Source organism: Magnolia sinica, chromosome 6 (assembly GCF_029962835.1).
Source record: "Magnolia sinica isolate HGM2019 chromosome 6, MsV1, whole genome shotgun sequence".
In the NCBI taxonomy this organism is placed as follows: domain Eukaryota; kingdom Viridiplantae; phylum Streptophyta; class Magnoliopsida; order Magnoliales; family Magnoliaceae; genus Magnolia; species Magnolia sinica.
The window spans coordinates 60,516,875-60,588,963 of record NC_080578.1 but is presented as its reverse complement, the minus strand read 5'-3'; the positions used below and the strand labels follow the sequence as shown (position 1 = coordinate 60,588,963).

General features: G+C 40.0%; 1 protein-coding gene and 1 non-coding gene across 2 annotated transcripts; one reads left to right on the top strand and one right to left on the bottom strand.

The window, feature by feature from the left end:
• The first annotated feature begins 31,190 nt into the window (after nucleotides 1-31,190).
• On the top strand, nucleotides 31,191-31,297 carry LOC131250437 (small nucleolar RNA R71). The gene has a single exon (XR_009173364.1). It is a non-coding gene; the product is annotated as a small nucleolar RNA R71 (small nucleolar RNA).
• A 17,003-nt stretch (nucleotides 31,298-48,300) lies between these two features.
• Nucleotides 48,301-49,946, bottom strand: LOC131248788 (uncharacterized protein At3g28850-like). Its single transcript, XM_058249242.1, has one exon. The coding sequence runs from the start codon at nucleotides 49,795-49,797 to the stop codon at nucleotides 48,766-48,768; it is 1,032 nt and encodes a 343-aa protein (XP_058105225.1). The 5' UTR covers nucleotides 49,798-49,946; the 3' UTR covers nucleotides 48,301-48,765.
• Nucleotides 49,947-72,089: the final 22,143 nt, after the last annotated feature.

The following is a 72,089-nucleotide window of genomic DNA, read 5'->3' as shown; positions in this document are numbered from 1 at the left end:
GTCGCCTTACATTGGAGCATCATAAGTGTTACGGATCAAGGGAGTTGAAGATTTTTCATCATTAAAGGAGGAGATCTTCATCAACGTGCTTAATGGGGCTCATCTACTCATCTGTAAGTCATTAGAGTCCAGAAACCCTGCTAATCATTCCTTTCTGTAGGAATGGGTCAGAAGTGATTCTCACCCCTTTCAAGTCCTCATAGGAGGCCTCCGACGGGAGAATATGTGTGGATGCTGTGTGTTGACCCTTGCTCTTAGTGAGCATAAACTTAGGTCCTTAGTATAGGTCCTTAGCCTGTGTGGCCTAAAACCCTAGCTGTTGTGTGTTAACCTTTGATCTTGTTTAGGGCATAAACTCTAGGTTCCTTGTGTGGATCCTTTGCTCGTGAGTAGAGCATAAAACCTGGGTGCTGTGTGTTGACCCTTGCTCCTTTGTGGGGCATAAACTTGTGTCTCGTGGAGACACGTATAGGTTCCTTTTGTAGGTCCTAAAGTCGACCTTATGTAGGTTGTGAAGGTTAAAGGTGAACCTAATTTAAAACCTCTGTTAGTGAGATCTGATACACTCAAGGGTTGAGTGTGTCTACCGAAAGTGGAGTAGGCATATAGCCGAACCATTATAAAACGACTGTGTTTGAGATTGTTTTTTGCATATTCTTTTATTGTGTATACTTTGAATGATCACATGATGCATGATTATTTAAAACTGATAAGTATCACTTCCCACAAACAGTAACTCTGTCCATCCATCATAGACTAAATTTATGTATTGCTTAGATATTGAATAGTCTTTTGATTTGAACCTCTATTTGGCTTGGAAGCCATTACAGTTAAGATAAAGATATCTTGATAAATTGTTATATTAGATCAAGATAATAATGATAGGATTTTAAACTATCATAAAATTTTACAAAGTCCTATTCACCCCCCTCTAGGACACTTTGGCCTATTCTTACTTCTACTAAAGTAGTCTTTACCGAAATTTCAATTGGTATCAGAGCAGGTCTCTCTTAAGGGCTTAACCACCTAGAGAGTGATCTTGACTGAAGTTGGAATCATGGCCAAAGGAGAGGGCTCATCTGTAACTAGACCTCATGTATTTAATGATTTAAATTATGCTTACTGGAAGGCTAGGATGCACTAGTTTTTGAGATCTTTAGATCATCATGTCTGGGACATCCTTGAAAATGGATACTTGACCCCAACCGATCAAGTGGTACTTGAAAATGGCACAACTATCTCCAAACCTAAATCCAAAGAGATGTGGACTACATATGACAAAGAGAAACAGACTGCTAAAGTAAAAGCAATGAATGCTATTTACTATGTTGTTGTAACGCCCTGAAATTCGGGTGTCGAGCATAACTCAGCTCCCGAGTTCCAAAACATCACTTATGCAACATAATTAATGAGGGATGTATGTTGACTGTATTAGTGCATAAAACATGGAATAGATTAAGCCAAAACACAGATATGATTCAGGGACAAGTGGATAAAGCAAGCGGAAGACTTATAGTAAAAATGTGTATAAGTGTAAATCCCTGAATTACATATACAAGCCAGATCGTAGGAAAGTGTTATGTAACAAAATTCGAGTATAAATTACATCATTTCAGTTCCAAAAATATAATCCCAGAGATCCTGCGCAACAGACCGAGGCTCACTAGAACCCGTCTGAAAACTGCATATAGGAGAAGGCAGCCTCGTCGTCATCCAGCTCCCGCTTTGCCTCAGACGTCGCATCCACATCTGCAACATCAGAGCCTAAGACAGAGTCTGGTGGGTGTGTAACACCGCCCCAGAAACGTGGGAGTGAGTGATCAACTCAGTGGAACAATAAGGCACTGGTTAACATGTTATCAGTTCAATCAAACAGTAATGAAAAGCAGAACAATTAAATAAATCCTAAGTACTCTTGTTAATGCAAAGATGTATGTAATATGATGCGTGCCCTCACGCGTACACCCTCAGCGTCTTCATCTTACGTTACGCATGACATCGCCTCAAAGTGCGCCACATCTACAAAGCACATGCAAATGCGGTGCATGGATATGATTACCAAGTTGTTATTAGTCCATTTCACACAGCAGGATTGGGAAGCTAAGATACCTTCCTCATGTCACCATCCAAACAGTGATCCATACTAGGGTCGTCAATCCTAGACATCTCATACGATCATGTGTTTGAGGTCGTAGCAAAGGGCTCGTCACCAATCAATGCACGCCTTTCATGCCTTTACTACCACAGTTCGGCTCGTCACCTCCTTGCGGTATCCAGGTATGCTCGAGGTCACTACAAGGGCTCGTCACCAATCAATGTAGGCCGACAGCACGAATATAGTGTCCCATACCACCATAATCGGCTCACGAGTTTAGTTGCTCACTGGTCACTATGGGGAGGCTCGTCACCCCAGCGTAGGCCGACAGCTCAACCACGGTGTCCCATACCACCATGTCCGGCTCATGAGTCTTAGCGGATCAGTACCATAGTTAATAGGATTTCACTGGTAAGTTCGGTACCCTAGATTCAAACAATAGCGTCCATACATGGTTAACATACATCGGACGATCGGGTTACTTGACGAACTCGACTAGCACGAGCGCACGTTGAATTGAACGACATAGAGTGCGCAAACACTCCGCGTGGCCAAACCACTGCCGACAACTCTAATACAACTCGGGTTCGTCTAATACGTCCTACGTGGCGAAAGCAATCTCAACCACGAATATAGGGTCAATTACCGATTTCCTGGACTAAGGCATAGTCCCAAACATCTTACACTACTACAGGTAATCATATAGAATGTAAAACAGTAATGGAACAACAACTCAAATCATGGTACATACACATCTGAAGAATATCAACTTAACATAAATGTAAGCATAGGAGATGCTTGAATTTAAATAACTTGGAATGTAACTGCATAAAGGAAATCATGCGCATCAATAGGAGTATTGAGAATCACTTCTCAACGCCCACAATAAGTGTAATAAGTTACACTTAGATCATTCATGCATTTCTACAAACACTTAGCATACATGGAACAACATACATGACACATGTTGAAATACATGCACTTAGATAATTCCTTTTACCAAGGAGTTGTCATACATGCATCTAGCATACATACATGACAAATAATCATGGCAAACATAAGTGCATACTTTATACGTATACGGTACTTTATAAATACACTTAGAATACACAAATCTCAATATAGCACATGCATATCAGGAAAGCAATGTAAACACAACATTTGGCATGTGAAATCTCATCCATAACAAGAATAAATCACTAACTGGGATTGAAAGCCTTGAAAACCATAACCTATACACTTAAAGTCCGCACCTTAAGCAAAGAATGAACCACCGAACTGATTTAGACGAGCTGTCTTCGTCAACGGCGCTAGAATACCCTAAAATAAGGATAGAAATGAGATACAACAATACTAAGTCTAATCTAAGCTCTAACACAGGTTAGGGTTAGGTTAACTTACCCTAAAAGAACTCAGAATCGTCGGAAGAACGATTCAAAGGGAAGGTTCAAAGATGAAGAAGAACAAGGAAGAATCCAAGATGATTCACCAACTAATCTCTCTCACTTCTCTCTTTTCCACTCTCTTTCCAAGCAAGGGTTAGAGAAAATCGTATGGAAAAGAGAGCTAGGGTTTAAGGACTATAAATAGGCCTATTTTTGATGAAAATAACCCCAGGGTTAAGGTATACTTAGGTTATAACCAAAGTAAGCCTTCCTCGATCCAACGAAGCACTACTGGTGGGCCTATAACCACGAAAGGTCGGACTTAAGCTCACTGACCATGGATCTAGGTCAGGCTGAGTTTTCGTACCGACCGGCTCTTCAGATCAGCCGTGGCGGACCACACTCAAATCAACGGTTACGGAATCTCGATCAGGTCCACAAGCACTAGGATATGCCTGGGCCAACTATCCTGATCAGAGGATGAAATTGGGTCAGAATCCAACGGTCAGATAGCTTAAAATCGTCGCGCAAGCGACACGACTCAGATTTCAATAAAAGCTTAATAAATTCCAACCGTTCTCACACTCTTCACTCCGAGCTCAAGCAAAACGACCCAAAACATCACATGGACTTAATTTTCGAGATGATAGTCAAGCCCAACTCGGTGACCGCAACAGCCTAAGATCATCGCCATCGGACTTTCGACGCGCGATCCAGGTCCGATCCAGATCTTCCAAAAAATCCCCAGAACAACAGGATTTAGCGATGGATCCCAGATTTCAGAGTAACGTAGCGCTCACTAATCTACACGTTTAGAGCCATGCAGATACAATTTAAAGTGATTGATGCGAATTTCACAAGCAATCGAGTAAAGCGCTAATTACCCCAAAAACAACTACTTAAGGAAAGATAAGCACAAGAAAATCCAAGGTCGTTACAATCTACCCCCCTTAAAGAAAATTTCGTCCTCGAAATTCATACCTTCATATAAGCCTCAAGGATCAGAGGGTAGGTCTTCCTGACCTCAGCTTCAGATTCCCAAGTAGCCTCTTCCACACCATGATGCGTCTATAGCACCTTCACAAGAGGGATAACCTTACTACGCAATGCCTGCTCCTTCCTGTCGAGAATACGCGTCGGTCGCAGTACATAAGTGGCATCCTCACTCAACTGCATTTGCTCCCAACTGATAATATGCGAAGGATCAGGAACGTACTTCTTCAACATAGAAACATGAAATACGTTATGCACGCCCGCAAGAGGTGTGGGCAAAGCAAGGTGGTAAGCTACCGCTCCCACTCGATCCAGAACTTGAAATGGACCAATAAATCTCGTCGTCAGCTTCCCCTTCTTACTGAACCGTAAAACTCCCTTCATAGGAGAGACCTTCAGAAAAACATGGTCTCCCACTACAAACTCAAGCGGTCGACGCCTCGTACCCGCATAACTCTTCTGCCTACTTTGCGCTGTCAGAAGTCGACGTCGAATGATGTCAACCTTCTCAGAAGTCACCTGCACCAACTCTGGGCCAAGCAAACTATGCTCACCAATTTCTGCCTAACAATGTGGTGCTCTACACGGGCGACCATACAACTCCTCATAGGGAGCCATACCGATACTCGCCTGGAAACTATTATTATACGCGAACTCTGCATACTGAAGACAATCCTCCCAACTGTCCTTGAAATCCAAAACACAAGCTCGCAACATATCTTCCAGGACTTGATTCACGCGCTCCGTCTGCCCATCTTTTTGTGGATGAAACGCGGTGCTGAACTTCAGTTTCACACCCATCGCTTCTTGGATACGAGTCCAGAAGATAGATGTAAAACGCGTGTCTCTATCAGACACAATCTCCAGGGGAATTCCATGCAGACGCACTATCTCCTTGATATACAACCTAGCCAACTCGTCTGCAGAGTAAGTGACTCTGATCGGTAAGAAATGCGCCGACTTCGTTAATCGATCGACGATCACCCAAATAGAGTCAAATCCCTTTCTCGTCCTCGGCAACCCAGAAATAAAATCCATAGAGATGAAATCCCACTTCCATTCAGCTATGGGCATGGGCTGCAGCAACCCAGGAGGTCAGCGATGCTCTGCCTTGACCTGCTGGCACGTGAGACAACAAGAAACAAATTCAACAATCTGGACCTTCATATTGTCCCACCAATAAGACCTCTTCATATCTTGATACATCTTCGTGCTACCTGGATACATCACAAGTTTAGAACTATGGGCTAACTCGAGAACCTCACGTCTCAAGTTAGGGATGTCAGGAACACATAACCGGCCATGAAAACGTAGGCCCCCATCAGAACTAACACTCCAGTCGGAGTTCTCATCTGTACCAACCCGCTGCCTCATCTTCACCAAAAGCTCATCATCTGCCTGAGCTGCAACGATCCTCTCGTCGATCACGGGCTGTACACGAATGTGTGCGATAACCTCATACGGCTCAACCACCGTAAGCTTCTGCTCAAAATCTCGCACGAACTCCAACATATCCCACTCTGCTATCATCAGCGGAGCCGCAAACTCAATAGCCTTCTTGCGACTCAACGCATCTGCCACAAGGTTCGCCTTGCCCGGATGGTAAGAAACATCGAACTTGAAGTCCTTCAATGTTTCTATCCACCTGCGCTGCCTCATATTCAAATCATGCTGCGTGAAAATATACTTAAGGCTCTTGTGGTCGCAAAAGAGCTCAAACTCCTCACCATAGAGGTAATGTCTCCAAAGCTTTAATGCGAAGATGACAGCTGCCAATTCCAGGTCGTGCGTAGGGTAATTCTCTTCGTGTTTCCTCAACTGACGTGAAGCATAAGCAATCACCCTGTCCTTTTGCATAAGGACACAACCCAGACCAACGCGAGAGGCGTCAGTATAAATAATATACTTAACCCCTTGCTCTGGCAATACTAGCACAGGGGCGGATGTCAACTTGTCCTTCAGCTCCTGAAAAGCTAACTCCGCCTGCTCACTCCAAGCAAACTTCAAATCCTTCCGTGTCAGCTGCGACAACGGTCTGGCAATCTTCGAGAAGTCCTGAATAAAGCATCGATAATAGCCTGCAAGGCCCAGAAAACTCCTCACCTCAGTAACTGAACCAGGTTGCTTCCAGTCCTGCACTGCAGCTACCTTGGCAAGGTCGACGACTATTCCTTCCTTGGACACCACATGTCCCAGGAACTTGACTTCCTCTCTCCAGAAATCACACTTCTTGAACTGTGCGAAAAGCTGATGCTTCCTAAGAGTACCCAAAACCGCTCTTAAGTGCTCCTTGTGCTCTGCCTGGCTCGCCGAATAAATCAAAATGTCATCAATGAAGACAATGACGAATCGAAACAGGAATGGCCGAAACACCCTGTTCATCAGATCCATGAACACGGCCGGTGCGTTCGTCAGACCGAACGACATCACAAGGAACTCATAATGACCGAAGCTGGTCCTAAAAGCGGTCTTCTGCACGTCCCCATCCTTGACGCTCAACTGATGATACCCTGACTGCAGATCAACCTTCGAAAAGTACCGTGCCCCCTTCAACTGATCAAACAGATCATCAATCCTGGGCAAGGGGTACTTATTCTTCACGATTACCAGATAAACTGCGATAATCAATACACAATCGCAAGGAACCATCCTTCTTCTTCACAAACAAAACAGGTGCTCCCCAAGGAGACACACTGGGCCGAATAAAACCCAATTCCAGCAAACCATCTATCTGCTTCCTCAACTCCTCCATTTCACTCGGAGGCATCCGATAGGTGGGTAAAGAAATGGGCGCTGCACCAGGCATAAGATCGATAGCAAAATCAATCTCACGTTGAGGAGGTAATCCAGGAATTGACTCAAACACATCTTCAAACTCCTGAACTACCGGCGTACTAACTAACGCCGATCCGGCCGAACTCTCCAACAGAGAAGAATAAAAATCAATACGAAGAGGGTAGCTGACCTGAACTGGGAAAGTAACAATCTCGCTCTCAGGTCCATGGATCGTCACTGATCTAGCTTCACAATCAATCTCAGCTCGCATCCTCGTGAGCCAATCCATACCCATAATAACATCGTAGTGATAAAGCGGTGCGACTAGCAAATCAACACGGATCGATCCACTTCCCAGATCGACCAAACAATCCATACAACGCTTGCCCAAAGCAGAGGATATCCCCGTAGCGGTAGTAAGCGTCACTCCTTGCATAGGAACAGATCTCAAACCCAAACGCCTAACTGCCGCATAAGAAATAAGAGAAGTAGTGGACCCTGTATCCACTAACACAGAAACAGGAATACCTTCTATATGCGCTGTCACCTCAAAGGACCTCGACACCAAGTCAGACATAGGCGCTTCAGCTGAAAGCGCATGAACACGAGCCTGCTGCTGACGATTCGGCGGAGGAACCATGGGCCGCTGAGGTGGCCTGAAACCAGGAACTGCAGGTCTGAAGGATGGATGAGCTGGCGCTGATCGAAGAGGAGGAGAAATAACCTGAGGCATCGGACGGCTAACCCTCTGCGGTGGAGTAAAACCACCCGCTCGCATACGGGAGAAGCAAAAACGGTCCAAGTGCCCAACCTTCCCACAATAAGAACATCTAAGATCAGCTCTCATCTGCTGAGCGGGCGGCGCTGAACGCCTCGGAGGAGAATCAACTCGCGGCCTCTTGCCAAGGAAAGGTGCACCCTGGAAATTCGGTCGCGGCATAGGAGCCATCGGTGCTCGCATGCGGGACGCTCTATCTCCGTCCTGCTTTGCTCGCAAGGACATGCTCACCAGCTCCGCATAAGAAGAAATGCTAGTACAACAAATCTTTGATCGGATCTCAGGTCTCAGTCCCTCAGAGAAACGCCGCATCCTCATCGGCTGATCACCCAGGATCAAAGGAACATACCGCCCCAACTCAGTAAACCGGTTCTCATACTCCGTAACCGACAACCCTCCCTGGCGGAGGCGAAGGAACTCACTCTCCTTCTCATGTCGGTACGTAACCGGGAAATACTTCTCGTGGAAGCGCGCCTCAAACGCCTACCACGACCAAACAAAGTCCTCCTTGACAGTGCGAAGCACACTGTCTCACCACAAACTGGCCTCCTTCTCAAACATGAAGGTGGCAAGTTCAACCTGCTCGATCTCAGAGCAGTGCAACGGCCTCAGCATCTTAGAGATGCGGTCAATCCAATACTCGGCCTCCTCGGGTCTATGAGAACCCGCAAAAGTAGGAGGTCGCAAGCGCTGGAATCGCTCGAATGTGCCGCTGGCACTGACACTGGCACTAGCACTGGCACTCCCAGATGGAGGCATAGGTGAAACAGGTGGAGTCGCCCCCACAGACTGAGCAAAGATGCCAGCCATAGAAGAGAGGAACTCCTGCTGGTGCTGCTGCTGGTGCTGCTGCTGCTGAATCTGCTGCTGCTGCATCAACAACATCATCTGCTCAAACCTATCAACAGGTGGAGTAGATGAAGGTGCACGGCTCGGCTCAGGAACCGAGGGTGTGACTGGAGGAGTCATAGGTGTCGACCCAACACCGGCATGAGATGGACCCGCCTGCGGATCCGACTGGCTATCGCTCAAGGGAAGAACCCCAGCAAGTGACTCAATCAGAGAGAGACGGGCCGAAGTCTTCGAACCCTTAGGAGGCATCCCTACATTCAATCAGAGGATGCAACCTGTCAGATTCTAAGTCACATAATCCATCCACACAACAACACAGCACAACACAACTCCAAAAACAAACAACATGCATTCCATTAATCAAAATCATCGTAATACAAGTAGTGCAGCAATACATGAATCACGACTAGGAAAGCATGAAAACAACAACAACTAACACTTCAAACAACCACAACAACTACAACCACAAACAACTACAACAACTACAACAACTCCAACTACAAGCCAACAGCGGCTACACATAGAAAGAAAACACAAACAAAGCAAAAGACGGCCACGACGATGCTACTCGTCAGAATCAGGAGATGGAGGCGGAACACTCTTATCCTGCAAGCAACACAGGATAGACTTCAGAGTTCGCGACACCTTCTTAAACTTATGTTTAACAAGGGCTCGAAGATCAACCATATCCTGGCGTAAAGCAGCTTGCCCTTCTTCAAGCCGTGTAAGACGGACATCTCTGGCAGTCTGCTCTGCACCCTGCTCTGGCGCCACAGGAGGAGAGCTATCACTCGAATCCTGTGCCTCATCTCCTTCCTCATCTTGCTCTGTTCCTTCCTCAGACTCCGCACCACCTTCAGCATAACTCTCATCATCACCACTCTCAGACTCAGCCTCACCCTCTGAGGCAAGCCGACCAGAACCAACCTCCATCAGCTTAAGAGTCCTCAAATTGATATGGCGAACAGGAACCGGCTTCTCAGCTCCAAGCCTGTAGCCAAACTCATGTGCGATCCTGCAAATGAGGTGGCCAAAGGGAAGCGATTCGGTCCTTCTACTCGAACGAGCGATGAGAATAATCTGGCGCAGAACGTACGTCGGCACACACAACTTCGCATCCTGCCCCACCTGATACAGAAAATCCACCATCAGGCGCGTACACTCGCTGCGGTTGCTCCACCTTGGATATACATTGAACATAAAGATGTGGTGAAGCAAACAGAAGTCGTCCGTCATGAAAGAAGCCAGAAGACTCCTATTCGGCTGCCATTCGACCAGACGACCACACAAGGATCGGGTGCGACGATCCCTCTCGCGCATACTGTCCACATTCTTCTCGCTAGCATGCACTTCACCAAGTGGCACTCTCAGGAGTCAGGATATCAAAGCAACATTGACAATTCCAACTCGACCGCTACCACAGGGAATCTTGAACTGCAGAGGCTCCAGCGAAGGCTCCAGAATGTTGGCATAGAAGGCCCGAACAGTGCTAGCATTCGCGCGATACTCGCCTTCGAACAAGGGACCCCAACCAGCCCCTTCTAGGCGCTCCAACAAGAAGAACTCACCAAAGAGCCGCAGATCAACATGAGCCTCAAAAAGGACTCTACGCCCTTCATAGACTCCATGCGACAATTCCGCCAACAGAGTCCTACTGATGGGAGCTCGAGGATCGAGGTCTCGCTTCGTCTGGAACTCGCGTGTGGCGGACGTGCTAGCGGCGGCACCTCTCGGCCTCCGTGCACGGGTTGGGCGGCTCGACCCGGCTTCATCCACGGGCGCTCTCTTCTTCCCCATCAAGGAAAGAAGGGAAGAAATGGAAAAGATGGCCGTCACAATCTCAAAGAGGGCCATGAGAAATGAGAGAAAGAGAGAAATAGGAAGATGGTGAAGCTTCCACACAACTATTAGCCAAATAGGGAAAATAAGGGCTCAAATGAGAAGGAAAGAGGGAGAAATCAGCAATGGGAAGGAAGATTTGAAGATGGGGTGATGGGTTTGCACGAAAATGGGAGGAAGATGAAGATTTGGGAGAGATTTGAGAGGGTTTGGAGAGGTTTTTGAAGAAAGGGAGAGCTTGGGAGTGGGTATTGTGAAGGAAGTAGGTAAAAGGAAAAGGTTTAAAGGGAAAACCATGGAGAGGTGGGCCACATTAAGCCTAGGGACGATCGGCCCGCGTCGGCCCAACGACCGGCGATCTCTCGCCGAACCGGCGATGGCATCGCCGGTCTCTGGACATATCGGCGATGCCTCACCGATTTGGCGAGGCCCTCCTGGTCCCCCTTGGTCCAAAATGAGTGGTTCCCCCCCTGGGTCCCACAGATAATGCCCCGATTGGCCCCTTGCGTAGTTTGAAGCTTATCGGGTCATTCTGACAGAAATCTGATTCAAACAGCGATTTCTGGAAGGTTTAAAGGTGAAAAAGGGAAGATAGACCGTCTAAACTCATTAATAGAGGGTCTGGGAAAGGTTTCAGATCGCTGTGTGTGATCAGGTAGGAGTACAGACTCGATCTCGGCGAACATTTCCAGAAAACCTTCACCGATAGAAACTACGGAGCACAAACACAAAGCGATGATAGACCCGCACCCAAATACACTAAAGTGGCGACAACGTGCGGTGTGTGACCATAACCCAGGTCTGGTTTAATCCAGATCATGCTCTGATACCAACTTGTAACGCCCTAAAATTCGGGTGTCGAGCATAACTCAGCTCCCGAGTTCCAAAACATCACTTATGCAACATAATTAATGAGGGATGTATGTTGACTGTATTAGTGCATAAAACATGGAATAGATTAAGCCAAAATACAGATATGATTCAGGGACAAGTGAATAAAGCAAGCGGAAGACTTATAGTAAAATATGTGTATCAGTGTAAATCCCTGAATTACATATACAAGTCAGATCATAGGAAAGTGTTATGTAACAAAATTCGAGTATAAATTACATCATTTCAGTTCCAAAAATATTATCCTAGAGATCCTGCGCAACAGACCGAGGCTCACTAGAACCCGTCTGAAAATTGCATATAGGAGAAGGCAGCCTTGTCGTCATCCAGCTCCCGCTCTGCCTCAGACGTCGCATCCACATCTGCAACATCAGAGCCTAAGACAGAGTCTGGTGGGTGTGTAACACCGCCCCAGAAACGTGGGAGTGAGTGATCAACTCAGTGGAACAATAAGGCACTGGTTAACATGTTATTAGTTCAATCAAACAGTAATGATAAAGCAGAACAATTAAATAAATCCTAAGTACTCTTGTTAATGCAAAGATGTATGTAATATGATGCATGCCCTCACGCGTACACCCTCAGCGTCTTCATCTTACGTTACGCATGACATCGCCTCAAAGTGCGCCACATCTACAAAGCACATGCAAATGCGGTGCATGGATATGATTACCAAGTTGTTATTAGTCCATTTCACACAGTAGGATTGGGAAGCTAAGATACATTCCTCATGTCACCATCCAAACAGTGATCCATACCAGGGTCGTCAATCCTAGACATCTCATACGATCATGTGTTTGAGGTCGTAGCAAAGGGCTCGTCACCAATCAATGCACGCCTTTCATGCCTTTACTACCACAGTTCGGCTCGTCACCTCCTTGCGGTATCCAGGTATGCTCGAGGTCACTACAAAGGGCTCGTCACCAATCAATGTAGGCCGACAGCACGAATATAGTGTCCCATACCACCATAATCGGCTCACGAGTTTAGTTGCTCACTGGTCACTACGGGGAGGCTCGTCACCCCAGCGTAGGCCGACAGCTCGACCACGGTGTCCCATACCACCATGTCCGGCTCATGAGTCTTAGCGGATCAGTACCATAGTTAATAGGATTTCACTGGTAAGTTCGGTACCCTAGATTCAAACAATAGCGTCCATACATGGTTAACATACATCGGACGATCGGGTTACTTGATGAACTCGACTAGCACGAGCGCACGTTGAATTGAACGACATAGAGTGCGCAAACACTCCGCATGGCCAAACCACTGCCGACAACTCTAATACGACTCGGGTTCGTCTAATACGTCCTACGTGGCGAAAGCAATCTCAACCACGAATATAGGGTCAATTACCGATTTCCTGGACTAAGGCATAGTCCCAAACATCTTACACTACTACAGGTAATCATATGGAATGTAAAACAGTAATGGAACAACAACTCAAATCATGGTACATACACATCTGAAGAATATCAACTTAACATAAATGTAAGCATAAGAGATGCTTGAATTTAAATAACTTTGAATGTAACTGCATAAAGGAAATCATGCGCATCAATAGGAGTATTGAGAATCACTTCTCAACGCCCACAATAAGTGTAATAAGTTACACTTAGATCATTCATACATTTCTACAAACACTTAGCATACATGGAACAACATACATGACGCATGTTGAAATACATGCACTTAGACAATTCCTTTTACCAAGGAGTTGTCATACATGCATCTAGCATACATATATGACAAATAATCATGGCAAACATAAGTGCATACTTTATACATATACGGTACTTTATAAATACACTTAGAATACACAAATCTCAATATAGCACATGCATATCAGGAAAGCAATGTAAACACAACATTTGGCATGTGAAATCTCATCCATAACAAGAATAAATCACTAACTGGGATTGAAAGCCTTGAAAACCATAACCTATACACTTAAAGTCCGCACCTTAAGCAAAGAATGAACCACCGAACTGATTTAGACGAGTTGTCTTCGTCAACGGCACTAGAATACCCTAAAATAAGGATAGAAATGAGATACAACAACACCAAGTCTAATCTAAGCTCTAACACAGGTTAGGGTTAGGTTAACTTACCCCAAAAGAACTCAGAATCGTCGGAAGAACGATTCAAAGTGAAGGTTCAAAGATGAAGAAGAACAAGGAAGAATCCAAGATGATTCACCAACTAATCTCTCTCACTTCTCTCTCTTTTCCACTCTCTTTCCAAGCAAGGGTTAGAGAAAATCGTATGGAAAAGAGAGCTAGGGTTTAAGGACTATAAATAGGCCTATTTTTGATGAAAATAACCCCAGGGTCAAGGTATACTTAGGTTATAACCAAAGTAAGCCTTCCTCGATCCAACGAAGCACTACTGGTGGGCCTATAACCACGAAAGGTTGGACTTAAGCTCACTGACCATGGATCTAGGTCAGGCTGAGTTTTTGTACCGACCGGCTCTTCAGATCAGCCGTGGCGGACCACACTCAAATCAACGGTCACGGAATCTCGATCAGGTCCACAAGCACTAGGATATGCCTAGGCCAACTATCCTGATCAGAGGATGAAATTGGGTCAGAATCCAACGGTCAGATAGCTTAAAATCGTCGCGCAAGCGACACGACTCAGATTTCAATAAAAGCTTAATAAATTCCAACTGTTCTCACACTCTTCACTCCGAGCTCAAGCAAAACGACCCAGAACATCACATGGACTTGATTTTCGAGATGATAGTCAAGCCCAACTCGGTGACCGCAACATCCTAAGATCATCGCCATCGGACTTTCGACGCGCGGTCCAGGTCCGATCCAGATCTTCCAAAAAATCCCCAGAACAACTGGATTTAGCGATGGATCCTAGATTTCAGAGTAACGTAGCGCTCACTAATCTACACGTTTAGAGCCATGCAGATACAATTTAAAGTGATTGATGCGAATTTCACAAGCAATCGAGTAAAGCGCTAATTACCCCAAAAACAACTACTTAAGGAAAGATAAGCACAAGAAAATCCAAGGTCGTTACAGTTGTGTCCCAAGAAGTCTTTAATCAAATCAACATGTGTGGCACTTCTAAAGAAGCATGGGATTTGTTCGAAACAACACATGAGGGAACCAGCACAGTGAGAAGATTCAAGCTGCAACTTCTAACTACACAATTTGAACATCTAATAATGGAGGAGCATGAGACATTCATGGAATTTTTTTTCAAAGCTAAACATCATTTGTAATTCCATGGATGGATTAGGAGAGAAAGTTCCGGTCCCAAAAATCTGTAAGAAAATTCTGAGATCCCTACTAGAACGTTTCAACTCAAAAGTAACAACCATTGAAGAATGTAGGAATATGGACGAAATGAAAGTAGAAGAACTAGTATGTTCCCTCCAAACATTTGAACCACACTTCAAACAAACTCCCAAATCCAAAAATAATGCCCTTAAAACCTTAAAACATATTTCCACCAATGAGGAAGAGGAAAGTGAAAGGGAAAATGAAGATGAGGAAGTGGCCCTCTTGGCTCAATGGTTCAAAAAATTCTTCCACAAAAACTGTGGCTGACCATTCAAAGGGAAACAGTTGGACAACAAGCGTCATATAGGTAAATCTATCAAGAAGTCCAAAAAGCCTCGGTGTTACACTTGCCAAAAAATTGGGCACTTGTCCACTGAATGGCCCAATAAGAAGACCAAGGGAAAAGCTATGACAGCCACCTGGGATGACACTGAAGAATCAAACTCAGAATTCAGTGAATCAGAAAGTGATGGAGACCAAAAATCCTTGAAAATACTTATGGCCTCCACATCCTCTGATATTCCCAAGATAACTGAGGAAATTGATGAATCACGAGTCAAGGAGACATTTCCATCAGATGATGAGAAAGAAGAAGAAGAAGAGGAAGAAAAGGATAATATACATTATGCCTTTGATCAACTCTACATATATAGCATCAATATCCTTAAAAGACTTGGTATCAGTGAAAATAAGAATAAATTACTGAAAATGGATCTAGATAAAACCTTAGAGATCAATACACACTTGATTAATGACCTTCATCAATACCACTCAGAAAATGATAGGTTGGAAAGAATCAATTCATTTCTCAAATCTGAGTCAGTGAAACTAAACAAACAGATTGAATTATTAAAAGATGAAAACATGCATATTTAGAATCAAAATCATACACTTATTTTTCATGCGGAAAAATAAAAATAAAAATCTGTTGAGCTTAGTTACAAATTTTCCCAAAGTAGTGAAAAACTAGAAAAACTCTTAGGGATGGGGAGACCACAAAAAGACAAGAGAGGATTGAGATATGAAAATTTCAAACCAAGTCCTACTTCTATAGCACCAATGATTAAGAAGACTGCTGCATCAGGAAGTAATACAAGGGATACTCCTATTTGTCACTCATGTGGAGACTCAGGCCAATATAAATTTGAATGCCTTACCTTTGGCAGGACTCAACTCGATTCCGGTTTGAACTTTACTGGTAAATATAAACCAACCAGAAGAACAATGCAGAATGTCTAGAGTCTGCCAAGGTTCATGCCAAGAGATAAGAAACATCTGTCTCCACATAGAATGATAAAGAGAATGGAGGAGCTATTAAGTCAAGTGGCTCAACTGAATTAGAAAACAAAGGAATTAATGAAACAAGGAAATGTGATTCAGTTACCCAACATGCCAAGACATGCCAAGACAAGCCCATAGTGAAATAAAAAAAACAACTTCTCCAAGAAAAACTGTCACAAAATGGGTAGCGAAAAAAAAGAAAAATTGCCTTTGTAACTCATTCCTCTTTAAAAATGGACAATAGTGCTAAATGGTAGCTTGATAGCGGGTGCTCAAGACATGTAACTGGTGACAAATCCCTTCTCTCAAATTATTCAAATCTTGATGATGGGGTGGTCACCTTTAGAGATGGAAGCACCATTAAGGTAATGGGGCATGGAACTATAGTCGGATTGGAAATGCTCAAAAATGAGAGTGTTCTTTGCGTAGAAGGATTAACTCACAATCTTCTAAGCATCTCTCAAATATGTGACAACAAGCATGTGGTGATATTCTCCAAACAAGAGTGCAAGATATCAGACCTATCAGGAAAATCAATTATGAAGGGTCTTCGCACTAGTGACCAATGTTATGTCGTTAAAGAATGATCCATCTGCCTAATATCACGTGAGCATAGATAATAAGTCTAGGTCACAACATCTAGGCCTAGACTTGTGTGTGAAATGATGCACTTTTGTGGTTATCATGGTATATCTAAGGTTTCTATACCTCAAGAAATTCTTTTTGAATATGAACATAGCAAATGTTTATAATTTTAGGTCTCTCAATATTTTGTACAAATTTTGCTGTATGTACAAGCTATAAAGGAAATATTTTATGATATGCATCTCCGAGAGTCTATCGAAGTACTTAGATCAATGCCACATTTTTCACTTGGATGAGTCAGTCGATGACTCGAATGACTCCTCGATGACATTGATCAAAGTTTGATGTCATCGAAGATCTCTCAGAATCAGAAGCGTCGCACATGGTAGTCTGATATTGCCCATGGATGGACAAAATGATTGGAAATTTTTTTTTAAGGGTAAATGTGCCTATAGATGTGCTAAATGATTTTTTTTGGATGGTTTAAACACTTGTTCTTTGCCAAGCTTGGGCAATTTCTGCACTTTAATGAATGGTGATATATCTAAGCTTCAAATTAAGTTGTCTATGAGAATGAATCATGTCTGCATGATGCTAAATATTGCATATTTTATGCTCATCTAGATTAAATGCTGAATGATTATAGAATGGTAATTACTTTTCTAGTTATACTCGTGGTAGGGTTCAATTCTGATTGTTAAATGATGCTTTCAATGATCTATTTTCAAATGCATATGTGCTTATTATGTCTCTTATGGAATACTGTATACTCTGATATCTATTTTATGTATTTTGAAAATATGGTTTCATATTATAGAGTGAAGTCTATCGCCTTTATGTTATGAGGCTTCCCTACATGGCCCTCCTATTGTCCTGATTCTCCCAGTATTTTCAAATTCAACTTCAGTCAATACGTTTGCAATTGGTATATTCTAGCCTTTGCCAATGACTGACAAAAAGGGGAAGAACAAATCCCACCATGAAAACAATTGTGTGTGGTTTATATGCATGGTGATACAGGTGATAAGGGGAGCAGCTGCAAGGAGATAGGGGGAGCAGTTACATAAAGACTTCATTTTGTGTGTGAACTCAAATAGATCATTTGTAAAATTGTGTAAAGTTCATGTACACACAATTTAGGATGTTGTTCTAGCTATTGTTTTAGGTGTTTTATATTTTATCACGTAATTGACATAGGGGGAGATTGAAAGTGCCTTGATTTGTCAATTAGCGTATAGGTTGAGTTGATGAGTCAAGTGAGCCCCATAAGAGGATCGTTCAAGCCATTGCCTCAACCGGATGTGTCTTCTGAGCTCGTCACAGGTAAATTAAACCTCACATCCCATGACCCAAAACACCCAGGTAAATAAATCCGTAAAAGCCTTAGAACAACATAGGAGTTAAAAGTCTGAAAACTTAATTCTTATTAGGAAAATTTTCTAAGTTTTCTGCTTAGTTCGATGACATCGAGCTTAAGTCAATGACATCGAACACTCAGGTTCGATGTCATCGAATAGACTTCGATGACATCGAAATAAGACTTTTTGTGTCTAGCAACCACAAAGTATTTGGACATAATATTTGATGAATCGAACATTTCTTCGATGACATCGAACATCAGTAATCGATGACATCGAAGAACTTAGAGCATTGTCCAGCAAATCTTCTTAGAAAATATTCTGACATTGCTCGATTAATCGAACGAGCTTCGATGATATCGAGCAAGGTTCGATGATATCGAATATGGACAAATCTGTGTCCAGCAAGCATCAAAGGAAAATCAAACTGAAATGTTCGAGGAATCCAGCTATCCTTGATGACATCGAATTTCAAAATTCGATGACATCGAGGAAGTCTCGATGACATCAAGATTAGGACACAAATCTGTCCAGTAAGCTTTCAGGTAAATTCTTTTAAATGTTTGAGGTATCGAGAATCACTCGATGATATCGATATTCAAAGATCGATCATATCGAGACCAAGTCGATGTCATCGAATTGGGACACAATACTATCCAGTGAGTTTATAGGAAAATTCCGTGAAAAGATCGATGAATCGAAACTGGTATCGATATCATTGATATTCAAAACCAGATGATATCGAGGAATGCTCGATCATATCGATGCCAGTTCAGTTCTAAAGGCAAGTTTGCTCTCATGTTTTTAAATGTCAAGGAATCAAACCATGAGTCGATGAAATCAGAGTTCGAAATCCAATGGCATCGAAGCATGTTCGATATCATCGATCAGTTGGCAAAAAGGTTCAAAAGCATTTGACAGATTGAGTTTGTGTCATCGAGTAGCCATTCGACGTTATTGAGAGTATACGCTTGATGATATCGAAGCTTGCTCAATGATATTGAACTCTATTAAAATATGACTTTTATTTTCGATGGAACTTTTTGCCTATTTAATGAGAGCTTGCCTTAAATTGTTCAGTGAGAAAAAAAAAGTTCCAAGGAGGTAAATTCTTACCTCCCATCATTAATGTTTTTCTCATGGAAGTTCATTCCCAATCCCTTCTTATTCATTGAATACTCTATAGATTAGATTGGAGAATAAACTTCAGGATTCAAGGATCCTCCAACAACCTCTTAATGGAAAATCATTAGGCTGGAATCTCTTGAATGCACAAATCCTAGATTAAGAAAATAGAGAGAGCTTTGAGAGAGTTATTACATATCATCTACCCCAAGCTCATTTTCTCAAGGGAGTTCATCCCTCTTCCGTATTCAAGGATCATCCAGCTACCACCTTAATAGAAAATCATTGAGCTGGGATACCTTGAATGCTTAGATGCTTAGAATCACTCCGTCTCTAAAATAGGAAAATATTTAATAGAGTAGGATTCCAACATAACCTTGACCCAACCTGTCGCCTTACATTGGAGCATCATAAGTATTGTGGATCAAGAGAGCTGAAGATTCTTCATCATCAAAGGAGGAGATCTTCATCAATGTGCTTAATGGGGCTCATCTACTTATCTGTAAGTCATTAGAGCCCAGAGACCCTGCTAATCATTCCTTTATGTAGGATTGGGTCACAGGTGATTCTCACCCCTTTCAAGTCCTCATAGGAGGCCTCTGACAGGAGAATACACGTGGGTGTTGTGTGTTGACCCTTGCTCTTGGTGAGCATAAACTTAGGTCCTTACTCTACGTGTTGTGTATTGACCTTTGGTCATGTGTAGGGCATAAACTCTAGATTCCTTGTGTGGATCCTTGGCCCGTGTGGCCTAAAACCCTAGGTTCCTTGTGTGGATCATTTACTAATGTGTAGAGCATAAAACCTGGGTGTTGTATGTTGACCCTTACTCCTGTGTGAGGCATAAACTTGTGTCTCGTGGAGACACATCTAGGTTCCTTGTGTAGGTCCTAGAGTCGACCCTGTGTAGGTTATGAAGGTTAGAGGTGAACCTGATTTAAAACCTCCATTAGTGAGATCCGGTACACTCAAGGGTTGAGTACATCCGCCGGAAGTGGAGTAAGCATATAGTCGAACCACTATAAAATGGCTGTGTTTGAGATTGTTATTTGCATATTCTTTTATTATGTATACTTTGAATGATCACGTGATGCATGATTATTTAGAACTGATAAGTATCACTTCCCACACACCATCACTCTATCCATCCATCATAGACTAAATTTATGTATTGCTTAGATATTGAATAGTCTTTTGATTGGAACCTCTATCTGGCTTGGAAGCCATTAGAGTTAAGATAAAGATATCTTGATAAATTGTTATATTAGATCAAGATAATGATGATAGGATTTTAAACTATCATAAAATTTTATAAAGTCCTATTCAACCCCACCCCCCCAACCACCCCCCAAGACACTTTGGCCTATTCCTACTTCTATTCAAGTGGTTTTTATCACAATTTCAACAACTGTTATGTAACTGAAAGTAATGGAGAAGGTGTCTCATCCATAAGATATATCATGGCCCGAGATAATGAGTTGTATTGTGGCACCAAAGACTCTGCCATGTTCACTATCTTAAATCAACTCAGAAATTTGGTAAAGGGACTAAGATCAGGAAGAAAGGAAAAAGTGTGTGTGGTGATTGTTAACCACCATAGAAACTTTAAAAATCCCTGGACTTATTACACATAGATCTAGAAGGTCGCATCAGAGTTGACAGCCATGAAAGCAAGAGATATTCCTTTTGGTAAGCAATACCTGATCACTCTAGATTACTTAAGTTGATATCCTTCAAGAGAAATCGGATGCACTAGAAGTATTCAAGAAATAGTCAATATGGTTGTTGATGACCAACCACATAACTACAATGGTCTTACTATTGATGTGGAGGATGATGTGGAACCATCCACTATAGGTAAACCTAATAAAAATTCCATTTCTCCACTTGAGTCTCAACCGTTGGGTGACACTCCAGTTATTAAGGATCATTCCCTCAATCAAATCATTAGAGATCCTATAGCCAGTGTGGAGACTCGGCAAGAGAGCTTAAGATCGTCAAAAATCATCTCGGTTTCATCTCAATAGTTGAGCCTACCAAATATTTCACTAAGACTCAAATGTGAATATTGGATTACAATTATGTAAAATGAACTAAAACAAGTTAAGAAAAATGAGATGTGGCAGCTAGTTCCCAGGTCACTGACTGGAATTACATATTTTGGGCTATGGTATCCATTTGACACATCTACCATCATTAGCGAGTATTCAGATGCCACTTGGGCCAGAAACATCATGAAAATATTTTGAACTTGAAATTAAACGCCAACCAGTCCCTCAACAGCGACATTGAAAAATAGGAGGAAACTGATGATGAAAAAAATGGATATGCTGACGGCCAAAGACTCTTGCCCATCACCGATCATTCCTCACAGCTCGGATTCAGTGGGCACTCACAATCTTCTGTGCCACCATGATCTCATAAGGTAAAATTTGAGTGGACAGACCAGCATATAAGAGTGGGTAGGATGGTATGAAGTCTGACTCTCTGGCATAGAGCATATGTTAGAAGGACTACAGTGCATAGTTCAACACCTTGTGGAGTTGATTACGAGTTATCACGATGATACCACTCTGAAGAGGGGTTGTCCATCCAGATAAGATTCGGTTCAGTGATGCACAATTTGGGTCTTAGCTAGTGACATTGGGTATCTTTTTGGATGTCTTGGTCCATTTGGTTTATTTATAATTGTATATCATTAAATCAGATGTTTGGTGGTGTGTGTTTTTTTTTTGGATATTTTGTGGATATTCGTGTCATTTTTGGGCATTTTATTTGATACATACATACATACATACATACATGCATGCATACATATATGTGTGTGCGTTTGTGTGTGTGTGTGTGTACGTGTGTGTGTGTGTGCGGCATGGTTTTTATCGCATAATTTCTTGTCCTTAATTCTATTTTTTTAAATTATGTGATTGTTTAATCTATCTTCCAACTATGCTTTTATGTGAATTGATTCTTCAACTTCAGTTATGTATGGCATGTTGCTTAATACTAACCCTTTGCCAATGACTGACAAAAAGGGAGAGAATAATACTCCCACCATTATGTGCATATGTTGTTTTGATGCTAATGGTGATGTAGCAAGATAGGGGGAGCAGCTGCTTAAGCAACAAGCTTTGTCTTTGTAAATGTATAGTGTTTGAGTTGCAAAATTGTGTAATGTTGAGTTGTATACACAATTTAGGGTTTATTAGGTGTTTTGTCATGTAATTGACAAAGTGGGTGATTGAAAGTGCCCTTGTTTGTCAATTGACATGACGGTTGAGTCGTAAAGTCAAGTGAGCCCCACATTGAAGACTATAAGACTGAAAGCCCGATAAGGAGAAGAGGTTCAAGGCATTTCCAAAGGTAAATAAGCCTCACAACCCATGACTAGAACACCCTAGGTAATAAACCTTTTAAATGGTCCAAACTTACCCAAAACCAACTAGGAAAACACCTTGGTAAGTATGGAAGAAGTAAAACAAAGTTGCAAGTTAATCTAAAAAAGAACATAAAAATTCTGCAACTGTTGATGACATCGAACATACTTCGATGACATCGAAAAAGAGCCCCAATGTGTCCAACAACCAAACTCATATACCTGGAGAGATTCTCGATGATGTCAAACAGGTTTCGATGACATCGAACTTATAAGTTTGATGACATCGAACCTATTTCGATGACATAGAAAAATAGGCACTCAAGTTCCAGCAAGCTCAAAAGAAAAATCTAGAAAAATGTTCAATGACTCGAACTTCATTCGATGACATTGATTTTCAAACATTTGATGACATTGAAAAAGTGAACCAAATTGTCCAGCAAGCTCCAAGCATTTTTAGAGAAAATCCCAATGACATCGAGCTAGCATTCGATGACATCGAAGGTCACCTTCGATGGCATCAAAGTCCACTCGATGACATCAAGCATAACTATGTAGTACTTATATGTAAATCTTAGTGTAGGGATTCGATAACATCGAAGGAGATTCGATGACATTAAAGGAAACTTCAATGACATTAAAGCCCTTCGATGACATTGAATCTTGACAAAAATTTTCCCATTTTTTATTTACCATTGGGATTTTTGCTTATAAATTTAAGGGCTTGTTTCCTTGGTTCTTAAATGAGAAAAAGAGAGAGATTTGAGAGAGTTATTATTACTAGGAGAAAACCACCTACCCTCTTAAATACCTTTCCCTCATCCGAGTTCATTTTTCAATCCTATCTTAAATGTTATAATTGGAAAATCAATAGATTGGATTGAAAAATGAACTCCGGCATTCAAGGATCTTCCAACATCTCATTTATTAGCAAATCATTGAGCTGAGATCTTTTGAATGCATAACCTTGGAGAATCTCATCTAGACTTAAAGACCCAATTTAATAAATAAGATTCACCAAATACCTTGACCCAACACCCGATGACTTTCATTGGAGCATCTACTGTTGTTGTGGATCAAGGGAGCTGAAGACTCTTCATTACAAGGAAGATTATATTCAGCATGTGCTAAAAAGGAGCTCACTCACTTACAAGTAAGTATCTAGAGTCCATTGTATCTGAAGCCCTTTCCTTGTGTAGGATCAAGATTTAGAGTTTGAGTTGTCAAATTTATTGAGACCTTTTGTAGGCCTCCGACGGGAGAATACGTGTAGTGTCCTTGTGTAGGACCTACTACTGCAATGTGTAGGCATATAGGTGCCTTGTGTAAGCCCAAGTAGTGTCCTTATGTAGGACCTACTACCTTGCGTAAGCATATAGGTGCCTTATGTAGGCCCTAGAAGTGTCCTTATGTAGGACCTATTGCATTGTGTAGGCATAGAGTTACCTTATATAGTCACCTAAGGTTGCCTTGTGTAGGCTCCTTAGTTTAACCTTGTATAAGTTTTAAAGGTTTTTGGTTAACCTGATTTAAAACCATTGAATAATGAAATCTCATACACTTATGGGTTGAGTGTGTTCGCCGAGATTGGAGTAGGCACGTAGTCGAACCATTATATATGATCGTGTTTGGGATTGTCTTTGCGCATTTGTTTAATTATGCTTATGTGGTTTAAATGCTTAATTATAATGCATGATTAGATGGATGTTTAGGATTGATAGGAATCACATCCTACACACTTATATACACTATCTCTATAGGCTAGTTACTTATTTACAAATACTTCATAGTTTATGTGATAGGATCCTCTAATGGCTTTGAAGCCTTAGAGTTAATTTTCCTTGATTAATTTGATTAGTAAATAGTTTAAGTTAGGCAATTTAAGTTTTCAACAAGCATATTTTTAAAAGTCCTATTCACTCCCCTTTATGACACTTGGGCATAATTTCGTACTTCAATCAGCGGTTCAGCAGCAATTTCATCAACAGCTAACTGATCGCTCTACCTACAAACACAAATGAGTAACTTAAAGTCGACTTTCTAGAATCCACACTGCCGGCATACTCAAAATCCACATATCCAACTAAGTTAGCCCCTGATTTCTCAAAAGATAAGACGTAGTCCTGTATACCTCGAATGTATCGAAGTAGCCATTTCACTGCTTCCCAGTGTTACTTTTCGAGATTAGATAAATATCTATTAACAATACCAACTGCATGTGAAATATCTGGTCTCGTACAGACCATGACATACATTGAGTTGCCCACTGCATTCAAATAGGGCACAAAAGACATTTTCTACTTTTCTTCATCGATTTTAAGACATTATTCAGAAGAAAGCTTAAAATGAGTTGCGTGAGGAATGTTAACCGGCTTTGCCTTGTTCATCCCATACTTCACCAGCACCTTCTCAAGGTAATCCTTTTGAGATAACCGAAGCCTGCAAATCCTTCATCTCGAATGTCTCTGATAACTGAGTCTTCAATATATTGATTTTAGATGTGCTATAACTGACGATCAACATGTCTTCAACATATCAATGCTAAGAACCTTTCTTATAGCCTCCAAATCCTTCATCTCGAATGTCCCTGATAACTGAGTCTTCAGTACATTGATTTTAGATGTGCTATAACTAATGATCAACATGTCTTCAACATATAACAAGAATTTTTCATCACTCAGTATCTTGTAATAGACACAGTGATCATACTCACTCTTGGTAAACTTTTGACTCAACATGAAAGAATCAAAATTTTTATACCACTACCTAGGTGACTATTTTAGGCCGCACAATGACTTCTTCAACCTGCAAACCTTATTCTCTACCCCTTTTATTTTGAAGCCTTTTGGTTGCTTCATGTAATCTGCTCTTCCAAATCCCCGTGCAGGAAAGCAGTCTTCACATCCAGTTGTTCCATCTCGAAGTTGTATTGGGCAACCAGCACCAACATGAATCTTATAGATAGTTTCTTTATCATAGGTGTAAATATCTCAGTGAAGTCGACACCTTCCCTTTGAGCATATCCCTTTGCTACCAACCTTACCTTGTACCTATCCTATTTCTTCTTGAAGATCCACTTCCACCCAATCGTTTTTCGACCAATGGAAAGCTCCACCAACTCCCACGTCTCATTTTTGTATAAGGAGTCCATCTCATCATTCATATATGTTTTTCACTTTTCTGCATCAGGCTCATCAAGAGACTCCTGAAGAGTAGACGGATCTCCTTCATCTATAATGACGGTATATGCGATATTTGAGTCATCCCTGTATCTTGTCGGTAACCTATGATCTCTTGGTGAATTCCTTCTCATAAGTGGCTGTTCCACCTGCTCCTGTACCTCTATCTGCATATATGTCTCAACTTGAGTATCATCTGTGTCCATCTGAACGTCCACAACCAACTTTTCTAGTTCCTCTTACTCATCATTATGGAATAAGGATCCTTTGTCAAATTTGACGCACGACTAATGATGATTTTTCATGTGACGTGGTCATAAAGCCTGTACCCTTTCACAACACCACCATATCCAACAAAAAAGTACTTTTTAGCTCTTTGATTTATCTTATCTCTCTCGACTGATGGTATATGAGAGTAAGCTTTATAACTAAATACACATAGTCCTGAGTAATCTACCTTCTGACCACTATATACTTTCTCTAGAATTTTACAATCAATAGCTGTAGAAGGGGACCGATTCACCAAGTAATAAGTCGTATTAATGGCATCAATCCACTATTCCTTGCCCAACCTAGCATTACTAATCATGCGTTGGGCCCTCTCCAAAATAACCTGATTTATCCGCTTAGCCACACTATTTTTCTCTGTTATGTGGTGCACTGTGTTGTGTCTCACGATCCCTTCATCATCGAAGTATTAATTAAATTCACCTGAAATAAATTCTCTACCATTATATGTCCTTAGAACCTTCACTTTTCACCCTGACTGTCTTTTCACCATCGCTTTCCATTGCTTGAAATAGGTGAAAACATTGGATTTATTTTTCATAAAATAAATCCACCCTTTCCTAGAGTAGTCATTGTTCACAACCCCAAGTGTAGGGTTGCGATGTAGTAATAATCTCAATGAGACCGAGGTCAAATCCACAGGGACTAAACTTGTGCGTATTCTAAAAGTAACTAGAACTAGAAGAAGATCTAAGTTAGAAATTTAAAAATAAAGTAAGTAATTATGAATATTGGTTAAACTAACAATTGAAATGTGGGAACTAGGGTGCCAAGGATCCACTTGTAGCAATTGAGATGCTACCTTGCATGAGTCAAGAGATCCAATTGGAATCAGAGTCCTATTTTTTCCAGTTAGAGAAAGAGATGGTTAAATCTCTGAACTTCTCAATGATTCGGTCTCAATAGAAGAGAATTATGAAAATTTGAAAGGAATTTCATCACCCTACCATGCCCAAGGGACGATGGTGAATAACAAGATTTACCGACCCTATAATCTCAAAGAGGAAAAGAAGATATTCAAAGCTATTACAGATCTATTTTAATTGGAATCACAACAAACCATTAAAAACTGAAAATATTCCTTAAAATCAACAAGAAATCAATGAAGTTCAACATAAAACCATGAATCAAATAAAAATAAACATCCCAATCATGCTACAAGCTTCACCTCTTAACCCTAGCTAAGAGGTTTAGTCAACCATAAACATGATTGAACTAAAATCTTTTAAGAAAAGTATAAAAATCAACTAAGGAAGAAGAAGAAAAACTTTCGGACGGCCGCTCCACACTTTTTCTTCACTCCTCAAACCTTAGAATATCATTTGGAACATCCTAGGAACTATTATTTATAGTTGGGGAACTCCAAATTTTGCACCGAGTTGGAAAATTCCGGAAATCGCCTCAAATTTATGCAGTCGGTGCAAAATCTGCATAACCTTAGACAAGTCGAAGGAAATCTTCGACTTATCGAAAGTCATCTTCGACTAGTAGAAGATCGTATGAATTTAAGAAATAATGTTACTGGAGTTTGAACCGAAGTTTCATAGACTAGTCGAGGCAGAGCTTCGACTAGTTGAGAATCTCAGAAGTTCACTTCAAATCTTTGATTTTCTTCATTCCTCACTTAGTTTTCTTGGATCGTTGGCACGTGAATTCTTCAGTCTTGGTCTCTTGAGATCCATCCTTTGCTTTGGTGATTCTTGAGCAATAAATCCATACTTTTAACATTCTTTTCAATCCAAGCTCTCAGATTCACCTTGCAACACAAACATGTATAAAATATAACATTAAATAGTATCACGTTCATAAAACCAAGATATAAATAGGGGAAAATATGCATATTTGACACTCAACACACTCCCCAACCAGAATTTTGCTAGTCCCGAGTAAAACACACATGAAATAATCTTCAATTCTCAAAGTTTTAAACCTTTTTAGAAAAATAATCTTTTGTGCAAACAAGCATGAATGAGTATAATCTAAAGATGTGAGAGTGAAATTTTAAAAACCCAGAGTCGAATCAAACGAGCAATTAATCAAATAGGTTCTCTATATCGATCACTTAAGAGCATAAGTTCATATATCAAGTTTTTCCAATGTGCTTAGTGAATTCCAACGTACTTTTCGTGAACATACCATCCTTTCATAATGTTTGCCATGCTCATCACTTCAAGACTAATCAAATAATCAAGTGCTGATTCTGAACTTATCCCCTTCTCCTTCTTTTTCCAGTTTTTGATTTTATATCGACGGTCACTTATATTTATTCATTACTTTCAGTCTTTTCATTTCCATTCTTATTCAGACTTTACATTCTTTCATCCTTTTTCTTCTTTTCCAGTCTTTTCACCATACATGACCTATTTGTCGATCTCTTGTTTTTTAATTAATTTTTCATCTTTTAAGGTGGATAAAATTCTCCAGACTCAATTCTCAACATCTATCAATGATTTACATACTAACCAATAGAAATTCTAGCATAATTCACAGAGAATGAATTGAATGTCTTGTGATTTAGATTAACATGATATTCAAAACTTCCTCTTAATCAATTGAGTGCAACAACTTTGGTGATAGTATACTTGGTTGATCAAACTCCAACAATTCAAAGTTCAATCTCATTCGTATCATGTTAAAAACATTCTTAAGTACACAAACTATCGCCTTTCAAATAGGTTTTTGTTTTGAAAAATTGAAAATTTTCAAAATTTTTGCTCAAAGACGAAAAAAAAACTTATTAGTTTACCTAATCCATACCTCCCAACCTAAAATCTACATTGTTCTCAATGTAAAAGATATAAGCATGCAATGCACATGAGGCAATGAAAAGAAAAGAGAAGTGATGGAAAGGTAATACCTGAATAAGGGGAACTGACGTTATTCTAAAGAACTCAACGTGAAGATGGGTTAGCACAAAGACTCAACAAACTTAAAGCAAACTCTCCTAATCCTAAATCTTATAAAAGTAATAAATTCTAATCTTAAACTAGGAAAGCAAGGGAAAGCTACTCAACCATGCAGTAAGTTTCCTCCTCCGACTAGTATCTTGATAAATTTCTCAGAAGGTTTCTCAACAAGATCATCCAAAAGCCCTTTTTGTAGTAGGCTTGGATTTCTTGGAGCATGAATGTCCAGAGAAATTTAAGAACCTCAGCAACATGTTCGTGATCAGAATTTGGAGGTTTCCAGAGAATATATGATTCACCTGCAGAAGATAATTTCTCAATATTAGTAGGCTAAGGTGAAAGAGAGACCATAAACAATTGAATAACAAAAAAGTTGTTCGTCTTGGTCTCTTTGAAATCTGAAGTTGTAAGCTCTGGTTCAAAATCTATCTCCTCCACTTGTAATGGTAAGAATTTAGTGTTAGTGGAAGGAGTGGCATCAACTTCCTGGCCAATATGATCATTTAAATCCGCAAAGTGTGCCAGGTAGACATCCAGAGATTCATGAGTTTCAGTTAAAAGAGACTCATCATCTTCAAATGTATCTATCAAGTTCATTTCATGGGTCAGGTCCTCATCTTCTTGTGGCTTGTGCAAATGAAACACATTGAATTCTACCATCATATTCCCAAAAAGATATTTCCATTACTCCATTCCGGTAATTTATGATGGCATTGGCAGTGGCCAGGAATGGCCGACCTAATATGATTAGAATTTGAGCACCCATATTTGAAGCTGAATGTGTGTCCAAGACAATGAAATCTACTGGGTAGTAGAATCTATCGACTTGGACTAACACATCTTCTATCATACCTCTCGGTATTCTAGTTGAGCGATCCGCTAGTTATGATGTTGTTTTGGTGGGTTTTAACTCACTGAGGCCTAATAGTTCATATACTGAGTATGGTATCAGATTAACACTTGCCCCAAGGTCTAAAAGTGCATTATCAACCCTGAAGTTTTCGGTCATGCATGAGATCGTAGGACTTCCAAGATCCTTATATTTTGGGGGAGTGTTGTGATTGATTATGGTGCTCACCTGTTCAGTCAAAAATGCTTTCTTGTGTACGTTCAACTTCCGCTTTATCGCACATAGATCTTTTAGGAATTTGGCGTAAGATGGGAACTATTTAATTTCATCCTACAAGGGGGTGTTGATCTTGACTTGTTGAAAAACCTCTAGAATATTTTGATTCTCACTTAGCCTTTTTCATATGATGAGACGTTGGGGAAATGGGGCCACGAGTTTGTATCCCTATGATGGTTCTTTGTCATATGGAGCATTGCTAGATTCACCACCATCCTTTGAATTTTTAGACTCTTTAGGTTTCTCAGTCTTCCTTAGAATCTCTTTGTCTATTTCGTTTCCACTTTTCAAGGTGGTGATAGTTTTAACATGTTCTAGATGCTGAGTTGAAGAGTTAAGATCACATATCTCACATTGTCTTTTTGGATTAGGTTGCGGTTGGGCTGGAAAGATCCTATTCTCCCTAACATTTAGTTATGTCTCAAGTCTTGCAACCGAAGTTCTAAGCTCATTTACAGCCTACAATTTCTCCTGCCTAAATGCATCTAATGTATCTTCAAGGGTTCTTGGTGGAAGTCCACTAGATGGCCCTTGTGGATAATTGGTTACATTTGCAGTTGGTTCATTTCTCCAATTAAGGTTCCACTCATTAGGAGTGTGCATGTCAGAATTTGGTGCACCAAGTACTCATTGATATGTGTTTGTAATATCTGCTTGAATGTGAAACACCTCTAGAAAAGCTGGGATTGTAAGACAATCTTTGATTGGGTGTACATCGCTCTTACAAATTCCAAATACGGTTTCAACGACTACTTTGGGCTAAGTTGATTCCTTCCTAGATTCCAAGTCCTCAGTTTTTCATGTGAGAATTACCAACCGTACATGAATATCATCCTCCTCCTTAAGTATATGTATTCCTATCTCTCTTGGCACTTCCTTGAGAGTACTAGCTTGGTTTGATGTGTCCCATTATTGAGCGTTTTCAGCTAGCATGTCAAAGTAATCTCATGCATCTTCTAGTTTCTTATCCATGAACTCGCCATTACACATCATCTGTACAAATTGGCGCATGTTTGGATTGACTCTGTCTTAAAAAAGATCAATTTTTCACCAAGTTTTGTAACCATAGTGTGGGCAATCGAGAAGTAAGTCTTTGAACCATTCCCAACATTTAAAGAAGGTCTCATTATTTTTCTGGGAGAAGTTCATTATTTCCCGTATAAGAGCGTTGGTTTTATGAGCTGCGAAGAACTTATTAAGGAACTCCTAGTTCAACTTTTCCCATGTGCCAATGGATTTAGGCCTTAATGAATGAAACCATGATTTGACCTTTTCTTTTAGAGAGAATGGAAATAATTTAAGGCTAATTGTATCAGAAGGAACATCATTAAAATGTATGGTTGTAACAATCTCTTCAAATTCTTTAATATACATATATGGATTTTAATCAAGTCCATGAAACTTAGGAAGTAATTGGATTATCTCAAGTTTAAAGTTCACGTTTCCTGTATTGATTGGGAGAATTATGCAGGAAGATGAACTTGTTCTCACTAGTTGTAAAAAATCTCGTAAAGTTCGAATCGGTGGAACTCGATGCACTTCATTCTCATCATGCACCATCTTAATAGGTGGTGTGTGATGCACAGGATCTTCATCAACTTGATGTTCTTGAGTCATGCTCTCATATGATATTTCAAAAATATTTGAGGATTTTCTAACTTGTCAATGGATTTTTCAACCAAAACTCCTTCTCTCAAAGGTCTCAGAGTATGGTTCCTTACCTATAAGGGCATGAAACACACAAAATTTTAATTCTATTTTCTAATTCCTACAGCAAGTATGGAAAGCAAGTAGAGGAAAGAAGTTAAAAGAACATTACCAGATCAGAGTTCTATGTTAGGACCCTACAAAACAGAAAACAATGCTAGTTTCTAAAAACAAAGCAGAAAATCCTAAACTAGAAACAAAACAGAAAGTTAGTCCTAATCTTAACTTAATTCTAACACTAATTAATTTCAGAAAAATGCAGCCATAGTCCCCGGCAACAACGCCAAAAACTTGTTCACAACCCCAAGTGTAGGGTCGCAATGTAGTAATAATCTCGGTGAGACCGAGGTCGAATCCACGGGGACTAAACTTGTGCGTATTTTAAAAGTAACTAGAACTAGAACTAGAAGACGATCTAAGTTAGAAATTTGAAAATAAAGTGAGTAATTGTGAATATTGATTAAACTAACAATTGAAAGGTGGGAACTAGGGTACCAAGGATCCACTTGTAGCAATTGAGATGCTACCTTGCATGATTCAAGAGATCCAACTGGAATCAGAGTCTTATCTTATCCAATTAGAAAAAGAGATGGTCAAATCTCTGAACTTCTTATTGATCTAGTCTCAATGGAAGAGAATTATGAAAATTTGGAAGGAATTTCGTCACCCTACCATGCCCAAGGGATGATGGTGAACAACAGGATTTACCACTCCCATAATCTCAAAGAGGAAAAGAAGATATTCAAAACTACTGCAAATCTATTGTAATTGGAATCACAACAAACCAATTAAAACTGAAAATATTCCTTAAAATCAACTAAAAATCAATGAAGTTTAACATAAAACCATGAATCAAAGAAAAATAAATATCCTAATCAAGCTACAAGCTTCACCTCTTAGCCCTAGCTAAGAGGTTTAGCCAACCATAGACATGATTAAGCTAAAATCTCTTAAGAACAGCATAAAAATCAACTAAGGAAGAAGAAGAAAAGCTCTAGGACGAAAGCTCCACCCTTTTGCTTCACTCCTCAAACCTTAAAATATCCTTTGGAGCATCCTACGAACTCCTATTTATAGTTGGGGAACTCTAACTTTCGCACTGAGTTGGAAAAATTAGGAAACCGCCTCGAATTTACGCAGTCCGTGCAAAATCTGCGTAACCTTAGATGAATTGAAGGCAATCTTCGATTGGTCGAAGATCGCGCGAATTTAAGAAATAATGTCGTTGGAGTTTGAGCGAAGTTTCTTAGTGTTGAGGGTCAAATATTGCATATTATCCCCCATTTATATCTTGGTTTTAATATTCCTTAATTGGAATTTCTTATTTCTTTTTTAGAAACTAATTTACTTTCCTTTTTCTTCTACAGGATCCCAAAATAGAAACTTCTAATTTGGTAAATTCTTTCTAATTTTCTTTCTTTCTATTTATAAGATTTAGAAACTTTCTTAATTTTTTTTAGATACTAACTTTCTATTTCTAGATTTAGAAACTAACTTTTCTTTCTATTTCTAGATTTAGAAACTTTCTTCATTTATTTTAGAAACTAACTTCTTATTTCTTATTTTTAGAAACTAATTTATTTTTAAGACTAATTTTTTTGTTTTGTTTTTAGGTTAGGATTTTTCTGGATTTTTCTTTTTTAGGGACTAACATTGTTTTCTGTTTTGTAGGATCCTAACATAGAACTCTCCAAACCAGTAAACTCTTTTTAACTTCTCCTCTACTTACTTTCCATATTGCTGTAGGATTTTTTTTTCTTTTATTTTATGTTAGGATTAGGTTCAGGATTAGGGTTTCACCATGTATATGCAAGAGTGGGAACATCAATATGCTAAGCTAGTTTTAGAGAATGCAAGAAATTGTGAAGGGCTGTCAGATGATTATGATAGAAAACAACCTACGTCTCAAAATTTTTCTGAAAACATCATCCAAAACCAAACAGAATATAATACTCCACGGGTTAAGAAGTCCTTCGGTGATTATGGGGGGGGAGGGAATAATTACACTCCATATGACCCGTATTGGAATGAGAATGAGTATCACCCATCAGACAAGAAGAAAACAATGCATGATTATATTATGGGTGATAATGCATACCAACAAACATCCAACTTTCCCACTTATGACCCATATGACTATGATTAGTGGAAACATCAACATTGGAGAGACGAACCAACAAGAGATTATAACGATTATTCTCTTAGGTCCTCTACCTTTGAAACCCAACCAGAAACGATCCAAGAGGGGTCACTTCAGGATTACATAGATGATTTTACTGGCATCAGAAGAATGATAGAAGCCCTTGCATCGCGCCTTGATAAGCTAAAGGAGGCTAGTTCACCCCAGCCACAACCCAATCCAATTCTTCATTCCCAATTCCCTACTTATAATCAGTGGAAACACCAAGATTGGGAAGTTGAATCAACAATACATCATAGTGACAATTCTCTTGGGTCCTATACCTCTGACATCCAACAAGAGACGATCCAAGAGAATTCACTTCAGAATTCCACACAAACTCTAGAGCTCATCCAGTAAAACACACTCCAAAGATTTTAAGAACTAATAAAAGATATACAACAGTTATGTTCATGTGATGCGATTATAGAGAATATTGAAATTGAGAATGAAGAGTTAAATTGTGTTAATGAGTATACAATTCAATTTCCCAAAGAGTCGATTTCAATGACTGTCCAAAGGAATGATCCAGAGAGATGAGTGTCTTTCAAATATAATGATACTGACATACTCCAGTCACATAACACACTTGACTTCAATGAGGAGGAAGAGGCTAGTTTATTCAAGCCTCAAATCAACCTAGAAAAATAGTATGAGGAAAGTGATCCCATCTCACTTGTGTACTACATTGAATTGGAAAATGATAAGGATTGGGATGACAGTCATGAGTTTATAGCTCAAATTTCACTGGAATCGACCTCAGTTTGGTTCAGGTCAATGATCGAGAGGTACAGGAAGTTATTGACCATAATAATCTACTCCACCCATCTGACATGCTGAATTAAATGTGGAGGATAAGCTCCCTTCAATCGACCCTTCCAACTCTTGTGATGCATATTTAGACCACTCCCCTGAGTTAAATTATAATATGGTTAGGGAGATGGACGAGTTGCTTGATAGGACTCTGGAATTTGAAACCACCCAGTGGAGGCCACTATTTGAGTTGTCAACCCTTGATGATACAATGCCTTTATTGAGTGGTATCAATTAACAGAGTCTTCACATCAATTCTTCGCCTGTTGATCCTAAATTTATCTATGTAGGGCAAGTAAGATACATCCAGTGACTATTTATTCTCACTAAGATAAAGAGCAAGAGAACATGTTTCCATCTACTTTTAAGGACAATGGAGCTATTAGGCATATCATCACAGATCTCGATGTGGAGAACGAGTCTCTCTTAACTGAATCTCCCAGCTCTCTGGAAGATTGCTTGACACACTTTGAAGATCCAAATGATAATTTGATAATAGAAATAACAGATTCCTTGCAAGACAATACCTCAGTAGTTGTTACTAACCGAGAGAACCCTTATTCTAAAGCCCCTCCTTCTACAGATCCTGAATGTTTACCATTAAAGGAGGAGCTGAAAATTGAACCAGAGCCGAAAACATTAGAATGTGTTGGGACTACATCACCTACTGAGAATTTTTCTGAATTACATCTACTTATAGTCTTTGATTCACCATGGTGTTCTAACATTAAAACTTTTTCTGTCACAGGTGAATCATATATACTTTGGACAGCTCAGGAGATTAAAAGGAAACTTTATACTGAGGTCCATAAATTTCTCTGAAAATTCATGCTCCAGGACATCCAAGCCTATTGTAAAAAGGGCTTTTAGATGATCTTGTTGAGAAACCTATTTAGAAATTTATAAATATATTGGCCGGAGGAGGAACCTTGCGGCATGACTAAGTAGCTTTCTCCTGTTTTCCTAGTTAGGTTTACTGTTTTCAAAGAATTTAGGATTAGGATAGTTTGCTTTCCGTTGTTTTAGGACAGTTTGCTTTCTGCTGTTTAGGATAGTTTACTTATTGTCTATTGAGTCTTTTGTGCTAACCCATCTTCACATTGAGATCATTGAAAAAGCCTAAAAAATTCTTTCTTTAGATATTATCTTTCCTTCTTCAGGTATTATCTTTTCATCGCTTCCCTTTTCTTTTCATTGCCTCTTTTGCATTACATGCTTATTTCTTTTACATTAAGGACAATGTATATTTTAGGTTGGGGTGTGGATTAGACAAGCCAATTAGTGTTTTTTTAGTCTTTGAGCAAAAAATGCGAAAAATTGAAATTTTTTTGAAAAATTAGAATTACAAGATGCTTAATGTTGATGCCTTATGTCTCTTGGAGTTTAGTCACTTGGGAGATCTCAAAATTAAGTTAAGTCATTGATCCTCGATTAGAAGTTTTAAACATTGATTGAGTTATGATCTCACATGTCACATCTAGCTTACATAGTAAAGTGTCAATTTGATATTAAATTGTTAACTTGATGATTATTACGCATGGAATGAACCAACATGGGGAATTTGTCTATCATGTTCAATGGGAAGAATTGAAAAGAAAGAAAAAGAAAATACCCAGCTAAAAAAATAGTTGTCGCCGAAAAGGATTACCTATTAAAGATCTTTAAAAAGGTTGACATAGCGTGAAAGCCATCGATGGAAAAAATCAAAAGCTGGAGGAATAAAAGAGGGAACTAAAAAGATGAACTGTAAGGCGAGTTTCGGGTTAGGTTTTAATTGTCTTAAATGCTCTTTTAATTATCAATGTTATCATGAAAGTTACGAATTGAACCTTTGATTGTGATAAGTCCAGACTTCATTATACACCCATGAAACTCAATGTTTGGAATTGTTCTAATTGGAGGATTAATGCTTTGAACTTTATTATGAAACTTACTGAGTGCTAGAGTTTAGAAGAAGATAATGCACAACATTAATGTATTTTAGAATTCTATTATCTAGATTTTTTTTAACCCACTTAAGCTTATAGAAATTATCCTATGGTTCTCGAAATATTTTTTATATACTTTGCTCAGGACTAGCAAAATGCGGGTTGGGGATTGTGTTGAGGGTCAAATATTGCATATTATCTCCCATTTATATCTTGGTTTTATGAACATGATAATGCTTAATGTTCTATTTTACTCATGTTTGTGTTACAAGGTAAATTTAAGAGCTTGGATTGAAAAGGGTGCTAAAAGCATAGATTTAAGGCTCAAGAATCACTAAGGCAAGGGATGGATCTTATGAGACTAAGATTTTAGAATTCACATATTAAAGATCTAAGAAAACCAAGTGAGGAATGAAGAGAATCAAAGATTTGAAGTGAAGAAAAGGAATCCAGAAATCGTCTTGAAAAAACATATTCTGAAACTCTGGGTCATTTTGTGAAATTACGCAGAGTGATGAAGTTTATTTTGGAAAACTGTGCAGAGTGAAGTCTATTTTAGCAAACTACGTAAATTTGAGGTGGTTTCTATACTTTTCCAATTAGGTGTGAAAGCTAGAGTTCCACAACTATAAATAGGACTCCCTAAGATGTTCCTAGGCATCTTCTAGGGTTTAAAGAGTGGAGCAAAAGGGTGGAGAAGCCATCGCCAAGAGTTTTTCTTCTTATTCTTCCTTAGTTGTTTTTATGCTTTCTTCTAGGGTTTTAGATCCAATCATGTCTATGGTTGGCTAAACCTCTTAGCTAGGGCTAAGAGGTGAAGCTTGTAGCATGATGAGATGTTTTTATTACTTTGATTCATGTTTATGTTGAATTTCATGGATTCTAATTTGATATTTAAAGAATACTTTCAGTTTTTAATGTTTATTGTGACTCAAATTACTAGATTTACAATAACTTTGAGTATTTTCTTTTCTTGATTTAAGATTGTGAAATTAGTAAGTCCTGTTGTTCACCATCGTCCCTTGGGCATGGTAGGGTGATGGAATCCTTCCTAATCTTCACAATTCTCCTGCTTTGAGATTATAGGATTGGTAAATTCTATTGTTTGCTATTGTATCCTAGGCATGGTTTGGTGACGGAATCCCTGCCAATTATCTTAGTTCTCCTTCATTGAGAATTAAGTCAATGGAAGTTCAGATTTTGTTTTATTGATATATTTTCTAATTGGATAGGATAAGACTCCAATTCTAGTTGTGTTACTTGAATCAAGCAAGAGGGCTCCCTGATCACTACAAGTGGAGCCTTGACACCCTAGTTCTCACCTTTAAATTTTTTGTTTTAATTACTCTATTCACAATTACTCTCTCAAAACTTCAGAATTAGTTTCACATCTTCTTTTAGTTCTACTTCTAGTTAATTTCAGAAATGTATAAGTTTCAGTCCCTGTGGATTCGACCTCGGTCTTACCAAAATTATTACTACATCGCGACCCTACACTTGGGGTTGTGAACACTTAAACTAGTCGAGCCAGAGCCAGAGCTTCTACTAGTTGAGAATCTCGCAATTTCACTTCAAATCTTCGATTTTCTTCATTCCTCACTTAGTTTTCTTGGATCTTTGGCATGTGAATTCTTCAATCTTGATCTCTTAAGATCCATCCTTTGCTTCGGTGATTCTTGAGCATTAAATCCATAGTTTTAACATTCTTTTCAATCCAAGCTCTCAGATTCACCTTGCAACACAAACATGTATAAAATATAACATTAAACAGTATCATGTTCATGAAACCAAGATATAAATATGGAAAAGTATACAATATTTGACACTCAATAGTCGTCAATGAATGTGACGAACCATGACGACCTTCCGGCAGAAACCACGGGCACCAACTATTCACAACCCCAAGTGTGGGACTGCGATATAGTAATAACTTGGTGAGACTGAGATCGTATCCATCAAGACTAAAACTATATGTATTTTGAAAATAACTAGAACTAGAACTAGCGATCTAAAAACTGAAAGAATTGAGATGAAATGTATAAACTGAAGTAATCAAGGTAGGGGAAACTAGAGTGCTAAGGATTCGCTTACAGCTATAATGGTGCTACTTTACTTGATTCAATAAGAACACAACTGGAATCAAATTCCTATACCATCTAATTGGAAGTTGAAACAATTAAATCATAGTGTTGCTGAACTTTATTGTCACGCCCCAAACCCAGAAATCGGATTCGCAGGAATCCCGATTACTGAATCCGGTACCGACAGCCTCCGTAGTACCTCATTCTCGAGTCCTAGCGTCCATACGCCAGATTCCGATCCTGGGATCCTACAAGGAGGATTTTTTTTTGTATATACATTTAACTCGTAATAAACATAACCACAAGATTACCCAATTGACAAAGGCAACATCATCATCACATATCCACTAATATAATCATTTGAGTACAATGCTGAAAGGGAAAATACATATATCGAAATCAAAGCTCCAGAATACAACTGCACGCTCCAATCTCAACGCTGCTGCAACCTAATAACACCTGCACGCATCTATCGTGCATAAGCTTATAGAAAGCTTAGGAGGTGGTGTAAGTGTGTGCACAAGGTAAGTGTCAAGTATTCAATACAATGTCATTATCATACAAACTGGAAGTACTGGTAATCCATAAATCGTACAATATCGGAATAAGCAAAGATACTAGCAAGATCATGAATTATCTGAGTAAGCAGAAATACTGACAAGAGCAAGAATTATCAGAGTAAATAGAAATACTCACAAGATCATAGATCATACGATAACAGAGTAAGCGGAAATACGAGCAAGTCCATGAGCCAATCAATATCAGAATACACAATATATAACAGCTACGCAAACGAGGAGTCATAAAGAGCCAATATCAAATGCCGAGAATGCAATGGGGTATATAATTCCTTATGTGTTCACAAATACGTCAGCCATATCTAGACCATATAAATGCAGAAGCACAGTAACCCAAGATGTCGTATGCCGCGGATGTAATGCAATATGCGGTGTGAATGGAATGACCATGCTGGAGTGTGAAGTCGGGATGGTAGTACGTAGTATCGCAGGCTATGGGGTCTATCACAAGGGACTTCTATCCAAACCAGTCCCATACCTAAATTTGGATAGTCAGACTCAATGTGGTAAACTCCTGATCTCAGGTTAGTCGCGCGCCCCAACCAAAATCCTGGCCATTGCGAAAGCACACGTAACAACTAGTTGCATACCACCAACCCGAGTAGATAGTGAATGAATGAATGCATGAATGAGTATGCAACTCCTGCTCACTAAATCTACATATCAGTACGGTTCATCTCTGGGATCATCACCGGGGTTTAGTACACTCCAAATGGCACTGCCGCTCTCCCAGCCGCACAGTCCAAGTGAGCGTAAGAAACCTCACTATCCGCCTGGCCAATAGTCTGCCAATACCTATCCGGCATGTCGATAGCGGACCCATTCACGAGCTGGTCAAACTCATCCTAGTATTGCCCCCTACCCTCGGGCGGGTAAGGCCACACCCCCTCCCAACCGACCACGACACAGTGAGAGACGTGGCCTCCTGGTATTCGGCACTCGGGCGCTCATGTATCCACTCGGTCTCGACGTTGGGGCGTCTCCTGGCCACGGAGGTTTAGGAATTTTCGCCCAGGGACATCTATGGCGCCCGTATGCTAGAATAAAATATTTCCGGTGTCCCATTTGGCCATCCACGATATGCCTGTGGAGGCTACGACCCTGGTGTCGCTAGGGCGTACAGTAATCATAATGCAAGATGCATGAGTCATACAATCCAGTCATGCATCAATCCTGTGCATACTGCGTGCTCAAGTGAGATAACCTCCGCCTATCAGGGAGTCTCATAACAACATGCTCAATGACATATGCAATGATCATCCACATCTCATAACAAACATGCAGATGATGCGTATGGGCATGTATCATGATGCTATGCTGTCACATACTCATAATCGGTATCAACAACCGGCATCGACAGTCGACCCCGACAATGTGGACATTTAACCAACATTGCCCCCCAAGGAATGGCCCTCATGAATCCTAACATATAGTGGACCCATGACCTCACACAAGGGCCAAATATAGAACACCATGGGCCTTACTCAAGAGCTTAATACATATCACGATGGGCCTTTCACATGGGCCTAACATACATCACAATGGCTCCATAGCCTAGCCCTCAAACACACCACAATGGGCTTCGTACAATCATAATGGGCTGCGTCACATGGGGCTAATACCCATCACATGGGCTACATATACATCACAATGGGCCACGTCCATGGGCCTTTATACATCATAGTGGACCTCAACCTACGAGCAGAATATACATCACAATCGAAATCCACAATCGGCTACGATGATTGGCCTTGATCGATAATCAGCCAATCGACCACAACAATCATAATCGGTAGTCGATAATCAGAATCGGCAAATTAGTCACGTCAATCAGAATCGGTCAATAATCCGCCTCGTTGATTGGTCGAACATGGCCTATGGGAAGGTCACAATATGAACATTCAACCATCATCGCCCGTCAAAGTGGACATTTAACCAACATTGCTCCCAAGTAGTGGCCCATGTAGAGTCAAACATAAGGTGGGCCCAAATATCCGACAGGTGGCCTCAAATAGTCATCACAGGTGGGCCTTGCACGCGCAGCACGTGGGCCTACGCATCACCGTGGGTCGATACATTAGGCCGCTCCATTCGCCTAATATGCACATCACGGTGGGTGGCATCATTGGGCCGCATCAATGAGCCAGAAATACATCTCGATGGGCCTCATCACATGAGTAGGAATATTTCACAATGGCCTCACTAAATGGGTCGGAAACACATCTCAATGGGCCACAACGTATGGGCCGAGTATATATCATAATGGGCCACGACCCATGGGCCACTACCCGTGGGCCTCAAATACAAGTGGGCCACATTAATGGGGCCCATATATAAACCTCAGGTGGGCCCTGCTCATGGGCTTCAAATACATAATATGTGGGCCCTACCCATGGGTCTTATACGCATCAAATGGGTCACGCGTCATGGGCCCAATACATGTCACAATAGGCCTTGCATCAATGGGCCGCACTAATGGGCCTCGTACACATCAAGTGGGTTGTATCAAATAGGCAGCACTAATGGGCCTTGACCCATGAGCCCTGATATATATCATAATGGGGTGCCTACCCTGGATGGCGTGGATAAAAATACATCAAAGTGGGCCTGACAAATGGGCCACAACATACATCAAAGTAGGCCTCATAACATGGTCATACATACATCAAATGGGCCACACCAATGGGCCCCATGTATATCAAATGGGCCACACTCAAATATAAGTGGTGATAATGATTTTCACTACTGAAATTTTCAAGGCCCGCCATAACATTTATTTCCTATCTAATCTAATCATAAGGTCTCAAGATTTCAAAGATAGTCGTTCAATCCTCACCGTGCACTATGGTCCACTTGATAAATAAATCTGTATTATTTTCATCCTAAACCTTAAAATCATTTTTCCAAAAATGGTTGGACAGTTGGATGAAACACATGCATCGTGGTGAGTCCCATAGGGATGGAAGGCATAGATAAGTCACATATCCTGTTATGGAGGTCCACAATTGGGGACACAACACATACATAAATGGGTCTTAAGTAAGACCCACCAAAATGTTTATTTTCCACCCATCCTAGGGCCCAACATACTATCCATCCAAACTGGGGCCAACATGATGTTTATTTTCCATCCAAACTAGTCTGGTGATAGGGTCACATAGGCCTAGGGCCCGCTATAATATTTATTTGCATCCAACCTGGGCCACTGTAATATTTATTTGCATTCAACCTGGGCCACTGTAATATTTATTTGCATCCAACCTGTTACTAAGGTCATATAGACCTGGGGCCCACTACAATATTTATTTATTTATTATTATTATTATTATTATTATTATTATTTTAACCTGTTGATAGGGTCACATGACATTGGACCCACTACAACATTTACTTGCATCCAATCTATTGATAAAGTCACATGGGCCAGGGGCCCACCGTAATGTTTACTTGCCATACAACCTCTTTATAAAGTCACGTGGACTGAGCCACTGTAATATTTATTTGTCCACCAAACTTTTGGTACGGTTATGTGATCCTGGGGTCCACCATGATGTAGTTCACAAATCCAACCCATTCATTGTGTGTGTCCCACCAATTTAAGCGTCCAAACAGAGTTTCAGGTGGATCCAAGCTGCATGTGGACCCCAGAGTTGATTCCATGTGGCTTGACATACCACCGCATGAAAGATGATGGTGTGGGCCATACGAGAACTTTTTATAACTGATTTTTAGAACCAACGTATCAAAAAAAGGGACCTATTAAATGAATGGCGTGGATGTAGAACATACATCATGGTAGGGTCCACCATTGGGGCCAATGGGACCCTCCCTACTTAACGTTGGACGTCCAGGGAGTCTGGACGTCAATGTACATGCATGCATATATATATATATATATATATATATATATATATTCTTTTATCCTAGGTGGGACCTACATTAACCAGATCTACTCCGTCCATTATATGTGTCCCATAAAATTAGAGGTCCAAACCAAGTTTCAATCACATCCAAAACTCAGGTAGGCCCCACCAAATGATTTTATATGTTTAGACATGTTTTCACATGATTTTAGATGGTGTGGTCCGTCTGAGTCCCGTATAAGGCTGATTTTTGGGATGGACATCTAGATTGTGGGGACCCATAAAATTCATGGTGTTGATGGTCGAAACACATCACGGTGGGGCCCACAACTAGGGCCGTGCGCCCTGCCAGACCACCCGCCCGCCAGCCGCAGGCAGTGCCTGCACGTACTGACAGTGGCAGTGCTACTGCTGCTGTTGGCTCTTTTTTTTTTTTTTTGAATGCCGTTTTCTTACGGATTTTTACAGGTGGGGCCCTCATCAGAAACATCCGCTCCATTCATTGGCTTCCATACCCCAAGACCATCCAAACAAGCCCGATAAGTAGTATATTTTTGGCGAATAAAAACATTTAGGCAGATTTTAACAGTAAACATTATTATTTCCTATGGTATGGCCCACTTGATTGTTAGATCAACCTCATCTTTTGGTTCAACGCCTAAAATGAGCTGAGAAGTCAAATGGACGGCGTGGATTTTATACATACATCAAGGTGGGGTCTGCATGTGTAGCCCACCCCAAAGCACTCTTCCTTTTTCTTTTTTTTTTTTTTTTTTTACACCACCGTAACAGTACACACACTCCATGGCCGCTCCCTGTCCAACGGACAGCATGGATATAACACAATCATCATGGTGGGTCCCACGTATAGGTGGCCCACGTGTCATCAGGGTGGGTCCCACATGAGCATGGCCCACCGTTCTTAAATCAATTGATGTTTGTGTGTTTCCACCACCATAAGGTAGGGTCCACATGATTTGGATGGTTTGGGTGAAACATACCTCAAGGTGGGGTCCATCCAAGTGGGCCACACATCACACAAAAAAAGAGGATGAGGAAGAAAGGGCACCCACATTTGATCTGCTTGGACCTCTTCTTCCATCAATGCATCCTAGAGCTCCAAATAGTGCATTTGAACGGTGGAGATTGATTTTGGAGAGTGGGATTGGGTGGTAGAGAGTGGGCCACACCAAGCTCCTCCATGGAAGCCATGGACGTTGGAGCTCTTGGGGGTTGTTTGGAGAATGAGAGAGAGAGGAGTGAGAAAGAGATGGGTGATGGGAGAGAGGGATGGTGCATGTTGACTTTTGGGTGAAAAAAAGAATGGGTGCCATGCCTTGTTGGTGAAAAGGGGATGGCTAAGTAAGGTTGTGTACTTAAACTTGATTAATGGAATGATGTGACATTTAAGGTAGAGATTCTCTTGGAAATTGCGACGCGCAGTGTTTTCTCGAACCGAACGCGGGCCCACATTTCCTGGCCTGAGTATCGCCTCGGCGAGTGAGACGCGGCGTCGGAATCGCAGTGACTGCGCGGTCGTAAGGGTATAGGTCTCGGGTCGAGCTGACACTGGAATACGGGATACCACTCGGGGTCGTGCGCAACTGCCAATAAAAGATCGTGGGTCGCCGGAATTCCACCGGGAGGACCACGGAAGCCTACGGGACGGTACGGGCTAGAATACGGGGCTTATGATTTAGTTCACACATGAAGCACCAATCTCATGATCGTAGGGAATTTGTGCATCAACCATGCCCATGGACAATGGCGGATCACAAATTTTATAAATCACTTGATTACAAAAAGAGGGACGAAGATATCAAGAATTTTTTGAGTATCTACTATAATTTGAATCACAATAAATCATAGAAAACTAGAAATATTTCTTTATTCAAACTAGAAATCAATGCAAATTTAACATGAACTTGAATAAAAGTAAAATAAAAATCAAAATAAACTACAAGCTTCACCTCTTAGCTCTAGCTAAGAGATTAGTTAACCATAGATATGATTAAGCTAAAACTCTCAAAGAAAAACATAAAAAACTAAGGAAGAAGAAGAAACTCCTTGGTAGCAACTCCACCCTTTGCTCTACTCCTTGAACCCTAATTCATGTTAGAACTCCTTGGAGAACCCAAATATATAGGCTTCGTTCGGCCGACTTCGAAAAACGCTTCAAATTTATGCAAATCGCACATTGTCGATCTCATCAAACATGTTTCGATGTCATTGAAGTATGGAATCCCAGTTGAATTCGGAAGTACACGCGTTTGCACTGCATAAGCTGTCGATGTCATCGACAGACTTTCAATGTCATCGAACAGGCCTTCGATGTCTTCGCATAGGTCTTTGATGGAATCAAAATTTGTACCCAATTGTCTAACAATTAAATTTAATTTCCACTTAATTCTCGATGTGATCGATTTGCCTTCGATAGCATCGAACACTTACTTCGATGTCATTGACAGATGAGTTCAGTTTTTTCTAAATTTCTACACTTTACAAATCCAATTTTATTCTTTCTTTACTTGATTTTCTTGGATCTTGGGCCCTTGAAATCTTCAATCTTGGTCTCCAAAGATCCATCCTTTGCAATGGTAATCTTCGAGCATCCATTTCCACGCTTTTAGTATCCTTTTTCATCCAAGCTCTCGAAATCACCTTGCAAAACAAACATACATAAATATATCGATGAAGCACTATCATGTTCATAAAACCAAGATATAAACAATGAGAAATATGTAATATTTGACACTCAACACCGGCCCCCATACGTCAGAATACACATAGTCAAGAATACCCTTACATACATGTTTTCTAGATTTAAAAGATAACCTTGAATGTTTACCATATATACAGTTCACATATATTAAAATCAATGCTTTTAAAGATTAGAATTAAACAACGGTCAGAAAGTACCTTCATGCCCTGCTTGCTCATGTGGCTCAAACGGGCATGCCACATACGTGTGGGCATGGAATCCACTTCAGCTGCTCAGCTCCACCCAATGAAGTATTCTCGATCAACCTGTTAAGGTTCCTGCTCCTCTGTGCTTTCATGATAACGAATGCCCCTTTTGAAACTTTAAGGAACCCATTGAAACCGATGAATCTGTACCCAAGTGTCTCGAGTGCACCAAGAGATACCAAACTCTTCCTCATATCTGGAACGTGCCTTATATCGGTCAAGGTACTCTCCATGTCAACAAATATCTTGATGCACACTAATCCAACACCCGCAACATTACATGTATTATCATTGCCCATAAATATCTGACCACCATCACACTCTTTGTAACTGGTGAACCAATTCTAATAAGGAGTCATATGATATGATGCCCCAGTATCTAGAATCCACTCGTCCCTACAATCATCTTATAAGTGTCTGATCATGGGTGCAGACAACACATCACTCCACTCATGTCCTCATCAGACTCTGCAGTACTGGCCTCCATGGAAGAAGCCTCTGAGTTCTCTCTATTGCTTTAGGGTTTGTGCAATCCTTCTTCATGTGCCCAGACATCCCACAATCTTGATCGAGAAAATCCATTGTTTCGCTCAGAATCTCGCCCCCTCATGACTAATGCATCAGTAGAGGTGTCCATGTCACCGCTTTTCTTTCTCATCGCCTTTCCTTGAAGGGTTGAGATAATGGTATCAACGCTAAGGCTTGATCTACCAGTGCAACAAAAAGTCCTTGAATGACTTGTACGAAGCCGGGAGAGAATTCAATAGAATACATGCCTGATCTTCATCCTTTATCGTTTTCTCCACATCCAACAATATGCAAATCATCTTGTTAAAGTTGCTAATGTGGACCTCAACATCGTCTCCCTCTGCCATCTTCATGTTGAACAAGTTAAGCTTCAAGTATAGATGGTTTTCAAGAGATTTCTTCATATATATATTTTCTAACTTCGCCTATAAACTTGTTGTAGTTTTCTCCCTCATGACATTATAGAGGACCTCATCCGTTATACACAATTGGAGAGAGGTTCTCGCTTTCTTATCAGTTTTGTTCCATTCATCATCAGTTATAGATTCCAGCTACTTCTCAAGGAGTACATCATCCAATCCTTGTTAAACTAAAAGGCTGATCATCTTGACCTTCCATAGTTCAGAGTTATTTTTCTCAAAATACTTCTCAACATCATAGATTTCAGCCGCTTCTCAAGGAGTGCATCATCCAATCCTTACCAAACTAAAAGGCGATTGACCTTCCATACTTCGGAGTTATTTTTCTCGCAATACTTCTCAACATCAAACTTAGGATTTGCCGCCATTGATACTCTACTTTCATATTCAAACTGCATCCCAACATTTTTCTCTGATACTACTTGTTGGGGACTCGCGGAAGCACACAGAGATGAATCAGGCAAAGTATTCCAATCACACAATCAAGTCTAATCACAAAGACTCTGAATTTAATATGGAAAAACGCTTGCGAGAAAAAAACCACGACACAAAGGAATAGTAATTACTATGAAAGCAGAAAATTACAAGAGATAGAGAGAATACCCAATTCGAACAAACCTCGAATCTCTCCTTATAGGCCCTTGAAAACCCTAGGAGCGAATTAAAAAGCCTTGAGATATACCCTAATCCCGATTACACCCCTATATATAGCCTCATGGAGAATCACAATCAAAATCAGAAACAAATCCCACGGATATGCAACTGTGTAAATATACGCATACGTTCGATGGTACCTTTGATGGGACTTCATTGGCATCGACAAACGGTCGATGGCATCCATCCCACTTCGATGGCATTGAACTAAACAACTAAACGTTCTAGAGACTACACATGAAAATCCTAAATTTTACCGATGGCATCGAGCAGGCCTTCGATGTCATCGAATAACCTTCGATGTCATCGAATAGGGCACCTAAAGTGTCCAACAACCAATGCAATAAATTTCAGATTTTTCCAATGACATCTAGCAGAACTTCGATGGCATCGAGTCTGATCAATGGCATTGATCCTGTAATCGACAAACTGTTGAAATATAGATTTAAGACATCAATCAACACATATTACATACATACAAACAAAAACCAATGCAGTAAAGATGAAGACCATCTGAATTTTACACAAGAAATACCTCAATCCTAGTAAGCATTGACGGAAGATAGAGAAAGAAAATCTCTAGTACAGCAACTCAGGAACAAAACAAAAGGGATGGATGGCTACTTGCCAATATGGTGATTTGTTGTTTGATATCGGGACCAATGGGGTAATGTGTGGCCCACCATGAATCTGCTGTCACTCCAAATAAGTATTGTTTTGTTGTTGGCCACTTCCTTTTAACCATCCATTTTATTCGCCTGATGAACAGAACCCCCCAAGTTTTGGGGCCATGGCATCCCATATTCGTCACGCAGAAAAGCTGCATTGGCATGAGAGTAGAGAGTAGTCCCCAAGTAGCCAGCCATGACATGGTTGGGAAAAAAAAAAAAAAACAAGAAAGAACTAGAGATTCATTCCTCAGCAGCAGCAGGTAGGACATATGACCAATCCATTCTCATTGCAAGTGGGGCATCTAACAGACCCCACCCCATCATCATCAACAACATTATCAGCTATGATCTTACGGCTACCACTGCAGTCGAAACAAAGGACAAACCGAACCCCACCACAGACATTGCACGTTCCACCAGAGCAATCGATCGGCATCCCTCTGAGAAGACTAACCAGCTTCCCTTGCTCGTGTAATCCGAGCACCTCATCAGCACCACCAATGTACCTTCCCTTGATGAACAACCTTGGAGGGACTACTCTACCTCCCAATATCCTCCACAGCTCTTCCCTGAATTCCTTGTGCATTGACACATCTCTCTCTAAGAAGTTTATTTTCAAGTTTCCTAACAGAAATCGAACTCTGTTACAGTCCTCAAATGTCTTCCGGATTCCTCGTATGCTTGTGGTGTACAAAACTACAGATTCTGATCCTCCTGGTGGTGGGCCACGCAGTTCAAATCCCAACAGAGCATCTTCCACATGAGTCTCTCCTTTCTCAAGACTCTCTGAATTTCTGTTTCTGTTATTGGGCTCGTGGGCCTGGAAGTGGAACATCACTGCCCGCTGGAATGCCGCCAGCAGGTCTGGATCGAACAGGCTGCCAGAATTCAAGTCCGGTCGACGGAAAGAGCACTTGTGGAGCTCCGACAGTGGGCTCTGCTGCTGCCTCTCTGAATTATCCTTCACGGGAGACATCGTTTTTGTTGCCGCCGCATTCGGTGGCTGGATATTTTCTTTGTCCATGATGATGTCAATGGCGGGCCCTGCATCTTCTTCTTCCTCATCTTCTCCAAGGTCTCTCATGATCTCAGCTACATCTATGGCATCTGGTTCCTGTGGGGACAGACTACGAAGGGATGGAGTACGGAACACATTAGGAGGGATGGGGTCCAACAGTCCATCTGAAGCATTCATCTGAAGGACTCTGCCATGTTTAAGAGAACCAATCTGTCCAATAGATCTCAGCTTCTTTAGGAACTTTCCTTTCATTCCCTTCATCTTTCTTCTTTGGAATATGAAGAAGAAGAAGAAAGCTTCCCTTGTAAACCCTCCTCCCTGAAATGAAGAGAATGAAATTATTTTTGTATTTCTTTCTTTCCAATGTCTAAGAACTTGGGTATATTGGAAGAAAAAGTACTTCTAGCCATTGAAATGAAGAAAATGTTTTTAAATGATTTTAGAGATTTTTGTGTCTTTATAGAGAAACCCACTTCATGAAAAGGAGAGAGAGAGAGAGTTGCAGATCTAGATATTCTCTCCTTCGTCTTAAGAAAACAGGATAGACCATCTAGTCTGGTGAAGGTTTCAAAACACAGATGGCTAATTGCAACCTTAACCACTCAGCAATGGCATTAAAATTCTATTCAAAACTCAGTTCTATCGTAGTTTAGGCTTATCTATATCAACGGCTCACATCAAACGAAATCATTTCACGTTGTTAAGATGGAGATAATACCAGTCTTTGCTGATAATTGATTCTTCTTCTTCCTCCTCAATTTAAAGAGTGGTAGATGAGAGAGAGATTGGGAGAAAAAAGAGAAACGGATTTCAGTTAGAAGGGGAGGAATCTACAAAAGATCGACAGATCATCAGCCCACTACTATAAACCATCGCCTCAATTTCCAAGAGCTCAAAAAAAAAAAAAACCCTAAAACTGCTACCTCTGAGGTGCTCCCGTAAGTGTGGGCCTGTTGTTGAAAAATGACCCATACTCACCCAACGGCGGAATGCTTTGGGATTATCCACTAATATTAAGAGCCCAGTACTTGGAAGGGGGAGACGAAGGAAAAGAATATGTTAGCTGGCTGTCTCTAAGAGAGAGAGAGAGAGAGAGAGAGAGAGACAATCCCACCTTAGATTTCTCTCCTTACTGATATTGAAAGCCCAGTTATTGGAATGGAGAAAAGGAAATGAAAATGTTAGCTGGCTGTCTGTGGAGAGATGGAGAGAGGAAGCTGGTCTCTCTTTCTCGCTGAGTACTTTCAACGGCTAGAAAGGCGTAGTATTTAAAAATTTTATTGCAAAAAGGAGAACGGTGGGGCAACGGTCATAATGCGAGGTTTTCATGCTGTCTTCCCATTTTACATGTAGGGCCCACGCTTCAATTGAGTAGCGGGGAACGCGGATTGCATACTGACGCTGCCAGTTGCGAGGCGGCTATTGGACAGTGCTCTATGGCCCCCACAGAGATGTATGTGTTTTATCCCTGCCGTGTATCTATTTTTTCGACATCATTTTGACATCATTTCAGGACACGAGCTCAAAAATGAGGCAGATCTGGACCACCCCAGAAGAAAACATTAAAAACTTCGTAGTGCCCACTGTAATCTTCAATTTCCATCCAACCTGTTGATTAGGTTACACAGGCCTGGATGAAGTGTAAACACAAATATCAACTTCATCCAAAACTTTTTTGGCCCACAAGAAGTTTTTAATGGTACACGTTCAATCACCACTTTTTCCTATGGTGTGGTCCACATGAAGTTCTTATATTCCTTAATTTTGATTTTATGCCCTAAAATTATTTGAAAAAAATGGATGGACGGCATGGATAAAACGAATGCATCATGGTGGAGCCCACGTAGGACTATCCAGTAACTATTGGCTATGACGACGCAAACAGGGAATCCGCGTCCAGCAGCAGGGGAGCGGATTAGGTGTGTCCCCGGCCTTACCCAAGAAGGCGTGCTCCTTACCGTGGGGCCTACATTGATGCATGTATTCTATATCCACTCCATCCATCCGTTTTGTTAAGATACTTTTAGAGCATGAGACAAAAAAGGAAGCAGATATAATTCTCAGGTGGGCCATATCATAGGAAATAGTGGTGATGGACTATTAATTCACAATAAATTTTTTGGATCAAGCTTTAATATTTCCCTTTATCCAAGTTTATTTGATCTTACCTACATGTTGGATGACAAATAAATATTACGAGAAACATTTTGGTGGCCCAAGAAAGTTTTTAACAGTAAGGCATCCAATCACCACTGTTTCCTATTGTATAGTCCGACTGAGAATTAGATATTCTTCATTTTAAAGATCATATATTAAAATGGCATAGAAAAACGGATGGACGGAATGGATATGAAATACATTTATCAAGGTGGGTCGTACAGTTATTATGGCCGCACCGTCCTGGGTGAGCGCTGGACGCGCACCTAATCCGCTCCCGTGCAGGGGAATTGTGGCGTGGGCGAAGGTGATGTTTGTGAGAAATCCACCCCATCCATTCATTTTTCCAGATCACATTAGAACACCTTGATGTGTGTATTGTATATCCATCAATTTTAGTAGCTCATTTTTTATATATAGGTATTTTAGGCATAAGTCCAAAAATTAAGCACATCCAAATCTCAAGTGGACCATAACTGATCATTAAAAACTTCCTAGGATCCACCTTAACGCCTGATATAATGTTTATTTGCCATCTAACCTCTTGATAAACTCACACAGAGGTAAAGAAAAAACCAAATATCATATTGATCCAAAACTTTTGTAGCCCACAATTTTATTATTATTATTATTATTTTAATGATCAGTGACTACAGCTTCCTATATGGTATGGTCCACCTAAGATTTGGACATGCTTCATTTTTTTGTCTCATGCCCTAAAAGAAGCTGGAAAAATAGATAGGCAACATGGATATCCAATACATAAATCAATGTGGCCACGGTGTAATATGGTTACTGCCACACATACCTGTACAAGTCAGTCAACTACATTCAGCATGTCACAGGTTCTCGTTTCACGCCGTCGCCGTGCATTGGTTGGACCCAGCCTGAGAATAGTGGCGGCCATTCCACTGATTAGGATGGTCAAAGTACATGAATGGAATGGTTGATATTGGACCGGCCTAATTTTTTGGGCTTCCTAAGTGACGGCTTCGATCTCTTATATATGTGCGGTACTTTGAGGAAAGTTGCATGCGGTTATCCATCTGCAGTTCCGATCCCCAAAAGGTGCGACTCACATGAATAGGTAGTAACTGGAGAAAGGAGAATGCATTGTGCATGTTTGAAGCAGCAGTGAAGAGAACATAAGAAAAGAGGAGGTGAACTCCCTCTTATATTTGATCGAGATTTGCACACATATCAAATTAATCACATCGCGGCTGGATCGAAAAAGTGAAGTGCCTTGTCTTTCTCTCATGTGATTTACTTCAGCATGCAAATTCTGGATTCAATTATGTAATTACATCACTCGATCTATAATAATAATTCAAATGTAATTTAGCTTCTTTTTTTTTCATGTACCCAATAGCAGTATTGAAACGGGTGATTGACACGATTTCAATGAATGAAAATGGTAAATTGAATTTTTATATGACTTATTATTGTCCCACACAAGTCACACCACATGGAAATATGTAGCACACGATGCCTTTATAATCACTGTGACATGTGTGGTCTAGGGTGACTTAACGCTTTTACGTCATAAACAACATAAATTTACTAAGCACCACACATGTATTTGAATATACCCTATACTGTTAATAATTTGTTGTGAGTCATTACTATTACCATAAAGGAATTTTTTTTATTATCCTTTTGACTTTGGTTACTTATGTTATACCCAATTAGATAAAATTTTGGGCTGAACTAACAATTATTGTATTATCTTCGTGTTGATTTGTTTGAGTCACTGCGTGAAAAAAATGATAAAATTTAATGGCCTGAAATCATCAAATTTCTGAAAATTTATCGGATGTAAGCATAAAAAATGACCGTTGATTTTTTTCAAGTCAAAAACTCAATTCAACTGCCGAAATTGTCGAATTATTTTCATCAGCCTAGAGGGAGCCGCCAAATGAGGATGTCGAAAATGGTACTGGCCTGGACAAAATTTGACAGGCCTAACTAGTCGAACAAATGTTCGACAGCTCTGGGCTGTCTTTCTAGAGCGCAATTTTGGCCGGTTAGGCTGTTGCTTTTCTGGTGTCGTTTTAATATTCTAGAACTTAGGGCTACCAAATGTTGTTTGTATATTGAAAAAAAAAACCAGCGAAATTTGATAAATTTAGAGCCTCAGGGTTATGGCTATGCCCGTATGCCTGATAACCACGATTTAATATAATTTAAAATCACCTTAATCATTTTGTTTTCAAATCAAATAAAATATAATTAATAATTCAAATCAAATAAACAAGATTAATGTCAAAATGAAATGTTCATACATTGAAATTGCACATAAAACATTAAAAAGGGTTCTTTAAATAGTATTTAAAAAAATTAAAAAAAAAAAAAAAAACTAAGCCTTTTTTGAAGATATAAAAATACAAAAGATAGAAAAACCACGCACTAAGCTTTCTAGCACAACTAATGCTCAAGAAGATTTTAGGTAGTTATAAGTAACTTACGACATAAAATAATACACGATGAAATTCACAACATGATTGTTCATATAAATTATACATAGAAAGTATACATGATATTTGTGGTTTCTTAGAAAAGTAAAGAAAGTCATTTGTATTTGAACCACTTAAGAACCCATTAGAGATAGGAGTTTTCTTTTCTGCATTTACATTTTTATAAGATCAAAATTAAAACTCCGAAAGCCTTGAGTCAATCAAAGAAAATCATATAGTTGGGATAAAATACGAGGTTGAATGTTCCTTTCTTCAACAATATTTGTTCTATAGGTGAATTGGTGCCACTGCGGTGCATGTTGATAAGAGTGTTTTAACAAGAAATGAGTATAGCGGATTGGAATACTTACATCCAGTAATAACAAAAGAAAATAGAAGAACAATCATCATTAGTCATTTTATTAATTTTGAATTCGTATTACATCTCTTGTGTTTCCTTTGATTCCAAAACAAAGTACATTTCAGCAATGCAATAAAAGACAAAAAAAAATGATTCAATGGCGATTTCGGCAACATTCCAGCTTGTGAAACATTCGTTGAAATGACAAAGGAGTTTCTTGGGTTCAAAACCCCTTGTTTTGCACTGATATGCTTTAAATACAAGTGCAAAAGACCAACTTATGGAAGATTCCGAATATCTCAGTAAAATGACATTGAACATTTGAAGTTGACGTGCGAGCATGTCTATTGCGCAGTCGCACAAACAGCTCCTATCGTGCGGTCGCACAAACAATCCCTTATGTGCAGCCACGTAACAGGTCTTCTCCCTTCTTCTTGCATCTCCTTCTTCTTCATCCTTGGTCCTTCCATATTGCGTCGTAGGATACCTGAAAGAGCTCTCGAAGAATCTTTGGACCTTCTCTGACCTCACTGGAACTGCTCGCTTGTGAATGCCTCAAATGAGAGGGGGGAGGGGTATTTATATGCTTCCATACATGCGGGCTGTAAAATCCACACAACACCATGCGGTTGCGTGATTGCGCATCACACCTCTATTATGCAATTACGCAATAGGGTCCAATCTGATCTGGTCAATCTTCCCCGAAAATAGCATCCTGACAGTATTCTTTATTTTCCACGACCGCACAACACATCCCCATTGCACAGTCACACAATAGGAATATCTTTTTGTGAGATTTCTAATTTTCTGCTCTAATAGATGCCCCCTTGATTCTCTTTTAATTGTCTTGGGGAATCAAATGGGGAATCGAACTCTTCTTCACTTGAAATCATTTCCTCTCTCAATTTCCTTTTGCGCGATCACGCGAATCATGTTGCGCTATCAGGTCCACACAACAGTTGTCAAATCCCATTTTGCCTATAAAAACAAAATCCCCTTCATTCGAATTACTTCTGCATTCGATCCTTTGTAGACCTCATCTCTTCATTGCGTTATCATGCAACATATCTGCTTTGCATGATCATGCAACAGACACCCTTTGCGTCGCACAATTGTCTACCTTGGTAGAAATTTTTCTCAAGTACCCAAACTCTACTAATTTTTCCAAATCTTTCCAAATGACCAGAAGTAAAAGGACTTTCAGTGCTTCCCAAGAGTATACGACCCCCCCTCGACAGCCTACACCTACAGACCCTCAATCTTCCCAATGCGATGATCGTCCCTCGAAAAGGCTAAAAATTACAACCAGAAATCCAACACTTTTGGAAGAACCGAATCTCCTGGTTATAGACTTCTTTGACAGCATAACCCTTCTAGCTAGCCCAATTCGCAAGGCCATCATTATGGGTGATATTGAGGGACCTCCTCGGAGTTGTCTGAAATTGCAGTAATGACTGCTTTAATTGAAGTAGGAATATGCCAATATGTCCTAGAGGGGGTTGAATAGGACTTTTTAGTATTTTATGACAATTTAAAATCTTATCACTCTAATCCTAAACATAAGCATGCATTTAGGATTACTACAGAGTAACCCTACTGGCTTCCAAGCCTGGTAGAGGATCCAATCATAAAACTATTTGAGAGATAAACAATATACAAATTAGTTTATGATGGATGTGACTGTGTGTGTGAGGTGTGATCTCAGATAATCAAGTATGAAAGTATTTAAGGAAATCACATAAGTAATGGAAAGCAATAACAATGACAAACACAATCATTTTTATAATGGTTCGACTACTTGTTTACTCCACTTCCGGCGGACGCACACAACCCTTGAGTGTATCGGATCTCACTAAATGAGGTTTCACAATAGGTTCACCTCAAACCGGAGGTTTTAAATCAGGTTCACCTCTAACCAGTACAACCTACACTTAGGCTGACACAATGTGTCTACACGACACAGTTTATGGCCCATGAGCAACACACAACACCCGACTTTTAGGCCCCACTGGCCAAGGATCCACATAAGGAACCTAACGGAAGTTTCACAACAGGTTCACCTCTAACCGGAGGTTTTAAACAGGTTCACCTCTAACCAGTTTATGCTCTCCATAGAGCAAGGGTCAACACAAAGAACCCGCATGTACACTCCCGCCGGAGGCCTCCTATGAGGACTTGTAAGGGGTGAGAAACACCTTAGACCCAATCTTAAGAAGGAATGATCACAAGGGTCCTCTAGACTCTAATGACTTACAGATAAGTAGATGAGCCCCATTCAGCGCGTTGCCGAAGATCTCCTCCTTTGTTGACGAAGAATCTTTTGCTTCCTTGAACTGCAACTCAGAAGATGTACCAATACATGTTCGACGGGTTGGGTCAAGGTTATGATAGAATTCTACTCTATTAAATATTTTCCTATAAGGGAGATAGAGCGATTCCAATCATCTATGCATTCAAGGCATCCCTGCTTAATGATTTGCCATTAAGGTGGTAGATGAAGGATCCTTGAATGTGGAAGTTCATTCCCTAATCCACTCTATTGAATGTCAATGATGAAGGTGGATTGGAGGATGAACTTCTATGAGAGAAAATGCTTAGGGTATATGATGTAAGGTTAAACACTCAAAAGCACTCTCTATTTTCTCTATCCAACAACTAAGGGCAAGCTCTCATTAAATAGGTAAAAGGTTCCAACAGATATAAAATGGTCACATTTTTTACAGAGTTCGATATCATTAAGCAGGGTCGATATCATCGAGCATATACTCTCGATAGCATAGATTGGCCGCTCGATGACACAAACTCAAATGTCAAATGCTTTTAAAAACTTTTGCCAGCTGGTCGAGGCAATCGAACGTGCGTTGATGTCATCGGATTTTAAACTCTAATTTCATTGACACGAGGTTCGATTCCTCGACATTTGAAAATGTGAGAGACATGGCTTTGAAGATTTTCAGGTAAAAGATATGATCGAGTTTCACTCGATATCATTGGAATTTAAATATCGATGATATGGAGGGCAGTGTCGATTCATCGATAATTCCAAGAAATTTTCCTATAAGCTTGCTGGACAGTTTCTGTCCTCATTCGATGATATCGACCATGCCTTGATATGATTGATATTTGAATATCGATTTTATCGAGTGACCCTCAATCTGAGAAAAACAACCTGAAAAACTTGCTGGATAGAAATGTGTCCTAATCTGATATCATCGAAGGTCTTCCAATATCATCAATATTTGAATTCTGAGGATATTGAGGAGCTCTTCAATATATCGAGGATTACATGATTTGCCTTAACAGAACTTTAGACACAACAGACCTTATGTCGATTTTATCAAGTCTATTTGATGGACTCGAGATTCAAATTTCGATGATATTAAACCCTCTATCGATACATCGATAATTTTGTCCATAGATTTTTGTGGTTGCTGGACATCTTATGTCCTCATTCCGATAATATCGAGTGAGATTCGAGGACATCAATAACAAGGTTCGATTTCATCGAACCATGTATCGATAAATCGACAAAGGTAGAAACCTTAAAGATTTTCTTGAAGTTTTGAAAAAGTTTTCTAACCAAAAATCTAAGATGTTCTTTCCAATTTTTAAGGGTTTTAATTACCTGGTACTTTGGGACATGAGATGTGAGGCTAAGATTTACCTGTGGGGAGTTCAGGCACACATCCTGTTGAGACAGTCGCTTAATCAATCTTCCTATGGGGCTTCTCTGTCTAGTTGACTCAACGCTCATGCTAATTGACAAACCAGGGCACTTTCAATCTCCCTCTTTGTCAATTACGTGACAAAACACCAAGACACCCTAGAACACCTTCTAGACAAACACCCTAAATTGTGTGTACATGAGCTTTACACAATTTTACAAAGTTATCTAGTTTGCACACATACACATTAGTAGCTACTCCCCCCAACAGCAATCTCCCCATGTCGCTTTGCAGCTGCTCCCCTTAACACTTGCACCACCATCCACAAATAGATACACACAATTTTCCTTTGGGATATGGATTTGTTCTCCCCCTTTTGGTCAGTCATTGGCAAAGGATAAACATAACATTTAATATTGACTGAAGTTAGAGAATATGGGAGAACTAAAATTCAGATAGAATAAACATTGATGACTAAGCTGTGATGACTAATAGTATGAGCATAAAGAGCAAGCATCACAGACCACAGTGGATATCAAACCAATAAAATAGGGAACAAGATTCACATATGATAGCAGTATCTAAAGTAGACTAGTAGGTATATCAAAGAACCATGGCAGGAAAGATGTATGAGATATAACTAGCCATAACCGAAAATATCCAAAATATATACTGCCCAAGGTTGGCAGTAATATAACATCTATCCCCAAAAAAAATCAAGCCCATCCATGGGCACCCAAAAGCACTAGTATTTGCCTCACGCAGAGGATATTCATAAGCCAGAAAAAACTGTTAGACCTGTCAGTTAGATAGTTGTCACATACACACATAAGAACGCAAGGCAATCAAAAAGATATCTATGCCCATACGTTGAGCTGAGTATCTAGTGTATGAGATGACATGAAGACCATTGATGCTACGGTGGAGGGGCTGATGAGGATGGCGCTGCATCATCTCTTCGGCATGTAATCAGATCATTTAATTGCTGCACCGATTGTTGTATGCTAGACATCATCTTCTCCAATGTTGAGAACCTCGCATCATGACCCCCTAGCTTGTCTTCTATCCGAGCTAATCCCCGCTGCATTGCACCAACCCTATCTTGGTGAAACTTGACACGTTGGGTTGGAGCCGAACTACTTGGGTCTGGAGCATACTGTGGCTCCACAAGATCTGCACCAGTTGGTGCTGTGCCTTCTCCCGTTTCTCCACCTTCATGAATAGCCTCCTCAGAATCCTCTTCCACATAGTCATGAAATTTAAGGTCCGATTTTCGTATATTGACCTTATTAAAGTGTTGGAGAGGACGTTCAAGATCATTTGTTTGAGGAATACCAATTGTATCACAAATTATATGAATGATGTGGGGGAAAGGGCAAATATACTGCTCTGGACTGGTGGATGACACTTGCTATTTAGTGAAGGATCAAGGTAGGTAGACAAAGTTTGACTCCAGTGGCAACACAGTATATAATCATGGTCATGAACCTGGTAAGATCAGCGCGATTGGGTCCACAAGGATAAGCATTTGAGCAGAATATCCCATGCAGGATACAGTATCGAGGGTGAATATACTTTGCTTTTAAGGCATTCCCTTGATACCATGGGATATCTCGACCCTGACATATGAATTTTGTAATTGTGGACTGAGTGATAGGGTTTTCAAGATCAAGGTCAGACAATCCAACTGGAGACAAAGTTAAATCAAGAATGCTAGCAATGGATTCTACAGTAATCTTAACACTGTCATTTCCAACTGTGACAGTAAAGGATGGTGGTTCTAGTGTTGTAGAATGACAGTATGCAAAGAAGCGATAGGTCTGCTCAATATGACATGCTCCCCCAAAATCAATGAGAGGCGGCCAGTCGATTGCCTCTAACAGAGCTTCTATATTGTAGGATTTTATGCATTCCTTGTTAACCCTACTCTCATACACCAAGTCCCTCCCTGAGTATTTATCAAGTATGTGTGGAGGAGGACCCACAACAGTATGTGGAGGTGCTGGTGCTTCAGCCGGAGCTTCTCTACAGGACGACTGCCGAGTAGAGGAGATCCGTGGGTGTGTAGGGGATCGTTGAGACTGAACCCTTCTCTTTTCTCTTGAAGCCACGACTTTCTTTCTGATAGGTCGAGATGACTCACCGATGGCAGGAGACTTTCCTTTCTCCTTACTCATTAGGACAACTCAGAAGAAAATGTCAAAGGAAAGAAGAATCTAAGGATCTTGAGAACCGACCCGAAATTTCCAAATAGAAAGACCTTGACAGAGTATACTTTGAGGAATTAAGAGTATGAGTTAGAGATTACCTGATTTAAGACACTTTAAATAGCATATGGTTGACAAACGATGATAGCCATGAAAGAAAACACTAGAAAAATCAAGCAGGGAAACAAAGAAATGAATTTTTCCCGCTCGTCAGCTATTTATCGGGCGGTGAGATTCGATATCATCAAACATTGTTTCGATGATATCGATATGCCCTATTTGATATTATCGAAGATGTCTTCGATAATATTCTCGATCATGTGACTTTTCAAATTCCGAAGCGGTGGCGATGATATCGATTCTTGGTCGATTTAATTGAGAGTCCACACGATTTATCGACAAACATATCGAAGATGTATATCTTTCATTTTTCATCATTTCGATAATCTTTCATGTGTAATATAGTATATTCTTATATCGAACAGTATACACAACAAAATTTGTACAAGCATTGTACAGTCTAAAATTATAAACATCAGAGTTTTTATATACAAAAGATTGAGGTGAGAAACCTCAGATGTATCATTAGGAGTTCAGCAAAAAATTCATTTTTTTAGCAACTATACAGATCTAGATGCATGACCTGGACTTGTTTTTCCATGCTCAATCTTTCTAGGCATATGAATCAGTTCTCCCTTTGCCTTTAATGACATAGCAGTGGTTATTTGTGTGAGAACCCTTCATCACTGATTTACCTGATAGGTTAAGGATTTCACATTCCTGTTTGTTGAAGGTAAGCACATGCTCATTGTCACATATTTGAGAAATTCTCAAAAGATTATGCGTTAATCCTTTTATGCAAAAGGCATTCTCATTTTTGAGCGAGTTTATTCCTTTGATAATTCCCTGTCCAATTACCTTAGCGGTGCTTCCGTCTCCGTAGGTGACTATCCCATCATTAAGATTTGAATAATTTAAAAGAAGGGATTTGTCACCTGTGATATGTCTTGAGCATCCGCTATCCAGATACCACTTAGTGTCATTGCCTATTATATGATTTGAGTGAGTAACAAGGCAATTTTTCTTTTCTTTTACTACCCATTTTGTGACAGGATTTTTAACTGTGGTAGTTTCTTTAATCAAGTTAGGTAACTGAATCATGTTTCCACATTCATTTGTTTTCTTGTTTAATTCAGTCACTTGATTTAATAACTCCTTCATTCTGTTAGTCATTCTAGGTGGTGATGGATGTGTATTTCTTCTATCCATATTCCTAGGTGGACTCCTGACATTTTGCATTGTTCCTCTGGTTGGTCTATATTTACCGGTATGATTTTGACCAGAATTATGTTGAGTCAACCTAGGTGACATGCATTCAAACTTATAATGACCAGAATCACCACATAAATGACAAACAGGAGTGGCTCTTGTTTACTTCCTGAAGCAGCAGATTTTTCAGCCATTGGTGCTGCATTTCCGGTTTTTGTTTTGAATTTATCATATCCTAAGCCACTCTTGTCATTTTCGGGTCTTCCCATACCTAAGAGTTTTTCTAATTTCTCACCACTCTGGAAAAATTTATAGTTTATCTTAGCAAGTTTTTTGGATTCTTCTAAATCAAACAGGAGTGTGTGATTTTCATTTTGATGGAGCATGTTTTTATCTTTTAATAGCTCAACCTTTTTATTTAGTTTTTCAGACTCGGATTTAAAGAAGATGTTGATTCTTTCTAGTCTATCATTATCTGAATGATATTGCTATAAATCATTAATTAGATGTGTATTAATTTCCAAGGTTTTATCCAGATCTTTTTGCAGCAATTCCTTTTTATTTTCAGATATTCCAAGTCTTTTAAGGATGTTAATGCTATGAATGTAGAGTTGATTGTAAGCATCCTGTAATTTATCTTGTTCTTCTTCTTCCTTCTCAGTTTCCTCATTATCTGATGAAATATTTATTGTCTTGTGGTTCTTTAACATTCTCAGTTTCAGTGGGAATGGTTGAGGTAGTGGAGACCATAAGAATTTTCAAAGATTTCTGGTCTCCATCCTCTCTGAGTTGCTAGATTCTGAGTTTGACTCTTCCGTATCATCCCATGTGGCTGCCATTGGCTTTCCCTTAGTTTTTCGATTTGGGCATTCAGTAGACAGATGTCCAAACTTTTGACAGGTATAACATTGTGGTTCCTTAGACTTTTTACCAGATTTACATATGAAATGTTTGTTATTCATCTGTCTTCCTTTAAATGGACGACCACGATTTTTCTAAAAGAACTTTCTGAACTGTTGTGCCAACAGGGCCACTTCTTCATCTTCATTTTCTCTTTCACTTTCAATGTCCTCATTTGTTATATTCTTTGAAGTTTTGAGGACAATAGTTTTGGATTTAGGAGTTTGTTTGAAGTGTAGTTCAAATGTTTGTAGGGAACCTACCAGTTCTTCTACTTTCATTTCATCTATGTTTCTACATTCTTTAATGGTTGTTACTTTAGGATTGAACCGTTCCGGTAATGATCTTAGTATTTTCCTATAGATTTTTGCGACCAAAACTTTCTCACCTAATCCACCCATGGAGTTGCAAATGATGTTCAGTTTTGTGAAAAACTCCATGAAGGTCTCGTGCTCTTCCATTTAGAGACTTTCAAACTGTGATGTTAGGAGTTGCAGTTTAGATCTTTCATAGTGCTTGTTCCTTATGGGTTGTTTCTAACAAATCCCATGCTTCCTTGGTTGTCCCACACATACTGATTTGATTGAAAATGTCTTGGGACACAGCACAGTAGATAGCATTCATAGCTTTAGCTTTAGATGTTTGGTTTTCTTTATCGAATACTGTCCACATTTCTTTGGATTTTGGTTTGGTGATAGCTGTGCCATTTTCAAGTACTACTTGTTTGGTTAGTGGCACATATCTCCTTTCAACTATATCTCAAACATCATGATCCAAAGATCTCAGAAAGTAATGCATTCTAGCCTCCCAGTATGCATAAGTCGATCCATCAAATACTGGATGTCTAGTGACTGATGAGCCCTCTCCTTTGGCCATATTACCAACTTCAGTCAAGATCACTCTATAGGCGGTGAAGCCCTTAAGAGAGACCTACTCTAATACCAATTAAAATTGCGGTAATGACCGCTTTAGTTGAAGTAGGAATATGCTAATATGTCTTAAAGGGGGGTGAATAGGACTTTTTAGTATTTTATGACAATTTAAAATCCTATCACTCTAATCTTAAACGTAAGCATGCATTTAGGATTACTACAGAGTAACCCTACTGGCTTCCAAGCCTGGTAGAGGATCCAATCATAAAACTATTTGAGAGATAAACAATATGCAAATTAGTTTATGATGGATGTGACTGTGTATGTGAGGTGTGATCTCAGATAATCAAGTATGAAAGTATTTAAGGAAATCACATAAGTAATGGAAGGCAATAGCAATCACAAATCAATTATTTTTATAATGGTTCGACTACTTGTCTACTCCACTTCCGGTGGATGCACTCAACCCTTGAGTGCACCGGATCTCACTAAATGAGGTTTCACAACAGGTTCACCTCAAACCAAAGGTTTTTAATTAGGTTCACCTCTAACCAGTACAACCTACACTTAGGCTAACACAACGTGTCTACACGACACAATTTATGCTCCCATGAGCAAGGGTCAATACACAACACCTGACTTTTAGGCCTCACTGGCCAAGGATCCACACAAGGAACCTAACGGAGGTTTCACAACAGGTTCACCTCTAACCAAAGGTTTTAAACAGGTTACCTCTAACCAATTTATGCTCTCCGCAGAGCAAGGGTCAACACAAAGCACCCCTATGTACACTCCCGCCGGAGGCCTCCTATGAGGACTTGCAAGGGGTGAGAAACACCTTAGACCCAATCCTAAGAAGGAATGATCACAAGGGTCCTTTGGACTCTAATGACTTACAGATAAGTAGATGATCCCCATTCATCGCGTTGTCGAAGATCTCCTCCTTTGTTGACAAAGAATCTTTTGCTTCCTTGAACTACAACTCAGAAGATGTACCAATACATGGCGACAGGTTGGGTCAAGGTTATGATGGAATCCTACTCTATTAAATATTTTCCTATAAGGGAGATAGAGCAATTCCAATCATCTATGCATTCAAGGCTTCCCAGCTTGATGATTTGCCATTAAGGTGGTAGCTGCAGGATCCTTGAATGTGGAAGTTCATTCTCCAATCTATTGAATGTCAATGATGAGGGTGGATTGGAGGATGAACTTCCATGAGAGAAAAGGCTTAGGGTATATGATGTAAGGTTAAACACTCAATAGAACTCTCTATTTTCTCTATCCAACAACCAAGGGCAAGCTCTCATTAAATAGGCAAAAGGTTCCAACGGATATAAAACGGTCACATTTTTTTATAGAGTTCGATATCATCGAGCAGGGTCGATATCATCGAGCGTATACTCTTGATAGCATCGACTGGCTGCTCGATGACACGAACTCAAATGTTAAATGCTTTTGAAACCTTTTGCTAGCTGGTCAATGTCATCGAACGTGCGTTGATGTCATCAGATTTTGAACTCCGATTTCATTGACACGAGGTTCGATTCCTCGACATTTAAAAATGTAAGAAACTTGCCTTTGAAGATTTTTAGGTAAAAGATATGATCAAGCTTCACTCGATATCATCCAAATTTGAATATCGATGATCTCGAGGGCAGTGTCAATTCATCGATAATTCCAAGGAATTTTCCTATAAGCTTACCGGACAGTTTCTATCCTCATTCGATGACATCGACCATGCCTCGATATGATCGATATTTAAATATCGATTTTATCGAGTGACCCTCGATCTAAGAAAAACAACTTGAAAAACTTGCTGGATAGAAATGTGTCCTAATCCGATATCATCGATATTTGAATTCTAAGGATATCGAGGAGCTCTTCGATATATCGAGGATTACATGATTTGCCTTAGCAGAACTTTGGACAAAACAAACCTGATGTCGATTTTATCAAGTCTATTCGATGGACTCGAAATTCAAATTTTGATGATATCGAACCCTCTATCGATACATCGATAATTCTGTCTAGAGATTTTTGTAGTTGTTGGACATCTTATGTCCTCATTCCGATAATATCGAGTGAGATTCGAGGACATCGATCGATAAATTGACAAAGGTAGAAAACTCGTGCTTTAGGACATGGGATGTGAGGCTAAGATTTACCTGTGATGAGTTCAGGCACACATCCTGTTGAAACAGTCGCTTGATCAATCTTCCTATGAGGCTCCTCTGTCTAGTTGACTCAACACTCACGCTAATTGACAAACCAGGGCACTTTCACTGTCAAGAGACAGATTGGGAGAACTAGCTAAAAGCCATTTCCAATATAAGAACAGATAGCTCCTAACCATCTAATAGGGAAGCAACCCCACTCCCATCTTTCTCAAAGAAGAAGCAGGTGAAAAGCAAGAGCTGACAACTTCAAGAAAAGATTGAGGAGTTTAATAAGAAGAGACTCCAGAACACTTGGGACAGTGGTAAAGTCCACCAGGAGATGATCAAATTCAATAGCCCATTCAAAGATGAAATGGTCATCATCCCCATGAATCTCCATCGCCATCTGTCAATTCTTCATAGTGAGCCTACCGATCAAATGACACGCAATCGGATCCTCTTCACAGGCCACTAGATCATAAAGGAACCCCAAATTCTGAAAGGTTATTTGACAAAGAAAGGTTCTCGTTAGAAGATAGGCATAATTTCTTCAATGTGGTTCTTGCTATCATGGTACAACCCTCACCATCTCTACCCCACTCATTATTTTGAGACCACAGAACAATGCTTCCTCCAGAGAATCTCTATGGGAAGCAGAAGAGTTTAGAACTCGAGACTTCCTAGCTTCATGCAACTATTACAATGCATGGGCTCAAGCCATCATCAAGAAGCACTCATATGTCCTGATTAAAATCTATCTTTTAAATGCAATTGAAGTCACGTCAAATCACTTCTGCAAAGACGTACACCATCATTTTCAAGGGTTTCCTTAAATATTGGTGTCTAACAACCAATTCTTTTCATCTTCTACTGGGCGAAGTTAGTATCACTATATGGGACCTTTACCGGATGGTAGGCCTTCCCATAATAGGTCACTTTTTCGACGAATACGTTCCTACAAACAAGGAATTCGCACATTTTCCCCTACAAATCATCAGCTAAAGGTCTCAGAAACTATCGTTGAGCTTTTTAAAGAAATGGCCAAGTTCATAAACATCCATAAAGTCCCACACCACATTTGGCTGGCTCACTTCACCCACGATCTATGGTATACTCTTTTGCTTCTTCTTCCTTTACTTAAACTTTCAGTTACTATAGATTTTTACCATTCACTTAATGATTATATTGCCCTTTTTCCTGTCTTCACAAATTTGTCGGTAACAATTCTAAAGAACTTGATGTTCTTAGACGCAAAATCAAGGGTCCTACTGAGTACAGTGCTTCCAACGAACTGGCCGCATTCCTAGCTTACTAGTTGAGCCTGATAGCACTTCCAAGTTCAAAGTGGACGAATGCCATTACACTGACTCTTTTTGTGGCCGCAGGAGTGTTGGCGGAAGGCACAAAATATTCATTGGCCCCTCTAGTCCTTTGCTCATTATATCACGCCTTTGGAGATGTTACTACTCACTGTAAAAGCCCAGCGGTGGAGCTTCTTCAACATAAACTCCATAGCACTATTTCATAGGCTAGCTTGCTGTTTACTTTCCCTGGACATTCAAACCCTGATGTAGTCACAAATCTAAACCTGCCAAAAAGAGATACCGCTCCATCGACTCAAGCATCGACAACGGCCCTTTATACTCTAGCTATAGAACCTACAGCAGATGCTAGGGACAGGCTCGACCCTTTAACGATGTCTCCTTCAATGAGGTCGGCGCGTCAAAGTTTCTCGTCTCCTGTAACCCGCTCACAGATACAATCTCGATCTCCCCAGCTATAGAAGGCTCACCAAAGTACCCCTATTACTATGGTGGAGTCAAGGACAAATGAAAATGAAGACAATGCTCTCCACAAGGGTAAACAAGTAGTAACCAAAGAATTTGCTGAAGAGAATTAATTTGAAGAAAGTAGTAATGAAGAATCATCTGCCAACAGTGGCTCTATAGGGTAAAATAGCTCTTCCGAGGGTGCAGATTTAGAGGAGGAGGGAAACATGGACACTGGAGAGGGGAGTTAGGCTGTAGCTGAAGCCATCATAGTTGATCAAGAGATGGTGCATCTATAAGTGCTTATACTTAAGCACAATATAGTTGTCAAATTTCATATTCTTAAAAGGATCACAAGAACTCATGAAGCTATATCATCGACTCAATCAAGTGCCTTAGGGAAGACTCAACATCTCAAGTTATGAAAGTACATGGTTCGAAGATCGGAACACTTCGTATGAGTCAACCATTAGGTGGTATAACCTTAGATGTTAGGTGTATTTTTCATAGCGTCTTAATGATCATCTTTTATGTTAAAATACACTCAAGTTAGGCTAGCTCGACATCTCGTTTGGCCAGCCTAACTGTCTTCGACTAACTCTACAGGTTTCGGGCAAGTTAACAGATTGAATATGATTTTTCGTGGCATGTTCAGCTAGCCCGACCTTAGGTTCACCCAGCTGAACATGACCATTCGGCAAGCCCGGACTTGTTCGGTCAAGTTTCTAGCAATGACATGTTTTCAGATTTCAGGCATATTGGGCCAACCGAACCCTTTAGTTGGCTAGCTGAACCCTTTGGTTGGCCAGCTGAACTTGGGCTTAGGCCAGTTAAATTTTTGAAAGATCTTGTCCCGCAAAATCCGGATGTCGTTGGAACGAAATCGTTAGAATCCGGCTAGCTGAACCAATACTCGAACCAGCCAAATTTCCAAATCCTTTAGTTATAAATAGAGGGCTTCTCTCATTCATTTACACAATAAAAGTTAGTGAGAAAATCCATCATTTCAAGTGAGAAAGCTAGGCTCCTCTTAAGGTTTTTTAGTGTAATTCTACTCTTCTGTTTTAGCTTATTTTTAATTCTCTTTCTCAAGACGCTTTAACTATTTTTAATAGAGTAATCTAAACTCTACTCGAGATCTAGAGAATTGAATTTGCAGCACCTAAGGTATTTGTTTTATATTGAATACTTTATAGATCCCTATATTCTTTTAGGTTGAACTCATACAAGACTTCATCAATATCCCAAGAAGAATATCACTGCTACAACTATGACTTCAACTCGTCAATCGAAGATAAGTACTGATTTACTTTAATTTCAGTTTGAGTTTTTCTGAGATAGCCTAAAAATCTCAGTGGGTTTATTTGTGGTGATCTCATGAAAATCAAAAAGTGGGTTTGTTATGATAACCCGTGAAAATCACAATAACTGTATCAGGCTTTTAAGGTGACCCTAAGAAAACCTTGAGATAGTGAAAGCCAAAATTACAAGTGTAGTAATTTTGGGAGTGGAGTAGGTTTGCATTTATGCTCCGAACTACTATAATTTCTTTATGCATTGTGGTGATTGATTTTATTACTTGTATGCCTATGTTGCGCTCTTGCTAAAGTTTGATATTTTGATTTCAAAGACGTTATGAAATTAGGTTGTCCTGCCTAAATATTTTAGGTGAAGGTTGTCCTACAAACTATTTGATGTCAAGAATTCAATACTCTAAGCAATTAAGTTTATTTAATTTACTATTCCGCATTGTATTGAAATATTTGGCATAGTCCTATTCACACACCCCCCCCCCCCCCCCTGTCTAGGACATCTATAGCTCATCCTTTCAAGTGGTATCAAAATATTTGGTATAGTCCTATTCACCCCCCTCCCCGTCTAGGATGTCTATAGCTCATCCTTTCAAGTGGTATCAGAGTGAGGTTGCTCCTTTTTGGGATTAACTTCCTAGAGCTAGATCCTGAGCTATTGGAATGTCAAATTTCGATAGTCTATCCATTTCCAGGCCACCTCCCTTTGATGGCTCAAATTATTCTTATTGGAAAGCAAGGATGAGAATCTTCCTCAAGTCTATTGATGAAAGTGTGTGGCAAGCCACCGTGACCTAATGGATCCCTCCAATGATGGAAGTAGTGGCTAAAAATGGAACCACGTCCATGAAAAAAATTGCTTATACTTTTTGGACGACAGTTCAAAAAAGTGAAAGTAGTGCTAATTTAAAAGCCCTCAATGCTATTACTTGTGCTCTATCACCGGATAAATTCAAAAGAATCATTTCTTATGATACAGCAAAACAAGCATGGGATATTCTAGAAATGACACATGAAGGGACTAACATTGTTAAAAAGTCTAAGATTCAAATCCTCACAACAAAGTTTAAGGAAATCCATATGGAAGAAAATGAATCATTCATGGACTTCTATACTAAACTAAATGACATTGTTAACTCTTTTTTGAGAAAACTAAACTAGATTTAAATCTTAAAATTTCTGAAATTCAAAATCCTAGAACTAAAAATAAGAATTTAAAATTAAAAGTTGCTTCTCTTAAAATTTCAAAAGAGAGTTGGATATCTGTTGGAGCATAAAATTTGGTTAAGGAAAGAAGCTTCAAGAAGAAGAATTGGAGAAAGAAATAGAGCATAGAAGTGAAGACATGATGAGTTGCGCAGGTCCGTGCAACTCGCCAAAGTTGCGCTGGGCCGCGCTACCCTTTGCAAGATATGTTGAGTCGGTGATGCAAAGTGGGGTCCACGGCATGTGATTCAAGGGCTTACACATGTGGGAGCCTATAAATACCCCCTACCCCCCTCATTTACAGGATCAGATGTTCGGAAGACCTGTGCCTCTGACAGTATTGAAGATGGAGAGAAGGAGAGGGAGTGGAGAGTGCAGAAGGCTAGGCTGCTCGGCCGCCCAACTTATGGAGGAGTTGCGTGGGTACTCTTTGAGGCAACACTATGCTGCATTTTCTATAGTCCTTAGGCCATTCCAGGTGTTTCAAAGTGATTCAGGCACTCCTTTATCATGTCAATGAGGGACAAAGTGCACGAAAAGCCCGCACAACTCATCTCCCCTAGAGATATGACTGATATGAGTCGGAATGCTGCCGAAATTTATATCTGAGTCTATTCAATACTTGGACTTTTGTATTTTTTAGAAATTCTATCTCAAAATCAAAGGATCAAAAGGATGTAAAGAACTCAGAATGAATAAACTCGATGATTATTCTCGTAGTTTTTTCTTTTTGTCATTATTGAGTGAGATAATTTCCCAAATTAAATGCTTTTCATTTCTGGTAAAAAAAAATGGTGACTCCACTGGGGATCTTTATCTTGCTTAATATTGACTTAAGAATGACTTAGAGAATTTCATCATTGTTTCACGTCCTATAAGGCGCCAAAATGGTCAGTGGAAAATATCCTTCCTTTCATCTCCGAGATAGAATAGATTTGTGAATAAATGTTAATTAAGTTCTATTGTTGACCTCTGACAGATGCAAGAGCAATAAACTGACAACAAGTGAAACAATCATTCAAGAAACCACTAGTAAGAGAAATGGATGACAGTCATTCGCTAAGGTGGACAGGCAAAACCGTAGTAGTCACGTTACGCTCGGGCAAAAGGATAAAAAGTCCCCATAAATAGAACATCGAGGCAACAAGAAAAGAAATATTTGAAGAATGCTATGACAGTATTAGAGAAAAGGGAAAGAGCAAGGTTGAGAAGGGAACATATGATGTAGTGAGCCATTTGAAAGGCATACCAGCACAACTGAGTGTGTACGATGCGTTGCGACTGTCAGAAGATTCTCGAAACAGTCTAATTCAAGCTCTATCCAATAATGATGTCAGAAAAGCGTTGCTCAAAGAGATGGAACATGAAAAGAAAAATAATTGCATGCCAGTCATTTCTTTCTCCGATGATGATCTAATTTGTGGTGAAGAACATAATAGACCACTGATGGTTGTGGGCCATGTCGGTGGTAAGGAGATAAAACAAATAATGCTGGATAATGGGTCCACAGTGAACTTGATACCATTAATGATGCTAAATGAATTGGGATATCGTCATTCTCATTTGTGCCCTAATGGGATGATGATACAAGGGTTTAATCGAGACAGACAGCGAGTGCTCAGCAAGATCACACTAACATTGGAGATAGGGGAGCTAACAAAAGACGTTGTTTGTCATGTCATTAACGCAGTAACAACATATAATCTCCTCTTGGGAAGACCCTGGATGCATCAATACAGCATCATACCATCGACTCTCCATTAATGCTTCAAGTACTGTAAAGATGGGACTCAATATAAGGTAATGGTTGATGCAAAGCCATATACAAAAGTGGAGTCTTTCTTCACCGACGCCTGTTATTATGACAAGTTCACTGCAGGGAATAAAAAGGAAACCAATGAGAATAAAATAGCAAAAGGTGAAGCAAGCACAGTGAAAAATGTGGTCGTAAAAATAGAGTTATCTAAGAAAGAGAATGTGAAGCAAAAATTTTATCTCATGCCAAGACATCTGAGACGACCGAGGCAGCCTCTGTTGACATTATTATCACCTAAGCAGTTAGAAATTTTGTAGTCAAACTATACGATGCCACTACCACATGCAGAAAGGAAAAAACCATTCCCAGTTATGCCTAAGAGGTTCCATGTTGAACCTAGTTTGAAAAACCCCAAGCCTATTGAATTTTATGTAGTCCCAGAAGCAGAGGTAGAAGAAAAGATAGATAA

Excerpts from the sequence above, each read along its gene's own strand:
- LOC131248788 (XM_058249242.1), bottom strand. The coding sequence starts at position 49,797 with ATGAAGGGAATGAAAGGAAAGTTCCTAAAGAAGCTGAGATCTATTGGA.